This window comes from Callospermophilus lateralis, chromosome 12 (genome assembly GCF_048772815.1).
Source record: "Callospermophilus lateralis isolate mCalLat2 chromosome 12, mCalLat2.hap1, whole genome shotgun sequence".
Taxonomy (NCBI): Eukaryota; Metazoa; Chordata; class Mammalia; order Rodentia; family Sciuridae; genus Callospermophilus; species Callospermophilus lateralis.
Window position 1 is genome coordinate 88,726,911 of NC_135316.1, and position 72,089 is coordinate 88,798,999.

At 41.8% G+C, this 72,089-nt stretch overlaps 2 protein-coding genes across 4 annotated transcripts; one reads left to right on the forward strand and one right to left on the reverse strand.

Annotated features, from left to right (window-relative positions):
* Positions 1-24,542: 24,542 nt before the first annotated feature.
* On the forward strand, positions 24,543-31,491 carry Mtif3 (mitochondrial translational initiation factor 3). 3 transcript variants are annotated; one of them, XM_076872067.1, is made up of 4 exons: positions 24,543-24,623; positions 27,732-28,192; positions 30,024-30,181; positions 31,228-31,490. In XM_076872067.1, exons 2-4 carry the CDS (start codon positions 27,733-27,735, stop codon positions 31,444-31,446), a joined length of 837 nt encoding a protein of 278 aa, XP_076728182.1. In that variant the 5' UTR covers positions 24,543-24,623; position 27,732; the 3' UTR covers positions 31,447-31,490. The 3 variants fall into 3 exon arrangements, with proteins under 3 accessions (XP_076728182.1, XP_076728184.1, XP_076728183.1); XM_076872069.2 differs by having other exon boundaries at positions 24,551-24,635; positions 31,228-31,491; XM_076872068.2 differs by lacking the exon at positions 24,543-24,623 and adding an exon at positions 25,194-25,297 and having other exon boundaries at positions 31,228-31,491.
* Gtf3a (general transcription factor IIIA) lies at positions 31,426-43,558 on the reverse strand (the record flags this gene model as incomplete). The annotated part of the gene is made up of 9 exons (XM_076872258.1): positions 31,426-31,686; positions 31,903-31,962; positions 32,983-33,212; positions 33,977-34,057; positions 35,162-35,235; positions 36,328-36,416; positions 36,827-36,923; positions 41,030-41,130; positions 43,250-43,558. Coding segments are annotated over 9 exons (1,206 nt in total), but the record flags the coding sequence as incomplete, so codon positions are not given.
* Between the last annotated feature and the right edge of the window lie 28,531 nt (positions 43,559-72,089).

Consider the following 72,089-nt stretch of genomic DNA (forward strand, 5'->3'; position numbering starts at 1 on the left):
AGACTCTAAATGTTGCCAGTGACTGTGGCTTAGAGGGAAATGGCTGAGCGTGAAACAGTGAACTACAAAGAGCGGGCCACAAAGAACAACCTGGGAAGGACATCCAGGTTGGGTGGTCTTTGCTGTTGAGAGGGTACAGGACTACTCTTCAACAGTGACACCATGTGGCATCCAGGAGGAACTTCAGGGCCGGAGCTCAGGCGGGCAGTTTTACTAGTTGGTTGTCAGGAGTCCTCTTGAAACTGAGGAGGGATTCAGTGTTCTTGAACAAGCTGGCAGAAGGGTTGGTGGGAAGGGAATTTTGACAGGGCAAAACAATGGACTTTCTACTCAAAGGACATGGGCTGCTCCATCAATCAATTCTTAAAAAAGAACATGGCACATGGCACAGGTATGACCTTTTTTTTTTTTTTTTTTTTTACACTGTGCTTATGAAACAAGCCTCAAGATTCACATGGAAATTTTTAAACAACCATTAGAGGGACTGCTATAAGCCTATTAATATAATGCTTTAGATCAATAATTAAAGCTTTAAACTATTTATAATATAATGTCAAATTTTAAAGGCAGAATATAAAACCATACATGTGTATTTTATTACATTTATCTATCAAAAATAGGACCCTATGAGGAATGGAAATACATGTAAACAAGAAACTGATCAGAGATGAGCCCTCCATTGCTGGCTGTGGGGCTCATGTTCTCCTGCTCCACACTAGCAGGACTGGCTTTCCTTTTACCCATGATTCCAACTTCAATGCTGAGGCAACTCTCCTAAGAACACAAGTGTGGGGTGGATGTGGGTATGGCCTCCCTTTTTCTTTTATTTAATTATTGCTTGAATCATAACAAAGGTCCTTTTACCTACATTTTTATCACATTGGGGAGTATCATAAAGAGAACTTCAGATTCTGCACTTCAGATTTTCCCCTCTCTCCACAAGAAAATAATGGAAATTTGATTGGCAAGACCCCTCCAGCTATTGCACCCTAATAGCAACAGGTAAGGTTGTTAGGTCACAAAAGCAACACAGCACAACACCAGGCCTCAGTGTCATCTCTTGCTCCTTAGGTCTGTTTGTCCTTGGGGACGCATCCTTCCATCTTGGTCTCCTGCCCCACTCACCCTGAGTCCCTGAGTTAGAGCATGCCCTTCTTCTGCTCCACCTGCTGCTAAACAGAAACCTTTAATTTGGAACCTTGGGAAAGAAAGGAGAAAGCTCCCATCTTGTCCAAGGTACATTCATTTTCAAACCAGTTTTGCTGCTTTGAGACTGACCGTCTGCTCCCATCTGACTGGAAGCTATTCCTAGTTGGTAGAACTTGAAGCCTTGGCCCGAGTGACTGGCCACCTGAAAAAACAGCACCCTCATTTAAAACAACAACAGCAAATCTACAAGGTCCTTTGAAGTAATTCATATTTTCATCTTTGCACTTTGGCAACTTGTATAGACTAGGAAAAAAATCGCCTGACTTTATTTGAGTACATCTAGGTAACAAGCAGGGACATGGGACAGGGAGGGAGGAGATGAGTTCACAGCACATAGTCCCTTTGGCCCAGGGACAGAGAGCAACTTATCTGCCCAATGATTCATTGTTCCTCCCTTCTCCGCTCTGCTCAATGTCCCTGTCACTGCAGGCTTCAGGGCCGATTGCTGCCTGCCAGGTGTGGCATGGGAGGCACTGGTGCTGGAGCAGAGGGAGGAAGAGAGGACCCCAGTGCTCCTTCCCTCCTTCAGGGCCTGGATCCACAAGAAGGCCCAAGGGCTCCTGCTTCTTCAGAGCCACAGCCATTGGCTCCCTTTGACCCTGCAGCCTAGAGACACGGTCCCTTCCTGTTCGCTGATTTCTCAGTGGCTTCATGGTGCCCTGTTGGTCTCTCAGCTCTTGCTTCACCCGTGAAGCTGATTTCTTCTACTTATTTCTCCCTTCCTTAAATACTTGGAGACATTTCCATTTCCTTGGTTGGACTTTGATCATATCTGCTTTGTTCTGAACGTGTCCCCCAAATGCACAAGTTGGCAACTCAGTCTCCCAGGCAACGGTGTTGGGAGGTGGGACTTTGGGGGAGGCATTTGGGTGAATGGATTATGAAAGGGCTCCATGGAGGGAGTTTGGCCCTTTCTGCCCTTTTGCCTTTACCACGTGGGGATGGCGAGGCCTTCACCAGATGCCAGCACCACCTTGATGTGGAATTTCCCATCCTCCAGGACGGTGAGGGATAAGCTGGTTTTTAAAATAAATTTCCCGATCTCAGGTATTCTGTTACAGCCACACAAAATGAATTAAGGCAGTGAAATTGTCATCTTAAAGCCTGAACATGGAGATCCTCCAACTGCGGGATTGAGGGCTGCCCGCTGTTCCTACTGTCACGGGATATGTGGAGATGGAGGTCAGGTATCTATGTGAGACCCAGAAAAGCATCACTAGGAATGCCATGATGTTGGTGATGTTACCCTGTCACTGCTCGCGGTCTCTTCTCCAGCCTCAGGTATTAATTGACATGTTTTATTTTTCCATTACTTGGTCTAAGCTGGCTGTTAATTAAGTCCTCTGAAAATGTTGCCAGATGACTATTGAAGAGTTAACCAGTTTCAAGGGTATCTTTGAAGAGGAAATAAAATGTTTATTTCTTTTGGGATTACAAAAGTAATATAGGCTCCTATAGACACTTTGATTAAAATGTAAAAAGGAAACTAAAAGCCAATTATAATCTCAACCACCTAGAGATAACCTCTTTTAACATTATGGCTGTGAAGTTTTATCAATTTTTAAATGCATGTGTGCCTGTGTGTGTGTGTGTGCACGCGCGCATGTGTGCATGCACTGAGTGTGTGAGTGTATTCATAGCTGAGCTTATATCTTATATATAGTTCAGTTTTCTCATTTTTATTATTTAAGAATCAAAGGCTTATCAAAACCAGAAACTCTCTACCCCCCCCGCCACCCCAGAGCAAGAAATTAATTCATTTTAACACACGCTGATCCAGTGTTCTCCTGTCTGCCTACTAAGTGCTGGGGTCATATTAGCACAAAGAAAGGATGAAATTGGAGACAGGCTGACAAGTACCCCACACAGAATGTAAAAGAGTGGCCCTGAGTATAGTTAGTGTGCAAACAAATCAAGGGACAAATTGTGACAATCAGGGTAAGTGGGCAGGAGCAGAATAGGTGTGGAAGTATGTTCTCTTCATCTCTACTCCAAAGAGAAATAAAACATACTTTCCCAAAGAGGAGGTGGTGTAAACCTCTCCTCTAACATCTCCTGCATACAACAGATTCTCCACTCCAAGGGGTCGGGTCCTCGGTAATGTGTCTTTGCAATGAGAACATCCCCTGCACAATTTATACTCATGTCCTACCTAGCATCTAGATACAAGCATGGTATCGTGGGTGGGAGGATGCAAACAGGTCAAATTTCAAAACCCTTGGTGATTCTGAGGTTTCTGAATCCAGGAATAGTTAATCTCAGCTTTATTTTGTTCTTCATTTTTAAAAAAGGGAGCATTTTGGATTTGGATGAAGCATCCAATCACATGTACTAGGCAGAGGAGAAGGGAATAAAGACCCTACCTCCTTAACAAAGATGAGATCTCTCCCCTTCTCCTTGCTGAACTCTTTTGGTTTGTGGCATGTTCTGATCAGAGTGATGTCCTAGGAGATATCCTATTAATGAAAATCAGAATAAATGCCGAAAATGATTTACATAGGAGGAGACTGCCCCCACTGATATTTGAAAAGGAAGTCCCAGGGGAGGTGCCCCACATAATGGACCTTCCTTTGGCACCTTGGATTTGAAAGAAGCAAGTCTAGAAAAACTAGTTGCCAGTTTCTCTCTCAACCAGGGAGCGCTGGCAAGACTCCCTCCTGTTTCCAATTGGAAAAATTATTCTGCAAATCATTCCACAAGTGTGTGTGAATTTGCACTCCTCTTTGCTCTAGGAATGCCCAATAATACCCCCAAGGCCTGCCCCAGGGAGACCAGGAATGGGCCTGCTGCCAGATGTGCAATGCAGATGCTGGGCTCTGAGCTCAGCCAATTTAGGACAAGGAAGGGGAAATGAAAACACTGTCTGTGATGTTACACAACCATGTTGAGCCCTCCTCCTGGTGGCAAGAGCTCCATCACCAAGTTTCCAAATTCTAGGAAGGATTCCATGCTCCCCACATCTTCCACAAACACCAGGGTCTATGGCTGAGATGGAGTTCAGGTGTTAGTGTTGCTGAGAGAGACAAAGGAGATGTTCAGGTCTTGCAAGATGTCTCTAGACCTTTTAAGGTGCCCAGGGCTCCAGGACCTTCCATCATCTTCTCTCTAAGACAAATTTCACCTCACCTGGGAGTCAGTGATTTGGGGGTGATTATGGAACCAAATGTGTTATGATTCATAGTTAACTTCAGACTGGATTTGGGGTAAGAGGAAGAAGGACAGTGACATTGCTAGGTACCTACTATGTGCCAGGCACTGTGCTGGTACTTTGTTCTCTAAATTCTCCCAACAAATTTACCAGATGGGTATGATTATCCCCTAATGCAGATAGGGACACTGAAGCCCAGAAAAACTAGAAGCCTCACTTAAGGTCATCTAAGCCAAAGTCCAAATCTAAGTCAGCCTGGTTCAGTCTGAGAGCCTTCTGACATTCATTCTTCCATCTCATTCCTCTTGGTTGAGGGCTACTGTCTGCTAGGCATTCTATTCAGTGCAGGGACTATGGCGGGGAGTGACACACTGGGCTTGGGGAAAGCAGATCTCACAAACCAGATGTATAACGATAAGTCTGTGCCATGCAGTGAGGAGACACCAAGGTGCCCGAGAGAGGAAGCTGTACTACTGACTAGGATGAGATCTCAGATCTGGGTTGTGTTGCAGGGTGGGTCAACCAGGTAGAGACAGGTAAGAAAGATACCTGGGCTGAGGCTCTACGGGGTTGGGAGGACACCAGGGAGTCTGGAGGGCAGTGCCCCAGGGATAGAGGGAAAGTGATGAAGTCATTCTGCACAGGGGGCACAGATAGCTGGGCAAACATTTATGCCACCTGCAGGGATCTAATTGGATTCCAATTTAACATTCTGAAATGATCCAAGTGTCCATCAATAAATGGATGATTAAACAAAATGTGGAATGTTATTCAACCTTAAGAGGAAGGAAATCCTGTCACATGCTGCCGCTGAGTGAACCCTGAGGACATTATGCTAAGTGACTATGACAGTCATATAACAACAAATGCTGTATGATTCTACCTACAGAAGGTACCCAGAGAAGTCAAAATCACAGGGACACAGAGTAGAATGGCAGATGCCAGAGGCTGGAGAGAGGGGAGAAAAGGAAGCCGTTGTTTAATGAGGAAAGAGTTTTCATCTGGCAAAATGAAGAATTCTGGAGATGGGTGGTAATACTGGTTGCACAATAGCGTGCCTGTACTTATATCACTGGGAAATTGCTGCAGTCTGGCTGGGCACAAATCACGAGCCACTCAAGCAGGAACAAACTTTATTTCTGAACTCCACCAGCACACTGCACACACGCTCCCCGGGAACTCTCCCGAATGCCATGAGGCTCCTTCAGGAACCACCAACCGGAAAATCCCTCCTCTGGCACTTCCCCAACCAATGCGGACTCTTCAGGAATCCCCGCGAGAGCTCAACCAGAACTCCGCGGGAACTCAAAACTCATCATCTTAAAGGCTCGCTGGCGTCACCTCTCAACCACTACTTCTGGCAAAAATGCCATGTGTCATCCCTACTCGGCTGTGGCCCCCAACAGGAAATAGTTACAAGGGTAAATCTTATGTGCATTTTACCACCACGACAACAAACAAGCAAAACCCCTCCTAGCTGCCAGGTGGAGAACAAGTGGGAAGGAAGGTTAGATAGGGAAGAGCAGAACCAGACATGATACTTTTCGGAAGACCAGGTGAGAGATGGCACTATACTCATCTCCTCAATGGAAATATCTCCACTTAAATTACTGGGGGAATTTCCTCTTTTCCAGAACATCTGGTTGGTGTTCATCCAAATGAAGACTGTGTCTTTTAAGAATGAACTCCTATTAAAAACACACACACTCACACACATCAGAGGGTTCCCTGTGGCATGAAGCCCTGCAGACAGTGCAATTTGATCTTTCAGCTTTAGGCAGCGGGCTGTCTTTACATGACAGGTATGGTAAGTCTGGGCCTGGCCATGTCTGTCATCATAGACCTTTGAGGATGAAAGCAAAAGATTCCAAGTAGCATTCCAGTGAATCACTTGGCACAAGTGTCTTCTACAGTTTGGGGGCTTTGGCTTCTGCTTTGCTTCCAAGAAGCAACAGTGTGTAGGTCTGGTCCAGCCTCAGCAGAGGTGGATCATCAGCAAATCTTCCCTGTTAGTGCACTTTATTTATTTATTTATTTTAGTACCAAGGATTGAACTCAGGGGTACTTGACCACTGAGTCCCATCCCCAGCCCTATTTTGTGTTTCATTTAGAGAGAGGGTATCACTGAATTGCTTAGTGCCTTACCTTTGAACTCGGGATTCTCTTGTCTCAGCCTCCCCAGCTGCTGGGATTACAGGTGTGCACCCCCGCGCCCGGCTGTTAATGCACTTTCTGTGTTAGCTCTATGGTGGGCCTGAAAGCTCGTCTTTCCAGCTCCCAGGTAATGTCTACAGGCCCAGTCTTGAGATGTCCCAGGCAAGACCAAGGCAATCCAGGCAGAAGGGAAGGAAGCCTAGGAATTGCCTCTGCTGTTCTCAGAGAGCATGGAGTCTGCATATCAGCATCAGCACATGGACCTTCTTTACTGGAAAGTGAAAAAGAAATCCCAATGGATTTAAGGAAATGGATGGGTTTTGAAGGATATAATAAAATTGTTTTGTAGGAGATTCTATGCCCAAAGCATTTTTAGAGATGACCCGTTTAATTATTTAAAAAGAAAGCAGAATCCCATCCATTTCTGGTCTCTTTTGTTAATTATCTTGGGAGAGAAATCTGAAAGATAGGAATCCTGGCTCACTTTTCAAGTTCTTCTGTGGTCCCTCCATCATACAGCAAGGCGTGGGGGTGTGATGGGCTCTGTATCCAGACTGACTACTGTTAGTTCTTTCTTGGCAGCAGGGGTGGGTGAAGAACTGAATTCACATCCACGAGAGTTCACAGAGGTTGGTTGTCTTCCTTCTAAACCCTCTGTCTTATTTTCTCTTCTTGAATATTGACTTTTGTTGATTAATTATTCTGGGGACTTCCATATATAATACATAAGCAAATATAAATAATAAACTCAGAAGACTCCAGCCAATTATTAAAATAGATTAAAAGAAGTTAATTATTATCAAATTCTTCAGGTTTTTTTTTAAGATAGTAATTATATTTAAGAGCAGTTTTAGGTTCACAGCAAAATTGAGCAGAAGGTACAAAGTTCCCACGTATCCTCTTTACCTCCACACATGGCCAGTGTCCCCCACTATCAATATCCTCAGCAGAGGGGGACATTTGCCACCATCTGTGAACCTATACTGACACATGGTGATCACCCAGAGTCTACATTTACCATTAGTGCTCACTCTTGGTGCTGTATATGTGGTGGGTTTGGACAACTGTATGGTGACGTGCATCCACCATTAGAGCATCACACAGAAGAGTTTTACTGCCATAAAAAAAAAAAAATTCCTCTGTGCTCCACCTACTCATCCTCTTCTCCCCCAAGCCCTGACAACCACTAATCCCTTTGCTGTCTCCGTAATTTTGCCTTTCCAGAATGATGTATACTTGGAATCAGCTCTGCTCTGTTTGCCAACTCAATAAAAGTCAGGAATCAAGATTAAAAGGCAAGTTCAAGCTCACCCTCCTCATGCTTCAGTTTCTTTGTCCATAAAATGAGAGGGGTGCATGGCTAAACCCTGACACAGTCTCAGCGTTCGAGGGTGGTACGAATTTGTTTGAATATAGGAGTCCCTTGAAGGCGGGGCTCGTGACATTCTTCTACACTGTGTGCCCAGCTGCTAGAACAATGCCGGAAACAGTGAGCACTCATGAACAGAGTGCCGAATAAATTTTATTTACATGATTTGATTTAATTAATCAAATGGTCTTGAATTATTTAAACATTAAAGAAAGTGATATTAAAACAAATACCTTTCCAAGCCAAGCTATAAATTTCATCATGACCCTTTTCTTCTCAAATAATTTCAACTTTATTAAATTTCTCTTCTCTACCAAAAAAGGTAAAAATGATCAAAATTACAAGTGCATCACAAGACTCATTCGCATGACTAATACTTCACATGACTGGATGTCAGAAAAGAGTTATAAATTTTATTTATGGGGGTGACTGCATGGTTACCATTTTACAAATACAGAAGACTGGAAAAAAACTCACGCTGATCCCTTGGACTGCAGACATAGTTATAAAAATAAATCCACAGCACTGTTGCTTCATCCAATAAAGATTGACTAAGAAGTACTTTCTATCCCTTCATGATTTACTTTTATAAGTTTCTAACAGGCTTGGTGAGTAAAGTTATTCCTTAGTCCTGCCTAAACATCTCCTGTGTCCTCAACCAAGAAGTGAATTTAACATAGATGAGAGATGGACCTCAGGCTTGAAGGTGTGTTTGGATGGCACTAGTAGCAGTCCTCACTTGGTGGTGATTGGAACTGTTCTTGTTTTGTTTTGTACCAGGAATTGAACTCAGGGGCGCTTTAACACTGAGCTACATCCCCAGTCCTTTTTTTTTAAATATTTTTTTTTCTGTTGTAGATGGATCAAATACCTTTATTTTATTTATTTATCTTTATGTGGTGCTGAGGATCGAACCCAGGGCCTCACACGTGCAAGGCAAGTGTTCTGCCACTGAGTTACAATCCCAGTCCTTTTTACTAATTTATTTATTTTTATTTTGAGACAAGATCTCATTAAGTTGCTAGAGGCCTTGCTAAATTGCTGAGACTGGACTGGAACTTGAGATTCTCATGCCTCAGCCTCTCAAGTCTCTGGGATGACAGGTATGTACTCCCTCATTATGCTGGAACTGTTTTTTGGAGATAATCATCAGTCTTTGCATCTTGAGATGTCTTACTCCTTTCTACCTTCATCACCGTTCTGCATTCTGTGTTTATTCATTTAACATTAAAACAGGATGTTTCTATATCATAGTAGTGTTCATGTTTAGAACAGACCACCTTTTTACTACCCTCTCCTCAAACTCCCATACACGACACCCACAGGTCTCTTTGGCCTTGACTGAGTGCACTACTTGATGACCCAGAGTCAGGGACATTCTGAGCATTGGAGACTGCTCTGTGCACACCTGCACACTTCTGCTGTCACCTGTTGGATAGTCCTCTGATCAAAAGTCCATCCCCCCCCGAATCTGTTCTTGTCAATATTATAATCACATGATTTAATTAAATACAGTCATGCACTGAAAATAACATCTCAGGCAATGGCAGACCACATATATAGTGATCCTGTAAGAACACATAGCCTAGGTGTGTAGTAAGCCATACTGTTTAGGTTTGTGTGAGGGTACCCTAGCATGATTGAACAATGACAAAATTACCTAATGACCCATTTCTCAGAACAGTCTCTCTGTGGTTAAGTGATACACAACAGTATTACATAAATCATTTAATTGTGAGCATAGAAAGAATCATAAAAACTAAGTTGCAAATCTCAATAAAAATGAGTCACTAAAAAATAAAGATTACTGTCATAGGTACAGTGAGAAAACTAAAAACCTTGGGAGAGGGAGAACTAGACCCTTCTACATTCAAATGGATTCTCAAATGTCTTCAATTTTTACACACAGTAGTGTATAGATATAATTATGCAAAAGACAGTGTGGAACTCCAGGCAGCAAAAATGGCTTTGGCTCTGCATCAGAGGCAGTCATATAAATGTAACTTTGTATTCTTTAAGTAAAAATAAGTATTTAAATAAGGATTCTTTTTTTTAATCTTTGGTTTTAGTTGAGTTCATAAGAGGGATTCTATTGTATCATTTTAAAAGACAGAAATTACCATTCCTATGCATTGATGTATCACAATTTAGTGAACCTATAATTAATTTCTGCTCCATTAGATTAATTGTAAGTTTTTAAAATAATAATGCCAAAATGAACACTTTTCATGTTCTGTTTCTGTTTGTTTGTTTTGGCTTGTTGATTAATTTTTAGGATGCTATTAGAAGACGAGCACATAAATACCTTTCTGGATTTGCTAAGTAGTACCTTTCTGATTTCCCAAAGAGTAATATTTCCATGTTCTTAATATTAGTCTAGTGGATTATGTTTTATCTGTTACTAGTAACATCATGACTTAGACCAACCACCATTGCATTATTACTCATTACATTTTCTTCCTTTCCACCCCCAGCCCCTACCCCAGTTCTGCGGGACAGATGTAAGCTCAAACAACACAGTGCAAAAGTTAGAATGTGGCCCTGGGGAGCCAGTGTGGATGGATTTCAAAGGCAAGCGAGTCCTTAATTTATTTCAAGAACCTGCTTTGAGAACCGGCTTTAACTTGATATGATGAGGGTTCCAGAACCCCCTGAAGCAGTGGGAGTTGGAGGCTCCTGTGGAAGCTTTTGTTCTGTGTTCATCCTCATCCCTGCATCTGGGCGTACAGTTCATAATTACTACTTTCTTTTTTAAACACTACTTCAGCGAAGCTAGAGTGCCACCAGTATAGAAGGCGACTCTGAAAGGAAGACCAAAATGTGGAACAGCCCCTCTCAGAGCACAACAAAAGCTGGGCTGTAACCTTCACAGGGGAACCAATATTTCAAAGGAGCCTGTGCACTTCTGGGAACATAATTCTATCTAAACGCCCGGGTCCCATCTCTACCCTCTTCTGCAGTTTTCTCCACATGCCACACTTCCTCCTCACCAGCATCCTCCCCACATCCCACTTCCAAATAACAGTGCCAAAAAGCTTAGCTGTCACTGAATAAGGTCTCTAGTAGCATCGCCATGACACGACTCTCAGTTGAGAACTTCTGGAAGGAATAGGGACCTTGGTGGAGGGCTGTGGCATCCGCCATACCTTAAATTGGCAATGACTTAGAAGAGTTTCAAACTATCAACCCATCAAAAAAACAAAACAAAATAAAAAAACTGTCATCCCCTAATGCAGACCTGAAATTTCTTCTGAGTGTAGAGTGCAGAGGGAAAAGAAGGAGGGCTGTGGGTGAGTGGCAGCATCGTGATGTGGGAGAGGAAAGAGAGTCCTTCGCAGGGACGAGCAGAGGTCCTGAACCTTTCTCTTACTAAATAAGGAAAGGGACAGTTGAACATGATTGCATCTGCACTATAGATTGAGAACCTTATGCTGCTTACTATATAGACCACTTAAATAAAAATTTTGTACCAGGAACTTCAGTGATAAGAATTTTGATATTCATTGTCATTTCTCTTCTCTGGAAAGCTGAGTTGAAACCCTCTGCTACCTGGACTCAGGAAATAGCCCCTCTTTGGAATTTCTTTCACTTTCCTTCTTCATCCAAGTTTTGGGACCCTGCTCTCCCTGACCCTGCCTATCTGTTGCTGTGGGATTTTCTTGGAGTCTGCCCTCTCCCCAGTGAAGCAGTGGCCACCACTTCTAACACAGGAACTTGAAGTTGGAGGGGTCTTTCTCTCTGCCAGATTAAGAGTTGCCTAAGGGCAAGGAGGAGGTCTTGTTCACAGCATCTGAGTTGCCCTACACAGAACAGATGGGAAGTAAATATTCAATGAGTTTAGCATTTGCAGATAATTGCTATAGCAAGAACAGTCTCTTCTACCCAAAAAGACAAAATTCATCATGTTTGCAACTCAACAAATGAGCAGAGCTGATGCCTAACAAAGGGAGAGAGAGAGAGAGAGAGAGAGAGAGAGAGAGAGAGAGAGAAATTCCAGCACATCACCACATTCTATCAATACCCTCCCACACTCCCTCCCTTGTCCCCTTTCATTCTTACTTCATTCTTCTTCATTCTTGACTTTCATCAGTGCACATTCAAGAGCCCTATCCATCTAAGTATTGAGCTCTTGGGCCGGGGCCATGGCTCAGTGGTAGAGTGCTTGCCTAGCATGCATGAGGCACTGGGTTCAATCCTTAGTACCACATAAAAATAAAATAATGAAATAAGGATATTGTGCCCATCTATAACTAAAAAAAAAAAAAGATAAATAAAAGTATATTGAGCTCTGAAAAGAAGAAAAAGAAAAGAAAAAGCAGGCTAGTTTAGGAGTAAAACCAAACATAAAACATTTTACCATCCAACCTGAGAGGTAAATAATAGAGGTACCAACAAAATGCTGAGAGGTAACCTCTCATGTGGAGGGGAGAGTCTTCAACTGAGATGTCTTGAAGGATGCCTAGGGGAGATGTAGGAAGGCTTGCAAGCAGAGAGGTCAATGGGCACAAAAGCATCATGGCCAGAGAGAACATTTTGGAAGAGCATTTTGGAATGACTGCAAGATAGATGGTGGTTGGGAACAGAGCAGAGCTGAAAATGCAGGTAGACACCTGTGTCCTGCTGCAAGGGGTGTGGACCACGGTCTGGTCCACTGTGGCAGTGCTGTGCCTGAGTTGGCACTGGAACACTATCTCAAAGGGTGAAAAGGAGTTCATTAAGAATATACTGTCACTGAGGATAGCAACTACGTCTTGTTTTCCCAACAGTGACTGGCCTTTTCTAGAGACAGTCCATAAGTATTTATCGAATGAGTGGATGAACCCCATGTTGGTACCTCTCAAACTGCAGCACACATCCAAATCACTGCTCCGCAGCTCATGGTTTTAGAATCAGTATGTCTGAGAAGTTACATTTCTAATGAGCTTCCCAGTATTGCTGATGCAGCTGTTCTGTGGACCACATTTTGAGGAGCACTGATTTTACATAGTATATCTCCCCTTCAGTTTACATACAGAAGTTAGAAAATACTCTGAATGAATATTTTAAGAAGATTTTATATTTTTCTTATAGTTTTCCAAGTAGTCTCTCTCTCCCTTCTCCCTCTCTCTCTCTCTCTCTCTCTCTCTCTCTCTCTCTCTCTCAGGACCCTTGCAATTCATTCTTTCTTCTTCTTTTTTTTTGTTAAATATTTATTTTTTAATTATAGATGGACACAATATCTTTATTTTATTTTTATGTGTTGCTGAGGATCGAACCCAGTGCCTCACACATGGTAAGCAAGTGCTCTGCTTCTGAGCCACAACCTCAGCCTCCCGTCTTTGCATTTCGGAGACACTATTGTCTGATGTTACAGAAGACATCAGATAGTCAAAATTACTTGTGAAAGGACCCACCACAGGTAAAATATGGAGCTTGGAAATAAATCCAGTTTCTCTAATTCCTACTATAAAGGCCTTTTCTCCATACTGAACACAAATAAATTTGAGAATAAAGGAAATACCAATAAAATATTCCTTCATAGTAGATGATTTTCAGTATTACTCTCCTAACAGTATTTTTGAGAAGTAAAGGAAGTTCTGGAACTCTAACGTACTTTAAGATAGACCTAATGTAAATATATAACTTCAATTTAATAATAATAATAATAATATATTATAATTACATAAATAGCATAGAACAGTCTTAGTTGTGCTATCATTTGTAGTGCAGTAGCTAAGAGAATGGGCTCTGGAGACAGACTTCCTAGGTTCTAATCCCAGCTCTGCCATCTATTAGTTGTATGAACTTAGACAAGGACAACCTTTCTTCCTCAGTTTCCTTATCAATGAAAATTAAAATAATAATAGTAATTGTTCAGAAAGTTTTTAAAAGAGAGCTAAATGAGTCAATTTATGTGAAGTGCTTGTCAGAGTGCCTGACACATATAATCATATAATCAGCTATGTACATATGATTGTGTGTGAATAAGTAAATCATGTTATTATTTTAACATGCACCCTAGGGTCATTTTGTCTTCAGTTTGGGGGCCAGGGATCTGTAGGAGGCTGGAATCTGTTGAGCACCAGGACTCCTGAGTGTTGAGGCTGTTTCCTGATCCTGAGTTCCCTTTCTCAAAAACAGGCATAATATACCTTTTTTTTTTTTTTTTTTTTTTTTGGTCAGTGCCCATGAAAGTTTTCCATTTAGAGTGACTACCATTTTATGCATTTGTTGCTCTTCAAAAAAATAACTTGAACGATTTTTAGGTAATCTTATTTCAAACAATAAATATGTACATGTCACTGGAGAGTCATTAAATAGATAAATAAATGACTGAAATTTGAAGGAAAAAAAAAAGGTAGAATTCCTCCATCCAAAATGACAGGGAGGAATGCACACAGCATGTCTGCCCAGCCCTTGTTGTGGAGGCAGGAAAAGCCCAAAGGCTCCGGGGAGGTAGATCTGGGGCAGCCAGACGGCCGGCACAGGATGGGCAATGCCAGCAGTGCTTGCTGGCTGAGTACTACAATCTGCCGCCACTCACCGCCCCACCCCCTGCCTTTATGTGTGCACATTGCTGGGTCATTGGAGGTGAGTGGCCAAGTTACAGTATCATTTCCAAGAAGGCACTGAAGCAGAAAATTAGACAGCTGGAGAGGGCAGCACTGCGCATCTTATGCTACCACCTAGAGCATCCCTGAGGCGAGCCAGGGTGTGCACCAACAGGAGGCTCAGAGGGTTGCTCCCTAGGTTTATTTAACTCCTCGTGTCCTGTGTCCCAGGGCCTTTTTCTAACTGTGAGTGCCTCCCTCACTAGTCCTCAGGGTTGGCAATTCCTCTCCTGTCTGTATTCTTCCTTAGTAGTTTTCCTTTGGCTGTGTGTGCTGCCCCCTTCAGGAATCCCATGTCATTCATTTGTCATGGAATTAGGGACAAAACTCACCAATGTAATTTCTGTCCTCAGAAGACTGATTCCCATTCAGGACAATATCTGTGAGACACATAGGAATTATTCCACAGCAGGACCGTGGAAACCTGTCAACCTCTCAGTTTGGACTTCTTCTAGAAAGCCTGAAGAAAGACTAGAAAGCCTAGTGGAATCTATAGGACTAATACCCAAACCAGAGCACTGTAGACACCCGAAGCCTTTGCAGAGGAGCCATTTAAATATAAAGTGTCAGCTCTAGTCCAGCCCAACTCATGAGAATACTTTAGACAATTATTGGTAAAAACAAGAAATCTGCCTTTTTGTGAGATCATATGCTCTCTCCCATTTACAAAGAGTCTATACATTAACCATTTTTATGGGTTAATTTAGAGAAGAAATTCCATCTACATACAGGCTGAATTTATAAAATCTCTCCTATAAAACTGATTTCTACACAATCTAGTTGCAAAAATATAGTTGTGTTTTAATTTTCATTTTACATAATATTCTATCAACATTAATCAAAATATTTTAGAGTTATGACATCTTTGAAACATAAACATCATGAATATTCTGCTGTAAATTTTTTTTTAATTGCTAAGGCCACAGAGTAAAACCTAAGCAGCCTCAAAACCCCCATGGATGTGGACTCCCCGGGGAAAGAAAGCATGCAGCAGTTAAGCCAGTGACGCCTGGACCCAAGTCACCTGAGTGCCAGGTCTGCAGCTTTGTGCAGTGTTGGCAGCCGGCAGGCTGTCATTACTCTTTAGACCTTTTCTGTATATTGTCCTTAGAATGCTCTGTTTTCCTCTTCAAGTTTGTTACATAACAATATTAATGTGTGCCTCAGCCACTGTTTTGTTCTTTGACCCACAGAATTGCTGTTGCAGGAAAGCAGGGAAGCAGGCAGTGGCCTGGCCTAACCTGGTGTTGGGAAAGATGCCGCTCCTGTGAGGTCAAGTGCAACTCAGCAGATTTCCTTCCCATTCAAGGAGAAAGTGAGCTACTGGCCAGAACTTCAAATCATTCTAACTTATTCAAAAAACCAAACCAAACCAGCAAAATCAGTGGCAACTATTATTTATCCCAGGACTCATACACCCTGGTATATCGGATATGATGACTGAATATGAAAAGGGAATCAGTGATTTGCCAATGCTTATCAATTATAGCCTGACCATGATACATCAGAGGCAAATGTACTCTTTTTCAATAGCCCACATTATTCAGTGGCATGCTGTCCTGGTAATAATTTAAAGTTGCACTTATAATTTCACATAGATCAGTTTTACAATGTCTGTTGTTCACAGTGAGCATCAATACCCAAACATTTGTCCAAGTCAGTCATAAAATTTGTCAATTATACACAGAAAATTAAAGAGGTGGTTACACGTTGTGAACTAGATCTAATCTTCCTGACTTGGGTACAGCAACCATCAACTCAATGTTACTTACGTTACTTATTTAATAATCTGACAATTATGTTGATAATGATACTGGATGTAGGTTGCAGATAATAGAATCCATAATGTAGTGGTAATTAATACCCCTTTCTGAGACAGGCTTTCTCTGTGACTTTTTCATACATTGTTTAGACTTTCTGTGCTTCTACTGTGGTCATAAGCATACTTAGTATAGAAATGTGTTTCCACAAAAGGTCCCTGTCTCAGCAGAGCTTCCCATGGTGACTGTGTTACTCAGCTTTTTGTCACTGTGACAAAATATCTGAGAAAATTAACTTAGAGGAGGAAACTTTTATTTTGGCTTATGGTTTTAATCCAAGGTCAACTGACTCCATTGTTTTGGGCCTGAGGTGAAGCAGAACTTAATGGGGGTGGGGAGAATATCATGGGGCAAAGCTGCTCATCTCATAGTGTCCTGGAAGGAGAGAAAGAGGAAGAAGGGAGGAAAAGACCAGAGGGACAAGATAGAGTGTACAAAGGCATAGTGCCAAGGACTCACTCCTTTCAATTAGGTCCCACCTCTGATATTTCCACCACCTCCCGATAGTCCCTTCAGCTATGACTCAGAGCCCTCATGATCCATTTGCTTTCCAAAGCTCCACTTCTGATATTTGCTGCATTGGGGACCAAGCCTCCAACGTAAGAGCCTTTGGGGTACATTCCAGATCCAATCTAAAACAGTGACCTAGAAAGTTTCCTCCCAATAACTGCCATTAAATACCTCATGGTTTCTTATTAAGCACCTTCAACTCAAAGCCACCTTCAACCGACACAAAGGCTTACACCAAAGCACATATACCTTACTCAGTGAGAGCCTGCTCTTAGTTCAGGGACCATTTGGAAAGGCTTTGTTATGAATTGAGAGCCCACACTGTTTGATGAATATGTACTCTACACTGATGAGACACAGACCAGTCTGCTGGGTGATATACATGACACAAAACTTATAAAAATACAATCCCTGCCTCCAAAGAGCCAGCAATACCAAGGGCAGGATGTTAGGATGTTCAACTATGTTAGGAGATGGAGAAAAATAAATGTCACAGGATGGGCCTGTGCAAAATGACAGGGAGTAAGAAAGTAGAAATCCATTCAGTTGGGCTGAGAGATGGCTTCACGAAGAGGTGGTCCTGGGCAGGGCTGAAAGAGTCATATTCCAGGCAGAGGAGAGATCACAAACAACACAGGCAGGAAAGTACGAAGCGTGAAAGTACGAAGCGTGGTTAGGGAACAGCAAGTCGCCCTTGACTGTTCAGCAGTGTTGGATAAATAGAGTGAAAGCTCTAAGTATATCTGCTTGCAATGAACAGGAAGTTATCTACCTAGAGACAGGGCATGGAAGAAGAGGAGCCCACTGGGACTGGAATTTGAATGTAGAAATAAAGCCCCTTCCTCCTTTATCATGGGGTTCCAGAGTCTCAGGTCTTTTTTTTTTTTTTTTTTTTTCATTCTCTCTGCAGAATAACTCACCTGTTTGAAGGTCTTCAGCATGCACATGATATTGGCTTGTACAGTAACAGAAACACTTTTCAAGGTATCTTAGTTCAAGTACTGCATGGTTATAAGTAGGTTCAACAACAATATGAAAACATATTTCTTGCTCATATTTCAGAAGCCCAGAAGTCCTAACCCTCAGGCTGGCGTGATGTGTCATGGTGTCAGGACCCACCCCTTCCATATCATTACTCTGTTATGCATGGTTTCCATTCTGTGATCTCCTCATCCCATAAAGTGACACTGAAGCTCAGCAGTTATGTCCACCTTCCAGCCAGCAGGAAGCAAGGAAGGGAGCAAGAAGAGCACTCTGTCTCTTTCAGAGAACTTTCTGAAAGTTGCCCATTCCATATCTGCTGATTTAGGTTGACTATATAATATGCTATCCAAACTTGAATCCTTGTGACAGTGAAAGTGATGCTATTAATGATTCTACCAGAACAAAAGGGATAGGTTAAGGCTATCCCAGGACTTAAAGATTATCTCACTTTATAAATTCCATTCGTCAGAATGCAGGTATATGGCCACAACTTTCTGTATGGAATTATTCTGGGCAGCCTGTGCCTGCTCAAGCTTGGGAAAGAGAACAGATATCCAGTTAGTGCTTCTGTCACAAGTACCCTTTGACACCCAACTCATCTGCCAGTTCAAACTGGCAAGCCATCACTGTCTGTGGACTAATTTCTTACAGGTAAGGCTTCTATCCTGCCCTAGATGTCTATGACAGGACATTTAGGTATCGGCAGCTCTTTCAGAAGCAGGAGTAAAGACCTGAGAAAGGGGCCAGGCAAATGGACTGACTCCTTTACTACAAAAGGTTGTAGATATGTTTCAGAAGGTGATAAATACCAGAGTGGAAAATCATCATTCAATTAAGCAGGCAGGTGTGGGAAACCACCAGAAGTGTTTTGAGTTTTGTTTATCTTGGTTTTTGTTTTGTTTTGCAAGGAAATGTTACAAAATGAAGCTTTAGTATGACAAGCTTATACTGGCAATGGTGCGTGGGCTGATTTGGAATAAGATGAAATGAAGACCTAGAAAATCCTTCAGGTGATGCCTGCATTAGACCAGATGAGACTGAATTTGACATTGAGTAGAACTTCAGAAAGGGAGGACTATTAAGACTAGCTAGGCAATTAGAGCAACAAGAAGAGGTAACTTCCAGTATAATGGCAAGAGTGAGAAAACCTATAAGGAGTAGGATTACAAACTCAAAAACTCATGACAGGTTGAGCCATATGTAGTATACAGGCATTTAATACAAATCTGACTGTGTTATATATCACCATGTAGTAATGTACAGTAGTAATGATACCAGTTCTTTAAAAAATTTATACCATATTTCAGAAAGTGAGAAAATTCTCATAATTTATTAGATAAAATACTTTTATTCAAACTGATAATAAGAAAGTTTTGTATTAATTCAAGAAATACACTTAGCTGTCTAGAAATTCTTTTATACAAGAGATATAATTTCCCAAATAATAATTAAATGATTCTCACCCTACCTGAAACAAAGATATTTTCAAACACATAGTATAGTTTGGCACTCAGATGTGTACAACACATTTACCTTGTTGACCAGTGGGTAGACAGCATATCTCAAAAGCCCAAGTTCAGCATGCTAACAATAACCTAAATGAACATGTAGAACTCATTTAAAAAGCCAAGCCTCTTGTTTATAAGAGAAGTACATCTAAATAACACATAAGGCCTTAGTATGAGGAAGAACACTCAGCCTGAGTCCTAGGTAACTATATATTTCCAATTGAAAGGCTGGAGTATACATGACTCTCTTTTGAGAGAACCGTTTTCATAACATATCAATCCTTCAACAGAAAATGTTAAGTAACTGAATTATAGAGAGAGCATAAAGGATATATCCAGAAATCTATAACCATCTTTTTTGTTTACATAGAAATAAACAAGTTGTTCTGCCCAGAATAATGCTGTAAATTTAGACACCTACATCCAGGGAAACTAAGAGAAGGCCTCTTTGGTAATTTTGAACAACTGGGAAATCTATGCTAGGACAGCTGAGAGAAAAATACAAAGAATCTTCTAGAAGTTTGAGCCTCTGCATCTGATTGCTGAAGCGTTCCTCCATTTCTAATGGGGATTTTTTTCAACATCTCTCACAGATTATTTTTGACTTAGCCAAGCAGGGAGCCTATTTTAAAGCTCCCAATTTGAAAATCATGGAAGCTTTATAAAGCCCTCCACCTGCATCTCTTTTAGGAACACAGTTCTTTATTCTTTAAAGGATGAAAACCTCCAGCATGTAAAAACTTTGTTAAGCTGTCACATCAATAGGGTTAAAAAAAATAACAGTGGACAAAGAAGAAACAAATTGCATCTTCAAATAAGTTTTCTTGAAGCTCTTGTTAAAAGCTATAACCTCTGATGTTAACTAAATTTAACCCATCATGACCCTAGTGGTGACCTTCACCTCTCCTTTCTTCTGCTTCCTGAGGCTGCTGGAGAAAACTGGCCTTGTCATTGGAAAAGCGTTCTCTGTAGCACACAAAGACCCAGCCTTCCTGCTACTCTGTCAGGAGGCCCCGCATCGACCGAGGGGTCAGCACCTGTGCTGAGAAGCAGGTGACAGTGGCCTGCCTGCATCCTTCTAGAGCAAGTTGTAAGATATTTGTACCCTTCAAATATCACACTGCAGTTTCAGGCATTCAAGCAATGAAGTTCAGGTTTCCTTTGTGAATGCAGACTTTACACAAATTAATCCATTGCTGTTCAACTGACTGTAAAATTAGTAGATTTACTGTTGCAAAAGGGGGAAAAAAAGAAGACAGAAAGAAAGAAGAAAAACTGAGAGCTTTCATTTCCACTTTGATAAGGTCACGGATGCGTCCTAGCTTGCCTGCCAACAAAGCATCCTTTAAAATCTTTGCAGCAGAACCTAGCAACTTTCAGGGGAAAAGCAGCAAAACAATGACTCCCAAAGACAGTGGAAAGTCTTCCCCGTACAGTAAACATATAAAACTCCACACTGGAGGAACTGTCCCAAATGGAATTATTTGCCTTTAATTTTGTTTGCCTCAAAGGTGGGAAACAGTGAGAGTACAACTTTGTTCTATCACCAACGTTGTATTTTCCATCAGTCCTGCTTTCTTCAAGTTGCTATAAACTAGAAGATCTCAGCTGTACATTTAAAAATAGTATTCAGTTCTATTTTAAATGTAAAATTCTAATGAATAACTTGGTTCTGTTTTGCTTTGATTTCCATAGGTAGTTAACACTGAACATCTTGCAAGGTTTCATATACTAGTTCTTTAGTTCTACATGACATCCTACAAAAGCAATGAGAATTATTTTCATTAAATATTTTAAAAATGACCAAAGGTAACAGAATCACCCCCAAACTCAATACTTTTGAAACAGAAATACATGGCTCTGCTGTTTTTCTTCTCATTCATTTGCACTAAGAGTTTTCACATAAATGAAACTTCCATACATAAACATTTTTTAACAGACACGAAAGCTTTTAAAAATATTCATTGCAATATGTCACTCATTTTAGACATATTCCTTTTGCTCAATCACAACCACTACTGTTTTTTAATAATTGGTTTCATCATTTTTTCACAAGAGAAATGATTAATCTGATGTGTAATGTTATGGGAAATCTTACACATGACGGAGAAATTTATTCTGAATCTAATAATAGTTTGGGAGCACACAAAGGGTTATAACACAGATGTGGCCACCAGATGTTCTCCAGCTCTACTGGGAAACCAGCCTAAGTAGGAATGAAATGAATTTAGGTTACACACAGGAAAAGATTCCTGAATCTTATAAACATTGAAACAAGAAGCTAAAATACCCTTGCCTGGAGGTTTCTGGGGTTTGTTTCTGTTGTTCTTTTTTTAATTATATGGATGTTTACATGTTTTAAGCAGATTAACCACAGTCCTGCAGAAGGTGAATGGTAGAGATTCCTTAAGAAGGTTTCCAGACGATAGTTTATGATAATAAACACATGGTATCAGGCTGTGAATGTCTTCAGGAGATTTTCATTTTGTTTCCTAATATTGAGTTAAAGCCCCTGATCCCATTTCTTGCTTTCTATGTCCTTTTACGAGTTGGTAAACAAAAGCTACGGCAAACATGGATCCTCTCAGTGATTAAACTGGCACTGTAATGGCAGAGTTGGCTGCCATTTACGACAATAAATCTCAGCAAGATTTAGTTGACACTGTAGAGGATCTCACACACAACAGACTTCAATTCCCCTATTCAACAAAACTGCACTAATAAAAGCTTATAATCATATGGGGGAGTATATAAAGTAACTGTAGTTCAAGAACAACTACTTGTTAAGAAACACACTGAATGTATAAACCCAAACAAACTTGGTAGCATCTATGTAACTTAAAAAAAAAAAAAAAAACTATCTCAGGATTTTTACTAGATTTTTAAAAGATTTGCTTTTAAAATTAATTCTTTTGGTCATTGTAGCATCATGGCCCAGTGTTAATAAATTTTTAGAGAAGCCACCATAGAATAATTTCTCTCCAAGATTGATATTATCTCAAGGACCTTGGGATAAGAACTGAATCTTACATGTCTCCTGGTGTCAGTGGAAAGAGAAGGATTGTGAAAGCTAATAAGCAAGGAGAGGGACAGAATATTTTCATTAATCCTTTGCCAGAGCAAAACAGGAATATAACCATTGAGAAAAATCCATGGAATTGCCATGGGATTTACTATTGATAGAAAATGTCCTTTTAGTTGCAAGGATGAGTCTTATTGGGTTACTTGGGTTTTATTTGTAAATTAGGGACAGAAATAATGACAACTGGGAAAGCTCTATGGATGTCCCAGTCCTTTTTTATGCACACAATGGATCAGTTTACAGATTTGTGGCATAGTAATCACTTCCCCAACCCAGAAAGTGTGCCTTAGCAAGTAGAGACCATAAATGTAGGAAGGGGGCTTGGAGGAGCCAGTGATTGCTTTATGCACTCTTTATTCAAAGGTCTTCAAAATTTGCCACCACCAAGCTGAGTCCAAGGCTCTCAATGACTATTTAAAGGCCTCCACATCTCATTTCAACTAAAGGTTAAAAGAGTTCAAGAGAAGAAAAAAAAAATGGGCTCTCTCCACTTGAGAGCATGTCTGTAATATCCATCTCTTTTCTGCTATGTCCTCCCAGGAGAACTAAACAACCATCTTATAGGTGTTGGATATACCTAACAGCAGCAGAAAGATGCCCAAGTCACTCTAGACACGTGACCCTTCAAAGAGGGGCTCCAAACAGGAGGACTTTTAAGTCCACATTTCAATCACTACTCTAGTGCAGCAGCATAAGGAGTATTTAGGGTTAAGAGCACAAAGCTGTTCAAGTTTTTTCTAACTTTTTTTTAAACCTTTATTTATTTGATGTGGTGCTGAGGATTGAACTCAGTGCCTCACACATGTTAGGCAAGTGTGCTACCACTGAGCCACAACTGCAGCCCCACTGAGTTTTTTCTTTTTAAAAAATGTTTGATTCTTCTACTGATTGTATAAACTTGGGCAAATTACTTAATTTCTTCATGTTTCAGTTATTTCATCTGTGAAATGGGTAATAATAGTAATTAGTTCATGCTGTTGCCCCGAGGATTCAATTAATTTGACATAATGTCAAGTGTTTAGAATAGTGTCTGGCTAGTAAGTAAATGTTATCATAAATGTGGGCATTTACCGATGTAGAGCACCTACTACTTCCCAGGGCATTGCCCTATTCACTCTATGTCTATATCTACTTTTTTTTTTTTTTTTTTTAATGTCTTAGTACTAAGGAATAATTTCAGTAGAATAAAATGAATCCCTAACTTGGAAATGGCGAACATGCTGCCACTAACCCTCAACTTGGTCACACACGAGTTGCCTCAAGGTTTATGTCACAAATTATCAGTGCCTAAAGTGCCAGATGCTGTTATTTGATGAAGAACAGGAGACACAGTCTTTGCTCTCATGTAGCTATTTAAGGCTGACCTAGATTCCTCAAGAGGTAATACCTGATTCAAAGAATTATTTAATGACCATTAAAAGACAAGGTATTCCAGCAGACTATAAGTAGCCAGTAAACGATAGTTCAACTTTATAGGAAGAATGGAACGATTAAGTTGGCTTCATTAAGCCCAGGCTGCAGATTCTCACTCTGACACTAAGTTTTAATTTTTTTTATTTTTGTATATTAATGATCAGAGGGGACGGTGATTAACACCAAACCAAAAACGGAGCCAGAAGCCTGGTGGTTCAGGGTGGGCCCCCACAGACCGGAGGAGAGAAACCACGGGGTTCATACAAACAGCAGGGTTCCGGACTGGCCGCTTAATTCGAACAGCACTTTAATCTGACTTGCTCCTTATCCATCACCGGTTTCTTCGGGAAGCCTCAGTTAGGAACCCAGAAACTGCAGGTGGTGGTCGGAGGCGGGGTTCCAGCTTGCCTGGTGTTATCTGGGAATTAAGAGAATGTTTTTACTTCCTGAATCTGTCTTTCACCTGTAAATCGAGGACAATGTTTCCTAACTCACAAAGATTGTGAGACGTTTATAAAACATTGTATTAAATATCTCACTAAATAAAAACATTGGCATTAACGTAATGTAACTAGTGAAAGTCATCAGCTACTGCTGCAAAATCTCGATGTGACTGAACTTCATCTCGTATCTGGAGCGGGAGAAGAGTAGCAATCTCCCTGCAATTAGTTATCCATGCCCTCAGCATTTTTTGTCGGGGAAAATTTTCCCAAGTCACCTTTCCTTTAAAGGACAAGAGAAGCCCTGCCCACTACGGAAAGCGAAAGGGTCCTGACTCCGAGCTCGTTCACTGGCTCTTTTTGTCAGACATTATCAATCGCCGACCCCAGTTACAGGTAATGCTAAAGGTAAAGGGGGCCAAGCGGTGAGGGGACCTGTGGAGGGAGGACGTGGTCTTGGGGAATGTGCGTGCAGAGCAAGCGGCCTTGCATTGGCCCGAGAACAAGGAAGGTCAGGCTTAACGTCCTGCCGGGCGGAGGGTGGCGAGCCCTCCGCGTCCCCGAAGCACCGAGTGGGAGGCCGTGGGTTTTGTGAGATTACAAAGCCGAAGCTTTCAGGACCAGGTCACAGCCCAAGCTTCCCAGTAACCACCGACCTAGACCCGGCAACTGTCCTACTGGGCCCTGCCGGTTCCACCCTGCCATTCCGGCCCGCCTGCACGCCTGCACGCATGCACGCATGCACGCACGCACGCACGCAGCACGTCCCCACGTCCTTTCTCGTCCTGGCGCGTCGCGCCGGGTGGGCGTGGCAAGCGCTGGGCACGTGACTAAATCAGCTCCGCCCGGAAGCGCTCGCTTCCTGGGCTAGAGCTTGATCGTAGATCAGCTGATCCAGACTAGCCGAGAGCGCTTGCATTTAAAAGGTTGAGCTATGCAAATACATTTCTTTTGCTGCCTGCTGTCGCCGGGGGAGGTCTTAGTAGGAAGTTCATGAAGTGACTGTGGGGTCCCCCCTCCCATTTATCGCTTAATAGGTGCCATGGTTTAAGACTCGCACGAGACGTAAAGTAAGTTTTCTTACTGAGAAGCCACAATTCCAAGTACAGAAGTTACAGAAGATGTCAGTCTAAGAAAAATACAGAGGGTGGATGGGAGATTATGGAAGATCAACTATGGTGCCAGTCTCATCGTTAATGAATAAACCACATTGGTTCCCTTCTTCAGAGTTTATGGTCTAGTGAGGGAGCGCAATAGTATTAAGATAATCGCAAAGTTATAATTGTAATAAGTGCTATAAGGGAAGAATAAGTCGGACTGTGGAAATATTTTATGTTGGGCCCAACAGACAAATGGGGGAAAGAAGGTGAAATGTCTGGCTTACTTGTGGCGGTAATAAAAACAATGCCCTGAGAAAGAGCAGAGGCACTAATTGGCCTCTGACATATTTCCCTTAGTTTCCTATACTGAAGGAAAGAGTACTTTAAAAAGTGAAAAGGCCATGTGGTTTAGGCAGAAAAAAGTGAGAAGCATCTTTCGGCCTACTGAAGATTGATGTCTTTAATCTGCAGCCAGTTAGTTTTAAATTGGGGAGGGGAGAAGGGCTGGTCTGGTTTGGACAGCAGTATGGTAGCTAAAATTGGTTGCAGGGACCAACAAGAGATGGACAATCTTTTTTTTTTTTTTTTTTTAAGAGAGAGAAGAGAGAATTTTTTTAATATTTATTTTTCAGTTTTCGGTGGACACAACATCTTTTTATTTTATTTTATGTGGTGCTGAGGATTGAACCCAGAGCCCCGTTACCGCTTGAGTCACATCCCCAGCCCAAGATGGACAATCATAAGCAAGAGTGGTGGCAGTGAATGTAGGAAAAAGTGGATAAATCTGAGTGGGACTTAGGAAGGTAAAGTTGCTGAGACTTGGTAATGGATTGGATTGAAAGGGAGAGTGGAGGTGTCATTTGCCTCCAAAGGGCTAGGCATGCAGGTCACTGAGCTAGGGAATTCGGGAAGAGGACATGGCCATTTTGAAAATTAACAAACAAGAATAAGTTCCAAATTTTAGTGCTGAGTCTTCTGAGTTTACAGGGTTCTTAACTATTTTCTGAATGGTTACTAAGTCATTTCAATTTAATAGCTAAAAAATGGTTAAATAATTGGCCAAAGATATATGGGGACTTTTTCCAGTGTTGTAAGTTGGAGTTCTAGCTCTTAAACAGCTCAGCCTCATTATGGAGAGAAATTTGTGCTTCTTAAGAAGAACAAAACCAGAGCCGTTTCTTTTTCCAGGTCACTCTTCAACATGAGGAGTAAGGGATTATGCTGGGATAGGACATGGGATCATAACCAGGGCCTGAGGGAGTTTCCAGTTTTATATACCATCAATGATTCTCATGTAGGCCATGCAGTGAGCATTCTTTGGGAGGAGGCACTTCCTCCTGTCCTCTTTGATTTTTATAAGTCATTCCTCTCTGAATTCTTGTTTCTTTATGGTTTCTCAGTAGACCCTAAATGAGATGAATGGGTCCTCCTGTCACTCCTTTAGCCTGTGTGTCTAAGATTTACCAAACCTGTGAATGAGAGAGGCATTTTGATAGCAGAGAAACAGAAAATCAATGTGTCATTTTAAAGCATTTCAAATTCAGTCTTACACTATAAAGTAAATCCAATGTCATATATGCCTAATGCTTAGTTAACACTTGCTAGTAATGCCTACCTTACCTGGGTAGTGATCTTTATAGGTTATGAAGCTAGCACTTCAATTTATGTCAGGGAGTATTTTTTTTTTTTTTTTTGACAGTCTGTTCTTCCAGTAGGTCAGTATTCTTCTTGGAGGGTTCCCCTTCCCATAATACTATTCTTAACTTTTATATACCATCAGATATACAGATAAATGGTTAGCAGTTTATGAACTGATATTTATAAATCAGCAGGCATTTTATATAGTGCATCCTCATAAATAAGCCCTCAGTATGATCTTTGTTCTTAGTGTTGATACTATAAGTTCCTGGCAAAAATAGTCAAAGGAATATAGGAGAGCATAGGAGAAAAAATGTGAAGTCCTGGGTTGTTCTGATAACTATTTGTACTAGGAACAGTACCACCATGAATTAATCTGGCCGGGGTTACCCAATGGTCCATCTTACTGGTTCAAACTTCCATGCATGGATTTAGTCATCCTGAGAACAGCATTTCCATAATACAGAAGGCAGCCTGTGGCCCAATATATATCACATAGCAGACTATGGGAATGATTAATTTTAATTTTTTGGGTGATATTGAAATTTGAACCCAGGGCCTTGTGTTTGTTAGGCAAGGGTTCTACCACTGAACTAGATCCCATCCCTTTTTTATTTTGAAACAGGGTCTCACTGAGTTGCCAAGGCTGGCCTTGAACTTATAATCTTCCTTGCCTCAGTCTTCCTTGTAGCTGGGACTACAGGTATGTACCATAATTCCTGGAAAATGATTGAATCTTAATGAACTTTTCTTATTACTTTCTTAGGATGGCTGCTCTTCTGAAGAGGTTAATGCTACAAACCTTAAGGACTGAAAATAATTGCATTGGAAGGTGTTTTGATAAACACATTGTACAAAAGACAGTCCCAGAACAGTTGTCCCTGGTTGCTTCTGCCCCAAGACTGCCCTGCCTAATTCATGCAAAAAGATTTAGTACAGTTGAGGACAGCCAGGATGAGAGGAAAACGAAAAAAAAGAATGATACGACTTTCAGTAATATTGGAAGGAAAATTGGTGAGCGAATTATCCGTGTCCTTGATGAGAAGGGCAATGATTTGGGAAACATGCATCGAGCAGATGCAATTAGACTCATGGAAGAGCGAGACCTGAGGCTGGTGAGGAGGAACACCAGCACAGAGCCCCCGGAATACCAGCTCATGACAGGAACACAGATTCACCAGGAACGGCTACGGCTCAGAGACATGGAAAAGGCCAAACTAAAACCTGGTAGGTATTTTGCTGTTTGTTCCTTGAATCCTTTAGGATCAAAAATCAGCAATTTAAACTTTGGCATCTGCCATGGTGCCTGTGATAGTGGGAAACGAGAAACTGGAAAATTCAAAATATTCATGACTTTACCAGCATTCCCAGTGTCTTTGACTCCTCCTCCGTCCCTTAGTTCTGTTCCTCTCTTCTTTTTTACTTGATACCCTGTATCTATTGTCTATTCCTTTGAACCTTTGTAAAATGGAGGATGAAACAAGGCGAACCAGCGAAAACAATGAAAATACTCTGCCTCTATTCTGTAGCCTTGTCTCTGAGTGATGCAATGAAATTCAGAGGAGGTGGAATCAGACCTGTCCTAGGCAGTTCACTTAACTCCCTTTTGTTTTTGCTTTTCTCATCTCTTAATTAGAAGTGTTTGGTTAATTATTTGGAAACACCTTTTAAATTTTGAATGGGTCCAAATTGCACCTCATACCAAAGCATCTTATTAGAATATCAGTAGCAATGCTCATTTGCATATGTGGCCAGTTACCATTCCAGGCTCTTATCTGTGAAGCCTCACAGAAGCCATGAGCTGGATATTAAGTGAAGATATCCTTGTTTTTCATGATTCCTAAAAAGTGCTGATTGTTATGGAAGATTGCTCACTGGGAAGCACCCTAAGACAGTTGTCAGAAGACTGGTCCCTGGGCAGCCATCCTGAGGTTTTGTGCTTTGAGAAAATCACATGTTGACTGTGCTCAATTTTGTACCACCACAGTTAACAAGGATGTTGATTGGAAAATAGATATTCAGAAGAGATCAACCAGAGGGGAAAGGACATCAAACTAAGTCATTAAAAAAAGTTGAACAACAACAAAAACAAAAACTGAACAGACTGGAGAAGTTGAAGGGCTAATATATGGAAGGCATTACTAATGGAGACCCAGGACCAACTGTAGGAACTTCCAGGAAGCAAGGAGGTGTTAAAAACTCTTTTTAAAATTTTTTTAATTTAAAAGGCTACAGAAAAAATAGATAATAAACCTTGTTACCCATCATCCAAAATGAACAAGTATTAACATGGTTATATTTCACATATTTAGTAGAAATCACTACAGAAAAGTTGAAGCCCCTTCCCCAGAGGTGTCCTCGCTCACTCTTAGTGTGTAGATCCACTTGCTAAACTCGTTACATAGATACACCCATAAACACTATATTTTAATAGTAAGAAAGTATAAATGACACTATTGTTTCTAAAATTTACATAATAGCTATAGCTAGTTTATTATAATTACCATATTTTAAGAATGTATCAAATTTGTTAATCCATTTTCATGACATTGGGTTTATTCCTAGTTTTTCATTATTATGAACACTTGTTCATACTATAAATTCACTGAAGTCACATAGTTGCAGTTGTTCTCATCAGCAACATATGAAAACTCTCTACATTGTCACCTACACTTAGTACTGTCATGCTATAATTTTTGTATGCTAATAGGGGAGAAACCATTACTTATTGTTCTGTTTCCTGCCACTATTTGAGCTTTTATGAGTTGCCTATTCATGTTCATTTTTTCTTGGTTTATTTTTTTCTTCCTGATTTATAGTGTTCTGTTATATATAATGTAAAAACCCTATCAGATTTGAACTGGCAGGTAAAATATTGGTACTTTATGTCTATCTCCCCAATTTAAAAGAGCAGTTACTGGTCTGTGAAGCTACAAGTCAGATGAGGACCATTGAGGCCTCTGTGGCAACCTAAGATCTTCAAGTTGTGCGTGCAAGTTCGGGTTTCAAAGGAGACTAGTAAGTAGTTCTAGCATCAAATCTCACTGTTTCAAACCAGGACCAGCTGTGACAAAGGAACTAACTTTTTCTTCAAATATTGAACAACATGATTTGGACACAAAGAGTAAACAGATTCAGCAGTGGATTGAGAAAAAATACCAAGTTCAAATTACTATAAAGAAGGGGAAAAATGCAGATGAGGAAGAAAATAAGATGGTAAGTAAAAGCTGGAATAAGTAAACACTTTAGTGTTTTTTGTTTTCTGATATAAAAATACATTTGTAGAAAATCTGGGAAAATTAAAGGCAAAGAAAAATGAGTGTAATTCTACTTCCCAGTACAAGAGCTTTCCAGTTTGTTTCTTCTCAAAGCGCAAGCATATTGTATTTTCCATTATAACATACCTTGCCACATGAAAAATGTATAGAAAGCTAATATACTGTTCTATTTTACAGATTGTTGACTGTGTAGCCTTTAAAATAGGAAAACTAGAAACTTCATAGATTCTTCTTTTAGGTTGTCCTAAGTGTTTATGAGAAGAATTCTATAGCTGAAATGTGTTGATTTACAATGCCAGGACAAGTTTATGTGCTGTTTGTTCCACTTTTTAAAAAATATTTCTTAGTTGTTGATGTACCTTTATTATTTATTTATTTATATGTGGTGCTGAGGATCGAACCAAATGCCTCACACATGCAAGGCAAGCACTCTGCCACTGAGCTGTCAGCTCCAACCCTGTCTGTTCCACTTTTAAGTTGGGTAACTTTATCACCCACTAAAAGCAGCATTGGTATATTGGCTTCAACCCTAATTCCATATTAGGATCATTTAGGCCTAGATTATAGCCCAATTGGTTGAGGATTTCTGGAGTCCAGGGTCTCCATGATTTTATTTTTTTAACAAGTGATTCTGGGATAGTGAGCATCAGTGTTAGGAACTGCACTGAGCTAAAAATTTGGGGGATAAAGAGGTAGGTTGCCAAGGTCCAAGCCTAGTTTTTGGTACTTATTTTTAGGAAAGGCTAGTCTGGGGCCAAATATGACCCCTTAGTGCTGTGACAGAGTGGAGACTCAAGACTGTCAGGCCTTTGGTGTGTTCCTTTAGTCACATAGAGTTACTCTGCAGATTTCAATCACTTAACCAGATATATGAGCGAATCAGCTAGTTATTTAAATAAGTCACTAGTACACTGATTTTTGTATGTATTCATCACACATTTTTGTGTGATTTTAAATTATTCTTGAACTGTTTTCCTGTTTTAGGAGAAGATACTTAATCAAATAGTTCAGACTATGCCTGGAATAGCTACCTTCTTATCCAAGCCACAACCTGTTAAAGGAGGAAAAGGCTTAATGTGTGTTCTTCGTCATCTGACCAAGAAAGAAGAGAAGGCATATGGAGACTTGCAAGAGGCCCAGAAAAGAGACATTGTGAACAAAGAAAATGGAAATGACAAGGAATCAAATGTTCTGCATCATTGATTTTAATAAAGAAAAACAGGCTTCTGAGCAAGTAAAAATTCAGTTGTTAGTCCTTCAACAAGGTCCAGTAGTTGCCTAGTGGAGGGTAAGTACTGCGACTGTGGAGAGCACCTTGTTTTCCAAGCAGCTCCCCAACCCTCCGTTTTTAGGCAAAAATGCGTCTTGCTCTTGTTTCCTTTTGGGAGGGATGTAGCCACTGAGTCGAGAGGCCAAACTCCGTTTTTCACGAGATGGTTTTACCTTTGGGAATAAGGAAGACAGACAACTAAAATTTGAAGTCAGAATTATCTGGGTTAGTTTTACAGTAGTTGTGTGCTCTCACAGAGAAACACGCCTACAGAGAGGCAGGTCCTCAACAGTGGGGCAGGTCCCACAGTGGGGCCAGAGGAACACACACCAGGCTTCAGACGCTGCAGATTTTAGAACCAAGAACTTCCCTAAGCACCTTCAACTTACTTTAAGCTTCATTTTCTTCTTGTCAGGATCATGCACAACAGCATGCCTCATAAGGCTCTGCTATAGTGAAGAAAAAAAAGAAACCTTGTATTTTAAAAACCTTAACACTGGAGAATCCATGAACATGAAAGCTGCAGAAGTTATTTACCCTGTTAGTCTTCTTTCTCTTCAGGGATAGGATTTAAATCCACCCCCCATACCTGCCCCTGGGTAAGGGAAGAATTCTTCACTCCAGGACTAGTGATTTTCACTGTCCTTCCAAGGACCACTTTAGGAATGTATACAACCCCAACCACTGTGGCTTTTTAGTTCTTCCTGAAGAGGGGGAAATCTGTTGTAAACGAGTCATTTATTTTTCAAACTGAATTTTCCCAAACCATATTCCTGACCACTAGTGGGAAACCTGACCAATGTCCTGCTGATACTGGCGACAGTGCTGGCCTCCCTCAGCTTCCTGGGGGTTTTCTAGCAGGGTTGACTGTGCTGAGTGAACCTCAGCTCTCTCTTCAGTCTCTATTATAATTGTGGGTAAGAATCTGTAAGACACCAACCAGAGAGAATACACACTGCATAGGCCCCTCCCAAGTGTCACATTCTCACTGACCCCATGCACGCTGCTCAGACCTAGATGAAATCCCCAAAGTTCTGTGGCCCCTCATCTCCTTATTGCTCATTTCCCCTTCCAAGTCCTTAAGTGATGGTATCTAGAAGAATCCAAAGCACCAACACACTCTAAATAAGCATAGATACCAAGGTCATTGGCTCCCCAACTTAGTACATGATTCCTGGGCCCCACCCACAGGGCTTCTGACTCAGCAGGGTTAAAGTGGGCCTGAGAACCTTAATTTTTAACAAGTTCCCTGTTGATGCCAATGCTTCTGGTGGAGGACACACTCTGAGACTCAGTGAAGCTAGTGGATTCTGCAGATCTGAATGAAGAACCACCCAGCTGAAGCAAAAGTGGGATGTGTGTCATGCCTGCTCAGCAGTTCTTCCCATTTGCAGACCCCAGGATGCCAATCCAGAGCCCATGTGTAAGCACAGAGAGAAAGGGGGCTGTACACATTGGGGAGAACTTACTTTCATTGCAAATGTTTTGCCACAGCCAGAGTGTTCACACACAAACGGGCGCTGTTCCTCATGGAAAGAGAGAATATGGCTCTGGAGATTAAACACAGTTGTGTAGGTCCTACCACAGCCTTCTCTTGGGCATCGACACATATGCCGCTCTGGGGCATGAGTTTTCATGTGCTGCTTCAGGTAATCTTTTCGTTTAAATGTTTTCTGGCATACTTCACATGATATTTCCTCTGTGAGGCAGACACATTTAACCAACTTTCTTAGATTTTTTTCAACAGAAAAAATGAATGCTGAATGCATAAATAACATACTCAATGTCCCAAATCTATGACTATACAGAAATTTCCAAGGAAACTCTAACTCAGGATTTTTTTTGCAGGGGGATGGGGAGTACCAGGGATTGAACCCAGGGGCACTTAATTACTAAGCCACATCCCTAGTCCCAAGTTGCTTAGGATCTTGCTAAGTTGCTGAGGTTGGCTTTGAACTTGGGATCCTCCTGCCTCATCCTCCCAAGTTGCTGGGATTACAGGCATGTGTCGCCATGCTTGGCCTAACCCCAACTTTTACTGCTAGGAGGTTTGTCTCAATTCTTTTAATTTCTTATATCACTCCCAAGCCCCTTGGGTGTTTATCATCTAGAAGCAGAGGTTCTCAGCATGGTAACTGGACAGGTGGAGAAAACAAAATATTGCCTACACCGTGTCCTTCAATATGAGGCGCTGTTTTCCCAGGCGCCTCACAGAGCACTGGTGCCTTCAAGACTGTTCACTGGAGACTTCAAGAACCTTTGGGCATGTTAAGTCATGGCATGCTAGTTCCAGGAGACCTGGTTCGGCTCTGCTTACCTGGCAAACAGCTGAGGAAGCCAGCATTTCACAAAACATAAAAAATCTTTACTTTATTGTATATATTTAACATTCCACTCTTTAAAAGCACTACATCAATTCTGCAGTGGCAAATATTTATACCATGTCTTTCATATGTGCCTTACCTTTGTGGGTTTCTCTCATGTGTTTTAAAAGTTCTGTCCATGTTTTTGCCATAAAGGAACATCCCTTTTGACATATATAGCCTGTTAAAAAAAAAAAAAAAAGACTGGTGTTCTGACTGTTTAGAATATTCAGGGTAAACACTGATAATTAGAAAGGAAACTTATATGCCTGAAAATCTTTCTCCTCTCTCCCAATAACGTTCAATTCTGTTGGACTCAAGAGGTGAGAATAAAAACTTAAGAAAGGGTAACGTTATAGTGAAATTGTCTGAAATTGTATACAAGGTGCTTTGTGTTAGGATTTTACCCTAGCAGATACCCCAGGAAGGGTGCCTCTATCTCGTTAGGTAAGCCATGTACATATTTCACCTGCTAATTAACCCCACCCCCAACACACACACAGGTTCATGTTCCCTTTCCCTGCCTCTCTAAGCATGCTTCTTTTTTCCATCAGCAAAAGTGTTACCCAGCCCTTTGTCCTTGGCAGACCAGCAGCACCAAGACTCAGGAGTTACACTGCCCATTCCCTAGCTACCTCTAGTCTTGCATCTTGGTAAGTTTCATACTGCAAAAACAAGTAAGGTATAGCTATGGAAGAAAATAAACCAGGAGAATCCAGAGAAAAACACTGTGATCTGAAATATATATTGTGCAAAGCACAATAACTGGATTATCAGCCATATGAAACAGGCTGAGTTTCTCCCATTACAAACCAAAAAAGAATGTGGCTGTCTTGCACTCTTGCTCACTAATTCATTTAAAAACAAAATTCATAAATTCTAGGACCTGGAAAACTAGAGTATAGATACCATAAAGCCCTCCTGGTAAAAAGACAACAAATAGAAGTAGTTAACGGAATCAAGTAGTTTTTGTTAAGTTACAGTCTCATGGCTGTGAAAACTTCACCTTATTATCCTAGCCTTCTGAATAGCCAATAAGGAAGAGAGTAGCACAGGTAGTAAACAGAAGGGTTCAGACTGATGTAAAGAAGCAAAGCCCTGGCTGGATACAAACGGCTTCTGTGCAGAGCAGGAGCAGGCACTGGGGAAGAACAAGACCTGAATAAGTAGAAGGGCATCCCTCTTGCTCCTCAGCACGACCACGGAATAGAACAGAAAGCACCAAGTAGTCAATTAAACACACCCAACTGTCCATGTGAGTGCACACAGGGCCATCCATACATACCCTCGTGGACCTTTCCATGTCGTTTCAGGCTACTGGGTGAGGCAAAGTGCTTCCCACATCCTTCCTGGGGACACCTGAGTTACAACACATGAAATGTTAACAATCCACTTCCACAAGGAACTCCACTTAGAGCAAATGGTACTTAATCCTAACTTCTTCCAACATCTTGCCTTTCCCTACAACCAGTCACCAAAGTAAGATTAAAATGCAGATCTAATCACAGATGAAACTCCAGTCACTTAATTAGTCTTGGAGCAAAAATTAACTACTTGAGAGAAAAAAGCCACATATGTTTATATGATCACACTGTTTATATGATCACATAAACAGTCTTCATCATCATACCACTGAAAAATATTCTGCTTTCATGGCTACAAAGATACCTCAAGAGGTGTCAGACTTGGCTTAGGTAAATACCTGAACAATCCTGAGCAATTTGTGACAAAGGATGTGGGTTGTGTGATAAGAAAACACAGCAGAGGATGCAAGAGGCCCCGGGTGAGCCATAAAAAGCACATGCTCGATCCCCAGCACCACCAAAAAACAAACAAAACACGCTACTTTGGTGTTAAAGGAACTGACAGCACAGGAATAAGCTGCAGACCTGCAAGCAATGACAGCACTGTCACTGCAGCAACTCCAGGGCGTAGGGCAGCCAGCGTGAGCCAGAAGGAAGACAATGACCAGCTCCACTACACAGGGAGCACCAGCATGAGGTGCAGTTCTCGTCCCTCGGTGCCCTTTGTAGCTCTATCTGACATGTCCAGCCACCCTTCTGTGTTCCTCAGGAAACCCTCTCTAAAGGCAGGTTGAGGCCACTTCTGTCTTGTTCTACAGGAAAATAACTCGTGCCTTCATAATGACATTTCATGGAGTTGTACAGGCTCTACATGAACAGATAGGCCATTCCTGAGCCTTCCCTTCAAGCTTGACTACAACTGTACCATCTCATAGCCTTCTCTGAAACACACTAAATATTTATTTTAAAGAAACAAAACAAAATTTACCTTTTAAAATGCCCTCATATATAAACAGGTATATATGATGCATATTAACAGAAAAACATTGGTTAGGAAGCTGTTCCAGAACATCGGCTCCCAATCTTTGCATTTCAATCTTATTCACACCTAGAATTTCAGAGACCACCAGCCCCGTGCAACACACACCTGAATGGAGGCTCATTGGTATGTTCGCACTGATGAACCTTCAGCTGCTGATGTTTTTTAAAGGCCTTCTTGCAACCTTCGAAATTACACTGTTAATAAATGTTTGTTAGTCTTGAGAAAAACCAAAAAATCAACAGTTCATAACAATCCTTTAAAGGTAAAACTATTTTAGAGACTACACATTTGCTCCTTTCACTTATTTAGTTACCTTAAAATTCTACTTTATGTCAAGAAGCTTTAAAGATTAATGACATTTGAAAAAGCAAAAATATTTTGGTTGAGGTAGTTACCCAATTATATACTTTAAATGTGCACAGTGTTTGCTTACAAAATAAAACCTTTATGATTAGGATAGCCAGTACCAGACTAAATTTGGATATTTGAGAGACAAAATTTGGTTAATGGAAACTTTAAAACATCAGCAATAAGTGTAAAAATATTCAGAAAATTTAAACATATGAAAATCATACTACACAAAAGCATATACAATCATACTTACAACATACTGTTTTTGCTGATTTTCATGTTTGTGTTCAAAATGTTTCTTCAAGTTTGATTTTGTGTTGAATTTCTGATCACAACCATTAGCTGTACAACTGTAAGAAATTTTATAAACCAATATATTAACAAACCAAGGGAAGAGAAATTTTAATGTATATCCCCCCTATTTTTAAAATTTTTCTTTTTTTGGTGCTGAAGATGGAACCTACAGGCCCTTTACCACTGAGCTACATCCCAGCCCATTTTTAAAATTTTGAAACAGGGTCTCACTAAGTTGCTAAGGCTGGTCTCAAAACTGCAATCCTCCTGCCTCAGTTTCTCAGGTTGCTGAGATTACTGGCATGTGCCACCATGCCCAGCGTACCTTCCTATTTATAAAATTTAATATTCCAAAGGAAAGTATAAAATAGTAAATTTCAAAGTATTGAGCTGGGGATACAGCTCAGTGGAAGAACATCTGCTTGGCATGTATAAGGCCCTGGTTTTATCCCCAGCACCATAAAAAAAAAAAAAAAAAAGGAAAAAATTCCAAAGTGTTAAGCCATATGATACAGTCTTTCAACTTTGATGTGACCACCACATAACAAGAGGCTTTTTCGTGTTTGACTTTTAACATAAAGCATACTACATGAGACACTCTCCATACACTAGCAGAAGAGAAGGTAAAAACACTACTCCCAAGGCCTAAATCCTGCTCAGGTTCTAATCAGGCTCATATCAGACTCAGGCTAGAATCTGATAACCTCAATTTTACATGAAATGTCACTATAAACTGCATTTTCAGAAAGGTCTCAAAAAAAAAAAAAAAAAACCACACACACACAACTTGGTTTCAGCTTATAATTAAAGGTAAAACAGATTCCTGGAGCAGAACCATAGACCATATGCTCTCTGGCATATCACCAAGCCATTCTAGTTTCCCATAAGTTGGCATCCTGGCCTTGAATGATCTAAATCCTCTGTGCACTTAAAAAAAAAGAAAGAAAAAGAAAAAGTGCCTCTTCTGAAAAGCATTCATAAGGCTGGCTGATGAAGCAGGACTTCCTTTCCAAGTCTCAGTCTCAGCTACCATTCAACTCTGATGCTCAGCAATTACTCCTAGCAGGCACTGAGGGTCTCCAGGGCCAGGTGGGGAAAGACAGTGACCAGCAGTTGCTGAGACAGTGAAAACACCAGAGCCAAGGCCCACAGAAGCTCAAGGGAGAAGTGCTGTGCCAGAGAACACCAGAAGCCCTCGATCGCAAGATCAGAATGCTGAGGGTCGACTGAGCAGGTGGCCAATAGAAAGCTTTGTCCAGCCTCCCCTGCATTAGAAGTGGCCAGGTGGCAAAGTTCCACCAAGTTGTTCAACTCTCACAGTGGTTAAAATGGGGGCACACCTTTGCCCCTTCCTCCTCCTTGCCTGCTCGTATGCTGATGCAGCAGCCAAAACTCCAACAGGCACCTTGGAACACAAGGATGAAGCCCCAAGATGAAGACCACAGAGAAAGCAGGCAGAAGCAGCTCCGAAACTTCCACAACTGTCCTGCCAGACAAACAGTCATGCTGTGTAAGCCTCTTCACTCTAAACCTGACAAAGGCATCTAACTCAACATGCGTGTGGGGCAGGAGGTCGGAGGCAGGAAATCCTGACAGGAACCAAACAGCAGGTGCAGAGACAGGAAGGACCCAGGCAGACTGGGGGTGAAGGGTACTGGTTAGTTAAGCATAGCTGGACCACAATTCCATGTCTGAGAATCAAGCAAACGGTGCAAGATAAGCAGCAAAGGGCTAAATCACACTGGCCATTTGTGTGACACACTAGGAACCTGGACTTCATCACGTAAGCAGAGGTCGAAACTGCTTCAGTGTTAAGAAGGGAAGCCATCTGGAGGTGACAAGGGAGAGGGCCAGGTGAGGCAGAGAAAACACCTCAGGCACTAAGGAGTGAGGGCCTGGGACAGGACAGCTGCAGAGTGAACAGGAGGACCCAGGGGATAGTCAGGGACCTCAGCTGCAGGGGGTGGGGGAGAAGGATGAGGGAGCTGCCTTATCTTTCATAGGTGACCAAACAGTGCTGTCCCCTACCCAGATAAGAAAAAGAGCAGGAGGCCAAGGAGAGGAGAGGTCAGTTTGGACTGTGAGCAAATTCAGCCACGAAGAATTAACCCCAGAGACAGCCAAGCAGTACTGTCCAGTGAGCCAATGACCTGGAGCTACAGAGAGGAAGGGCTGGACTGGAGCAAGCTCAAGGACCACCACCAAGTGTTTTTCCACTGAGTGGCAATGACCCTGCCCTTTCCATGTGTCTGTGCAGGTGGGCTGAGCCCTACTTCCCCTTTAAGATTTAATAGAGCACACTGTCACTTTGCACAGAAATCATGATGCATAAAAAAGGAGCGTGGCTGCAGTGTTCCCTCTGATGCCCATGCCTACCCAACCAGCACTCTCATGCCACTTCCAAAATGGATATTTTTAGTATTGTTATGTGACTTTTAGGGTTTCTCAATATAAACAAAAGCAAATGGTTTCTTCCCATCCCACCCCTGCTTTCTTACACACAAAAAGGTAGCCCTGTATATAGGACATTAATACATTAGTTTTTTGATTAATATGCCTTGATGATTTTTTCCAATGGTTTCTCAGAAAATGTCTTCATTCATTTTTCTAGCTGTATAGTATTCCTTCAGGTTGATATACCTTGACCTGTCCTTACTGATGAGCATTTGGATTGATTCCAATGTTTTGCTACTAACAACAGTGTGCACGCAACTTGTATGTACCTTTACTACATTTGTAAATTCCCAAAGTGAATCTTCCAGGTCAAAGACCATCCCTGTAGTACTTCACAGACCTCTTTAGTTGTTCTGTTCTGGTCTAGGTGGACTATATTTTGAAATAAATTAAGCTGTGCTTAGGTTCACTGATTTTGACAATACCCTATGCACATGAACAGGGACTGAAATGAAAGCCATCCTCAGTACTCTGTCCCATTCCTGCAGGCTAGCATGCTGTTAGGACAGAGCCTCAGCTGACCTGTCTGTCACGGAGGAGACAGTGAAGTCTGTCCCATGTCATGAATTCACCTTTCTCAGATCATCTGAGTAAGTCAGACAAGAAACAATTCACGTAATGTTTTGAACAACCAACAATAAAAAAAAAGAAAGAAACAATTCACGTTTGCTTCATCTTAAAACTCAAAGAAATTCAACTCAGGCCATTAGGAAATCTTCTTGAACAAAGAAATGTGTCACAGAACAAAATTATGATATTAAATCCTAGTATCTGAAAAAACTGCTAAGCAGCTATTTCCTGTCATAATCTCTGCTTATAGCTCTGGACAGCTATTATGGTTATTTTGTTTTGCTTTCTTCTTTGAAAACTATTTTGTTTTCATGGTAAATAATTTGGTTAATGGTTCTCAGAGTGTGGGAGCCAGAATTTGGGAACTTGCCAGAAACACCAATTCTCAGGCCCCATCCTGCACCTACTAAGTCAAACTCAAGTGGATCCTGAAGTCTGTGCTTTCCTGGTCTTTGTTGTGGTGCCCAGGATTGAGCTCAGGGCCTCACAAATGCTAAGCACACATACTACCCCTGAGCCACACCCCTAGCCCTCTGAAATCTGTTTTAACAAGCTCTTTGAGTGATCTGACGTGCCCTAAATTTGAGTTCCACTGGTATGAAATAGCAAATAGGAAAACAGTATTTCCACCCTTCCAGAAAAAGCAACTTCTAGAAGAATAAAATTAAAACTTAAACAGTAGTGGTGGCAAAAGCTTGATTCTAGGAAACACCAGACCAGATAGTAAGAGCCCTACTTCATCATGCTTTTATCACTTATCCTAGCAACTTACAAAGACTACACTGTTCACAAAGACCTTGACAACACCAAGCCAAGAATTTTCCAGGTAACTGTTTTCTATTCAGTGATTTCCAAATTGTTTTTCAAGATTGATTTCTAATTCATTACAAGTTTTAAAGGGAGATGAGAGGATGCAAACCAAGGGAACTTCATATCAACTCATTCCTAAATTTATTATACAAATAACCTGCAAAAACCCCTTCTCTCTTCCACACATTCAAAACCTATTCTCCTCTCATATAAGAAGATGAAAGCAACTTCACATTCATGATCTTGTGAGTTTAGGATCAATCCTCTTAGCAGGTGTATATGCCAAACACTTCCTACCTCAAAGCCCTAAAACCAGTTCTATACTTACACAAATGGTTTTTCTCCAGTATGAATCAGGATGTGGCGACTCAGATGGTAGTCCCTGACAAAGGCCTTGCCACAGCCTTCATAGTCACAAGCAAATGGTCTCTAGCGGGAAGAAAAAAACATGTCAATCTTGCCCTAGTTAGAGATTAATTGGTATTTATTTAAAAGCCTAAAGTGTTTACTAGGCAAAGTCACAGACTCCCTATCCAGAGATGATTTCCATTCAGAAAGCAAGTTGAACACTTGTTATACTCAAGCAAGACCAGGTTTTTCTACCTGAAATTACACAGCATAAATGCCACAACTTCTCACATCACTGCAGATTTTCTCTCTGTGGCTATCATCTGGAATAAGCAGGCAGCCTTTCCAGTAATGGCACAGCACTGCTAACCTGTTTCTAACTGGTGTCTGTGGTAAGAGAATGAATGCCAAGCCAGTTACAGGAAAATGTGTCACCTGAAAAAGCTCATAGGTGCCGGGACCAAGCAAAGACAACAGCTCAAGGCCCTGATTACAATCATTATTTGGGACCCAGGAGGTGGGAAAGGCCCCAGATGAGATTGAGGGAGGCCAACAAATTTTCCCAGTTTCGGCAGAGCCAGAATAGGCGATGTCTCAGCAGCAGGCCCTTAATTTCTTAAGCTTAGGCCTGCATCCCTGCGTTTGCTCCCTGCATCTACCCTAACTTACAGGCTACCTCCTCCATGTGTTCTCACGGTCCCAATTCTCACACTCTCCAGCCTTTGAAGGCTGACTGCCTCTAGTTCTTTTGCTTTTCCTCACTGGCCCAGAATTCCATTCTGAATCTACAGGGAAAACCAAAACACGTCCCCAATCAGTTTCATGTGTCTAACTATGGAAAGCACACCACCATGACATCCAAGAGGGAGGTACTAAGACCTTGATGAGTGGATTGGGAGCAAAGTCAGTGGGCAGGAAGGCACAAGTGAGCTGCATTACCTACCAAGGGCAGAGCCACAGAACCTTGCTCAGCTTACCAAGGAGCAGGCTCAATGAGTATCTGTCAGTTAATCAGCGTGTGAGATGTGGGACAACACAGATGACTTCATGTTTTCCAACTGTATAACAAAGCTGGCAACACTGATATCCAAAATACAACACACAGGTCTAAAGGGAAAGGCAAGCTCTAACTCGGACACACTGGTTACATGGATCCCAAAATTTGGGACAAGGACAGCCATCAGTCTTCAAAGGCAGTGGACCGTGAGAATGTTTGACTGCACTGCATGATGGAGGTGGCCTGTAAGTTAGGGTAGGTGCAACAAGCAAAGACAGGAATGCAGGGATGTGGGCAGTGCATGGTCTGTGGCATTCCTCTGAGGCACTGCCAATCCCGGCTCTGCCCCAAACTGGCAAAAGGGGCGGATTCCATAGCCTCCATGAGTTTTGTTTTCCTCACCTGCAACCCAGAATGCCACATCACATAACTTTATCTAACATCCTCCAAAGGCTTACACTGCCCTAAAATAAACTCCTACCCTGAACTACAAGCAATCCCACCCGGCCTCTCAGACCTCACCTCTAAAAGATCCCCTCACCTAATCACACTGCTCTGCTTTCCACCCCAGGTCTCCTACGCCATTCTTTCTACCTGTCTCAAATGTCTGTCCGGCTAGATCCTTCTCATTCAGCTCACACAGTAAGGCCTTTCCTGACTACTCTTCACTGTTCTTCATTCCTGCCTAGCCCTTTGCCTGATCCGCTAAAACATAAGGTCCGTGGCAGCAAAAGCATGGTCTGTTCTGTCCAGTACTCTCCCCCTACTTATAAAAGAACGAACACGTGCTGCTTGCACAATCCCGGGTTCTGGGAAGTTTTCCTCTGTACCAGCCCTAGGAGTCGTGTGCAGAGGGTGGCGGTCTGGGAGGGTAGTGGGCTGTCTCGCCGTGCGGCATTACAGATCACCGGAAGGTGTTTGAATGGCAGACTCAAGATCCAAGGAGAAAGGACTGAGTAGGAAGCCACGAGCCGTGGCAAAGATACCGCGGCCCCAGGACTTCTTGTCACTTCCTCAGCTCCTTTCCTAACTTAAGACCAGGATGCCAAGGCTGAACACGTCTAGCAAACCTGGCCCTCTGCACCCGCAGGACACAGCGGCTGCTCTGTGGCCACACCCCGTCCTAGGAAGAGGGGAACAGCCCACCAGTCAAGTCACCGCGCGCTCCAGGGTTGGGCACCGCGCCCTCCGCAGTTCCGTTACCTCCCCCGTGTGCTTGCACAGGTGCGCGTCTAGCTTCCAGGCCTTGTTGTAACTGGCGCTGCAGTCGGGGAAGGAGCAGATGAACTGCCTGGGGAGTGCGCGGGGCGGCGCGGGCGGCGCCGGGCTCTCGCCAGCGGCTGTGAACGCATCGGCAATGGTCAACGACGACACCGCCTCGGCAACCAAGGCCGGCTGCTCCAGGGCGCCCGGGTCCCCGCCCACGGGGCCAGGCGCGCGGGCAAGCGCCGCGAACCGGCGAGCGCTGCAGAACACTCCGGGGACACTTCCGGGAGCGCGGCGCGGCGGGCATCAGGCTCCGCCTTCGCGTCGCAGCCGCGCACGTTCTGCAAGTCCCTGCGGAGTGTCCGGGCCGCGCATGCGCCGGGAGTCCTGGCAGCGACCGGAACCCCTGCGGTTTACCGATCTGCAGCAAAAGGGTCCCAGGCAGCACAAACGCCTAAGCACTGCTTAACTGCCACTTGTTTCCCATCCGCCACTATCCTCTAGAAACTGCTAACCTTATGTACTTTAACCTGTTCGTTAACTTTATGGCATTGCACGCTTTGTGGATTCGTTTCCTCGCATACTGTCCAGGTTCTTCTGCTGCAAACCCTGAATAGTGGATCCCAAGCTTGTCTGCTCATTAGAACCACGTGGAGATCTTTCAAAACTTCCAAAGCTCAGAATCTGAACCATTTAAGCCATAATTTGGGGGATCAGGGAGGGTAGAAACAGGCATCAGTATTTTTAAATGCCCAATTGATTACAATGTGCAAGCAAGCATGCAAACCACAACTTTATGGCCTTACTGCTTATACTGGTCTTTGAACTGTCAGCATCACTAGAGACAGGAATCTCAAACCTACTTGAATCCGGGAGATCTCCAAGTGATTTGATGCATATGGAATCCCGGGAAGCATTGTTGAGAGGTTTGAATATGGGTAGCGTGGTTTATGAGAATCACATATGCAAAGGGTAAGCCTGAATAGCAGGGACACTATGGCTTGCCTGATGTTCCCTCAGGTTCATCTTTTCATATCCTGCAGCGTTCCAAATCATTAAGTTAACATCTGTATAAAAATGATGAACAGGTCTCTGGGCCAACAGGCCAGGGCTTTGATAATCCAAACTGGAATCCTCATTTAGTACTTCTAAGAATCAGTCTCCTCATCTTGAAAATGGGGAAAATAGTAATAATGCATGAGAGGTAACTGGACTTAACAGGACTAAGAGAGGGTGTCTGTGATGTAGGCCTATCTGTTGCTTTCCTGGTTTACCGCTCCACCTCTTTCCCAGAGAGAATTTCACAGGTATCCTTCCTACAACTCTGGAAGTGTGACATGGTTGCTCTGTGCTGTTCCTAGCTTTCTCCTTCTGTTGCTTTGTGAACATGGCCAGAGTACATGGTGAACCTCTGAGGTCCTTCTTTCTCTATTGGTCACTTGGCCCCATACAGCACACCATGGCTCTCTCATGCCTTCCTGACTGTTCCTTTCTCCTTGACCAATTGTTCTTCCACCTTCTTACTTTAACTCTCATGTGTTCATGCTCAGCAACAGCAGAACATGGGCTTTCAACCTCAGTCACCTGGCTTTGAATTCTCAGTAAATTTATTAATGGTAGGACTATGGGTATGGGTCTCTGATTTTTTTTTTACCTTAAAACTGAAATTGTTATCTCACCCACCTTAAGGCCATTTTTAAAATTAAATGAGATCATTACCAAACCCAGGTCCAGAAGTACATCTCATGGGGAAACCAATATCAGAGGGATGAGTGTTGGGGAGAAAGAAAGGCTTTATTCAGGGGTCAAAGAATGGGGAGGTGGGAGCTCTGCTCCCAAACCAGCTTATCAACTCTTGGGTTTGAGGGTTTACAGATACAGGGTAGAAATTATAGGGGGAGGGGCTAATAAAAGGGAAGAGACTCATGTATTTTCTGAGAATATGCAGAAATCTTCCAGGAACTCAGGTATCACCTCTTCACTTCTTTCATAGTCTGGTGTTTCCTATCATGGTGGCTGGTGTGCCTTGAAGTGAGAGGAGAGTGGCTGGGAAAGCCTAGGTCAAGTTAACCCTGGATTATAATTTAAGAGCAAACATTTCTCAAATGATCAACAAGTCTACATGCAGATTTGAGTAAAGGAGATACATGCAATATGGAGACAGAGACGTTGAGGGTTTTCACTCATTGTACATCTGCAGGTTCAATAAGAGTCAGTGTTTTCAGCAAAAGGAGCCTTCAAGTTTCTGAAAATTAACCTAGGCAACTTTAATCATCATAACTCACATGTCAGAAATATTATCTACAACAAAGCTACTGGCAGACTAATAATGTATTGCCCAGCTCTTTGACCTCCAGAATTAGTGGTTTTTAAGTTAACTAAGAACCAGTGAAGCTAGAGGGTTCATATAGATCTTTTTTTCAATAATGATATTAATGACAAATATTATTAATGATATTAATGACAAATATTATTCTCTTTCTTTCCCTGAATTGATCCATGACCCTACCTCTTTTCTCTCTGCAGTTTAATCCCCAATATATTTTTCCAATGCCCCACATTTCTAAAGTGGATTTTTCTTGAACATTAAGCAGTCACCTCAAACTCAATATAATTTGTAGGTCAAGCAATATTGCCATCTGTCTACCTACATCACCCCCTGCCCTTTTTTCTCCCTGTCAACAACACTAGAATTCTCCCAATCATGAAAACAGTGGTTCTCAACTCTGACTGTACATTAGAGTCCCTGGGAGCTTTTGAAAATGATGATTCTTGGGTGCCTACCACCAGCTCCTTCCTCTGCCCTTCCCTTACTGGCTTCTGCACACTTCTTGTCCATTCTCCCCTCCTCAGGGTTTCCTGCCTTTACATTCTCCTACCTTTCATCTCTCCTGCATGTGCTGCCAGCATCTTCTCCTTAAACCATTGAGACTTTACAGGTTTAAGCTCATACGACTAATATTTGCAAAGAATTTTTATTTCTCAAAGTATTATTCCTATAATTCTGTGATGACGTTTAGGTGGGAAATGAGAGACCTGGGTTCAGACCTCCTCCAGGCCAGGATCAAGCCCAACATCCTCTAGACAAGCATCACCTGCAGTCCCCAGATTTACTGACTTTGAATTTTTGTGACCTTTTCTTTCTGTAGCACTGATTAGATGGTCCTCTGATGTGTTGGGCTATTTTTCACTGTCCAGGCATATAATTTCCAATTTGCCAGATCTTGGTTTAATCACCAAAAGGGCAGGCATTGGTAGATATTCTTTTTGAATCTTCAGTAGCAAGGGCGGAAATTCATACAGGAAGGGCTGATTTATTTTTTGTTAGTTGAATGAACATAACCATGAATTCATGGTGTGAAATCTTAAAGGTTTTACACAAGTGTCTTCATTGAGGAGTCTGGTGTGCAAGGGAAGGAACATAATTCCACTCCTAATCCAAGTGAAAGGAATTTAAAGGAAGGATATGAAGATACGAGGGGGCATTGAGCCAATTACTGAAAGCCCTTGGGATTTCTGAGTCATCTGCAGACAGTCCATTTCTCAGTCTACCACTATTGGAACCTGCTGTCCACCTTAGTCTTTCTCCTTCTTTGCTCTCTGGGCATTCATTTCCCCACCCTCTCCCCTTGCTCTTCTCCCCCTCAATTTCTCTCCCCACTACCTGTCCCTATTCAGGCTTCAGGCCCTCCCAGGACCAGGTCTCTCCTCACCTCTGCCTGTTTCTTCACTCTCTTCTTTGCGAATCAGCTGCTTCTATGAGACTCAGAGTTTCTACCCTTATAACTGTAGTTTTCCAAGGATTTTGTCTGTACCCATGCAGCTAGACCTTATGTAATCTGGTCTTTAAACTATTCATGGCTAATAACCCCTGCAGGAGAGTTTGATCCAGTTAGGATTCCAGCTCTTCCTCCATCCCAAACAACTTCAGTCCTGGAGGGGATATGACTGTGCGTCATGAGGATCAAGCCCCAAAGTTACAAAAGACAGAAGAATCGGGGCTTTCCTGTTGTAAGTGGTAAATTTCATTTACTAGCCACCCTTTTTGGTATGACTTTGTTCCACCCATAATGGAGATCTTTTCCCACCCCTGATTCTGTGCTCAGCTTTTTAATTTCTTTGACACTGTAAGTTGGAAACAACAGTGTGTGGGTTCCAAGCCTAGGCCTCAAGAGACCTTGCCCATAGCTCCCTGTGCCTGTGACATGGCCACAAGGATGACATTTCTACATTAGCCTGACCCAGGAAGCAGAAGGGACATGAGGAGCAAAGCTGAGCCTTCCCAGCTGACCCCAGTCTGGCTAAGCCAGTCCACAGATTTGTGACAATAAATGACTTAAGCCATTGATTTGGCGGGTGATTTGTTATGCAGTGATTTTATAGTAATAATAAAGTAATATACCCTCTTTGATGTGATGGTATAAATAACAAACATGCTTGGTAAATGAACATGCTCAAATCTGTACCTATTGTCTTTCAAACAAATCCTTTTCAAGTCCCTGTGATCCCCCATCCACTGCCTGACCATACTCCCCTTCATCGCCAAGTTAACTAAAAGACTAGCATGTGCTCTTCTTCCTCTTTGCCTATTCACACTTTCTTCATCATCACAGAAATTTTAAGCATTCACAAAAATAGAGCTAATAGTAGAAAGAACCCCTTTGGCCCCTCACAAACACCATCAATCTTTTGCCATTCTGTATTCATTTCCCTGCCTCCATTCCCAAGCTAGGACCCACAGACCCGGAAACTCAGTGTGCCCAAAGCTACTCTCCTTCTCCCCTTCCCTACATATGGGATCACCTTGCCTCCATGAGAGGTGCCAGCATCCACCCAGCTGGCTGACTACAGCTCCTTCCCTCTTGCACCCTCCATGGTCCATTGCTATTGATTTTACTTCCTCCTTATCAGTAACACCCAAGGAAGACTCTGGTCTTCTAGTTCCCATGGTGAGTTGGGATTCTATCAGAAAAAGAGTTTTCAGGTAGATCAAATCAGCCCACCCCCAACCATGTGGAGAGATCTCTGCTGCTCAGGTGCTATTCTTCCCCCCAAGCTGCTCCAGATCTGCCCAGATCCCCCGTTATTCTACCAAGCCTTAAACCTACCAACACCATCTCAGGTACTTTGATTTTATTATGGGCATAGCATATTGAAAACCTACTTCACCTCCCCTCTCACCATCCCCCACCCAGTAATTAAGGGAGGATTAATCTCAGAAAGAAGTTGCATAAAATGGAAACCCCTTCCAGCTCTAACATTCTATGGTTCTTTGGCAGAAAACGAAGATGGCAAGGCTTTTTTGTTTTTGGTGGGGTTTTTGTTGTCTTTTTTTTTTTTTTTTTTTTAGTTAAAAGTTGGCAAGACAAATGTGATAATTGCAGTTCTTAACATTCTATGATTCTGTTATAAGAAAGGAAGAGAGCGATAATATTTTTTTTGAGAATTTTAATATTGATTTTTTAGTTTTCGGCGGACACAACATCTTTGTTTGTATGTGGTGCTGAGGATCGAACCCAGGCCGCACGCATGCCAGGCGAGCGCGCTACCGCTTGAGCCACATCCCCAGCCGGAGCGATAATATTTTGAGCCAGCACTTGACAAGATAAATATGGTACTAAAGAAGAAGAGGGTATATAGAAGGTTTGGAAGGGAGCGTCCTTAAGTAGGGAAGGCACACTAAGAAGCCATTGTCATCAGTAGAGTAGGAGCTTTGAGGTGATCGTGGAAATAGAGAACATCTGAGGGCTCAGGTACCATGCCAGATCAGTAATGGTGGTGATTAGAAGCATGGAGTTAGAGTTTGGCAGACCTAACTTTGAATCCTGGCTCTACTGTTTACTATTTGAGCTTGAGACAGTAATTTAATGCCACTAAAAGCTCATGTTTTTTATATAATGAAAATAATAACGTGCCACACAGTGTACTGAGAATTACATGAGGCAATTCATTAAGACACAAGGTGTTTAACCCAGGATCCAGAAATATAGTAAATAAACAAAAATCATAGCCTATTTGTGTATGTGTGTGAAATCACAGAAGATTGGGACTTCCATCTTACCTCCTTGCCTTCTTGAGCTTTTCGGTTTGCACACTTTAATGAAACAAACTACTGTGCCGGAGACATCTACATAGCAAGGAATTGAGAGTGGTCTCTGACCAGCTGCCAACTTGGCAGTGAGGCCCCCCGTCAGCAATCCTCAAGGAATGGAATCCTGCCAACAATCATGTGAGCTTGGAATTAGATACTGTCCCAGTCAGACCTGCAGATGAGACCTGAACCCTTACTGACTGCATCCTGAGCGAGACCCTGAAGCAGAGAAACCAGTTAAGCTGTGCCCAGATTTATGACCTACAGAAACTATGAGATAAGAAGTGTGTATTGGTTTAAGGCCCTACTTTTGGGGGAGATTTTCATATGGAATAACTAAAATACAGAGTCAAAGATCCTACTCCACAAAATCATTCTAGATCTGTTGGTTCTGAATCCACCCGAAGAAGAGATTCATGTGGGTTCAAAACCATCCACAAACAGTGGGGGGCTTCTGAACAAGAGGGTTCTGGTAAGAAGGGGGAGGGGCTCTGATATCAAGTTCATCCATTTTACAAGTTTCTTCCTAACCCCCCCCAAAAAAATTCATACACATAATGTAAAAAAGAAAGAGTGCATTTCTGGTGATAAATGGGCAAAAATCTCTTGAATGTGGACTGTCCTGTAAAACCTTCAACATGGGATCCCTTTATCCTTATTTTATTTTATTTTATTTTACAATACTGGGAATTGACCTAGGGGCACTCTACCCCTGAGCAACATCCTTAGCCCTTTTTATTTTGAGTCAGGGTCTCACTAAGTTGCCCACTCTAAATTGCTTAAACTTACAAGCCTCCTGCCTCAGCACCCTCCAGTCATTGAGCATAGGTGTGTACCAATAGGCCCAGCTCCAATTTTATCCTTATTTTCCAAAAGTAACTTCTCTCAGATTGATCCAGCATAGTTGAAGTAGTTAGCATGGTCTATTATCTCTGTGGGTCAGACAAGGAATCAAGACTCATCTCTAAAAATGCCTTTAGTTTAAAGAATCAGAACTACATGCTCTGCTGCTGCTTTTATGAACCACACAGTATGGTAGAAAGACCTTTGAGTTGGGCTCCAATAAGTCTGACTTTGAGTAATTCTTCCCAACCTGGCTTGCCTCATTTATAAAATGGCGGAGATCCTCTCCTAAATCCCTCACTAAATTGTTATGAGCATCATGTGATATCTTGGGAAACAATTTAACCTCTCTCTACCTTAGTTTCCTCATCAGTCACTTGAGGACAAGAGAACCTACCTTACAGTCTGGGAGGATCAATCAACAAAACACATGGAAAGCAAAAAAGTGAGAGGAACAGCTCAGGAGACCTTAGCTCTCGCCGTCATCTTGACAGTGATCTATGTGAACACCTTTGCCAATCACGGAAGGTTACATGTCTATAAACTGTTGTTGGTGACGGGTTCTCAAATATTGGGTCAGATAAAAGGTGACTGAATAAATAAGCCCTGTTCCATTGCCCAAGCTCAGCCCCAAGTGAATTTCCTTTGCCTCTATATTGGGCAGGAGAGATTTTTCACCTCTTGGCCACATTCTTCCCATGCTCCAGTGTCTCAGAAACCTTGAGGCATCACTGCCTGTCCAATCACTGGATCAGGACCTGACCCCCAAGCTGTCACTTGTGTCTTTGTCCTTGTTCCCAGCTGTAGAGTGTCAGCAGATTCCTCACTCTGTCAGCATCTGTTCTTTGAATGCTCCCCACAACTTCCACGGGTCGTTTGCTTATCTGGAATCATCTAGTGGACAGTGTTTAGACACAGTTCCATTTTGTCTTCTTGATTATCAGCTCATCACATGATTCCTGCTCGGCTTCTGTAATTAGCCCCCTTCTCACTTGGTCAGATCATCACATTTTCCTGCAGCTATAATTGCCCCGTTAGGGTACTGCCACAAGCCTGTGCTTAATCACTCCCATCCACTTCAAATCCATTTTGGTCTGCAGTAGCCAGATTCTATCTAGCAAGTGAGGCTTAATTGCTCTCTGATTACCCACAGGGTCAGGTGCTTGAATGCACAGTTTCCATCCACAGCACATGCAAGATTTTTGTGTTTGCTAATTTCCTCTGACAGCTTTTTTCCACTGAGCCACCAGAAATGCACATGGCAGAGGTGAGCAGACACATTTAGAGAGTCCTTGCCCCTTTTCTGGATGTCTTCTGGGATTACTTTCAGGGTAGAATCCACCCATCTCCTTCCACCTCCACGGCTGCCATTCTGATCCAGTCTGTCATGGTCCTCTCTGACCTCCAAGTGCAACCAGCATCTGACCTCCAAGTGCAACACTGTCCAATCCTTTCTTCACAGTGCTGCTAAGAGATCCCTCCCAAATGCCAGGGATTTCAGTAACACCCACAGCCTTTAGGATAGTCTCAATTCCTTTCTGGGATACTTGCAAGGCCTCCCACGACCTGGTGTTATTTCCAAGGCTTCATTTCTCACCACTTCAATGGTGGCCACACTCAGTGAATAAGCTTTCTTGATTACTCACACTTGGCTCTCTCTCTCCCTTTGCTTTGGACCATCCCATATACAGCCAGTATTGTACGGCTCTCATTTAGTAATCCACCAGCTTTGAATTGAAAAGAAGTTGGAAAAAAAAAAAGATGTGTCTTCATTGAAAATATAGAGGTTTTTTTTCTTATTCTCGTTTTATAAGCTATACAGTACAGCGACTATTTACATAGCACACGTTATGCAAGGTGTTGTAAGTAACATAGTGAAGATAAAAGTAGATGGAAGGTTGGCAAGGTCCTATGCAAATACAATGCCATTTCATTTAAGGGACCTGAGCATCCTCAGATTTTGGTATCCTTGGCGATCCTGGAACCAGTCCCGGAATCCGTAGATTCCAAGGGACCACTTGGCTGTCTTTCGGTCTTTACACTCTCTCCTTGCCTGCTGTTGTCCCTCACAATTTGCAAATGCCTACTCATCCATCAGGGGTCAGCTTAGGGTGCAGCTCCTCAGGTTGGCCAGCTATCCTTGCTCCATGCCCCACAATACTCTTCACTTCCCATCTCACAGCACTCAATGCATTTTACTGCAATTATATGTTTAATTAATCTTCCCTGGCAGCATACAAAATCCATAGAGACACTTCTGTGTATCTTATTCACTAGCATATGCCCAGCACCTAGCACGGCCTGGCACTTGGTCGGTCGGGGAATTTTCTTTCTTTCTTTCTTTCTTTAAAAAAAAAAAAGAGAGAGAGAATTTAATATTTATTTTTTAGTTTTCGGTGGACACAACATCTTTGTTTGCATGTGGTGCTGAGGATCGAACCCAGGCCGCACGCATGCCAGGCGAGCGCACTACCGCTTGAGCCACATCCCCAGCCCAGGTCAGGGAATTTTCAAGCTATTGAGTTTGTCTTACTCCAAACTCTGTATTGAGGGGATTCTCAGCCTTCCCAGGCTGTGCTGATGCACTGTGAGACAAAGGAGATGATGAGAGTACAGGGTGCTTTGGGTCCCATCCGTTCTTGCTGGTCTTTGAGTCAGCTCTCTTTACATGGAAGGTCGGGGCTCCTTGAGACACCAGGGGAGCCCTGTTTGAGAAGGTGCGGGACTTCTGGAGAACACTGTTGTCACTTGGGTGATAATACCAACTTGCCCCAGCATCTCAAAGGACTTCTACTAATATTCTTTTACCTATGAAGAAGAGAAAATAGCTGTTCTCAAATGTTCATCTTTTAAAAATAGGAATTTGAGCAGATGTAGGAACAGTTGCTGGCTCTGCTGTCTGTGCCCTGCCCCTGCCCTTCCAGTGGGAAAAGAAACCTAAACAGATAAAATACCTTCATTTATTTGCAGCTGGAACAGAATGGAGGGGAATAGAATGATTCCGCATGGCTTTTCCCTTTCTAGGTCTTCTGACATTCTTTTATCTCATGAAGCTACCTAAACAAGTAGATTCATACGAGTATTGCCTCCATCAGAAATAGAAAGGAAAGTATTCCACCACACACCAAAAGCTCTTTCTTTGCTGCCTTATGAACCTTCACACACACCCATAGAAAACAGGGCCCCTTAATTCAAATGTATGAACACCTCTCAGAGAAATAAGGCAGGAGAGCCAGCTGTCGGTCTCATGGGGTTAACAGCCAGACTAGAAAATTAGAGTTCAAGTGCTCCAGTTTTCAAGGCTATTGGAGTGAGATCACATACCAAGAGACAAGAGGCTGGGAAAGTCCGCTCAGCCTCCTGAGATTATGTGCTCAGCAGAAATGCCAACCCGAGCCAGACAAAACAGGGTCTCCCCTATTCTGAAAATAATACCAGAGACATCCAGATGATAAGGGCAAATTCCCAGACAATGAAAAGCAGATGCATACATAGTCACCAAAGTGACCTACAGTTACCTTTACCTTATTAGCATAGTGACATGGCACACCCCAAGATGGAGACTTGAGATGGTAATGAGACGGAGAACACAATATAGAAGAGAGCAAGGGCAATTAAAGCCCCACCATCATGAGTTCCCGCCTGCCGCTGACATGCTATAGAGCTATTCCCCAGTGTTCTTGGCTTGAACCCTACCTGACATGCTTTCTGTCTGTGCTGGTCATCTCTTTTGGCTCTAGCAGAAACCCCTGAATAAACTCTTGCTCGTGCCTAAATTCTTTCTGGATCCCTTGTTCATTTTTTACAACTCTGAATTCAAGAACCCAAGTTCAGTCACAGACTACATCACTACAATTAGGAGCCCATTCCCAGAGTCCTTTCCCTGAAAAATATACACAGAAGCAGAAAATATTGCACACAGTTTCATAGACTTCTGACCCATGTCTGCTCCAGAGGTGAGTAGAAATGGATTTTTCAAAAGTAACACTTAGAGTAACACTAAGACCAAATAAAGCCAACAATTTGGTTTGAGATTTTAGATCTTTCTGTTGTTTTTGTTGTCACAATTTGAAATCCCAGAGCTAGTGACTATTCCCAACCCGGAGCTCAATGGCCTCCTCCAGCCTCCCAGAGGGAGGAGTCATCCAGAAGAGGTGCACTGTCATTCGGAAGGGGCCTCTTTTCTTGTGGAATAGTTCATGACAATAAATTTTGTGCATTAGCAGACGGCTTACTTACTAGTTGCTTCACCTCCCACAGAGACTTACCATCTATTATGGTAAGTGATTGTCAGTGATTGTCACATAGAGACATATGTTTGTGGTGTCATGATAATGGGAGTGACCCACACATAGAGTTGTCCCTCAGTGTCTAAGGCAGACGGGTTCCAGGTCAGTCATGAACATCAAAACCCACATACGCTCAAGTCCTTTATATAAAATGGTGTAGTATTTGCTTAGAACCTATGCATATCCTTGTGAATACTTTAAACATCTCTAGATTACTTGTGATACCTAATGCGATGTAAATGCTAGGTAAGTAGTTGTTATACTGTATTGTTTAGGAACTATTGACATGAAGAAAAAAGGCTGTTTGCATTCAGAGCAGATGAAACATCATCAATTTAACCACCTAGTGCACAAACAAGCTGGAGGCCAGCAAGGCAAGGCTCCAGCGATTGCTGGAGAGAGATTGAGAAGGTGTGGGGAGCTCTAGCAGGTGTGCCTCCACATCACTTCATTTGCGTGGATCCAGCATGGCACTTGATGTTCCACAAATTCAAGTTTTGCTTTTTGGAAATTTCTGGAATTTTTTGGTACTAGAGATTGAACCCAGGGGTACTTAGTCACTGATCCACATCCCCAGTCCTTTTTATTTTTAATTTTGAGACAGACTCTCACTAAGTTACCTAGGGCCTTGCTAAGTTGCTAAGGCTGGCTTTTAACTTGCAATCCTCCTCCCTCAGCCCTCAAATTGCTGGTATGAGCCACCATACCAGGCTTGGGATTTTTTAAAAGAATTTTTGATCATTGATTTGTTGAGTCCGTGGATTCTAAACCCATGACACGAAGGGCCACCTGTAAGGCTAAAGTTGGTCCTGTTGAATGTTTACTGGGAATCTGTGTGAGATACTGTGTCAATCCTAAGGGGCTTCCCAGGGGATGTACCATGGAGCCTTCCAGCTGCTCCATGTTTAGAAAAAGACACTCAGAAAACTGTGGCCAGGGGCACATTAGTAGTAAAAAGTGTTGAAAGCATGAGAGTGTGCTCACACCTCGTTTACAGCAGGGTTGTGAAGAAAGGCTGCTTCCTGCGAGGTCTACTCCTTGTCCTCCCAAATGAACTTTCTACTAAGCTTCTGTTTAGCTTATGTTCTTTAATAAATGAAAGTATGTAAATCTAGGAGAAATTTAGAGTAGTGTCCCATGGGGAAAGTGAAAGGACAGGCTTTTCTTTTTTTTCAAAATTGTTTTGAGCAACAAAGAATTGTTTGTTGCTGATTATATTTGCAAAAAAAGAGTACTTTTCTACATTATAATTGTACTAAAATTGCCTTTACTTAAGCACTATTGTTTTTACACAAAGAAACTGTATGAAAGGTGACAGTAAATAATTAGGATAAATTCCTTGAGTGTACCCTGCTCATAACAATAAGAGCCACCCCAAAGGAGATGCTGTCTCTGCAAAATCGATTTCTGGGGTTCAAGAAAGAACTCCACCCTCAGTGGTCCTTCTAATTCAAGCCTGAAGGTACACAAAGTAATTGGATACCTGGGAAGATAAACTCAGGACCCTCCATATGTTAGTACCCTACAGCCACGGTCCTCCAGGGAGGCTGAACAATTTATCACCCATCCCACTGTGTGTACAAATATGGAAAGAATCTGACCTGAGATGCAAAATCGAGAGTATTGAATGTATTTTTAGGACCTATGGGTATTTTTTTTTCATTTTTTCATTTTATATTTTCATATATTTGTTATATATGCAGTAGAATGCATTATAATTCATAATACTCATCTAGAGCACAATTTTTCTGTCTCTGGTTGCATACAAAGTAGAGTCACACCATTCATGTCTTCATACATGTTCTTAAGGTAATGATGTCCATCTCATTCCACCATCTTTCCTACCATTATGCTTCTTCTCTTCCCCTCCCGCCCTCCCCTTTCCCCCTTTGCCTGATCTAGAGTTCATCTGATCCTCCCATGCTCCCCTCTCCATTATGATCAGCTGTCTTAAATCAGAGAAAACATTTGGCATTTGGTTTTTGGGATTGGCTAACTTCACTTAGCATTATATTCTCCAATTCCATTCATTTGCCTGCAAATGCCATGATTTTATTCTCTTTTCATGCTGAGTAATATTCCATTGTGTATATACACCACATTTTTTAATCCATTCATCTACTGAAGGGCATCTAAGTTGGTTCCACAGTTTAGCTATTGTGAATTGTGCTGCTATAAACATTGATGTGGCTGTGTCCCTTTAATATGCTGTTTTAAGTCCTTTGGGTATAGACCGAGGAGTGGGATAGCTGGATCAAATGGTGGTTCCATTCCCAATTTTCCAAGGATTCTCCATACTGCTTTCCATATTGGCTGCACCAATTTGCAAGCTCACCAGCAGTGTATGAGTGTGCCTTTTTCCCCACATCCTCACCAACACTTATTGTTGTTTGTCTTCATAATAGCTGCCATTCTGATTGGAGTGAGATGAAATCTTAGAGAGGTTTTGATTAGCATTTCTCTAATTGCTAGAGATGTTTTCAAATATTTATTGATTTATTGTATATCTTCTTCTGAGAAGTGTCTGTTTAGTCTCTTGGCCCATTTATTTTTTGGTTATTTGGGTTTTTTTGATGTTAAGATTTTTGAGTTTTTTATATATCACTAATGGTTTCTTTTGCTGAGAAGAAGCCTTTTAGTTTGAATCCATCCCATTTATTGATTCTTGATATTAATTCTTGCACTATAGGAGTCTTATTAAGGAAGTTAGCACCTAATCCAACGTGATAGAGATTTGGGCCTACTTTTTCTTCTCTGGCTTAATTCCTAAGGACCTGAAGGTATGTAGAGGTCATCTCTCAGATCATCTCAGGGTATTTTACATTTCTGAGGCCTGATACCAGCCTTCTATGCTGTCCCCCATGGCGTACCCTGGGGCTGCAGGAGCCTGTCCACCTGTACATGGGTGTGGCAGGCTCTGAGGGGTAAAACTCAGTCATCTTGCCTGCAGCAAGTCTGGGCTGTGCTTTCCAATCTCTTATCAGTTCCCCTGGGCACATTTTATAAATCACTTGCACCCAAATTCACATTTCAGGGTCTGCTTCTGGGAAATCTAGAGTCAAATCATTTTATAAGGTTTGATATGACTTCAAACAACAGGCCCCCTGGATGTCCCCCTGGACTTCCTCCAATTTCTTCTTCTCCAGAAGGAACAATTGGTTTTATAACCATCTTAGCCCCTCTTAGTATGTTCCTCTATCTCTTTAAATAGCATTCCTGTAGAGCTGCTTCCTGGTTTTCCAGTTTTAGGCATTTCCTATTAATTTTCCTCTATTGAATATAGAGATTAAACCCCCACCCCAGCTCCCTTCTCGCCCTTCATTTCCCTGATATGATTAATATGATTAGTGTTGTTATTAAATAACAACACTAGGTTGCTCTTATATATAATTTATTATGTACACACATTATTCTAAGCATTTTTCATATATTAGTTTACTTAATGTTCTCCCAGATCCTATGCAATAAGTTTTGTTATGACTCCCATTTTACAGATAAGGAAATTGAGTTGCAGGGTAGTTAAGCACATAGCTTAGTCTCAGGAAGTAGTGGATACACAGAATGGAACATGTACAGGCTAACTTTAGCATGTCTGCTCTTGAATTATGCTTCTGAGATTATGCCCTAATTTTAGTTAGATCAGTTTTCAGTATCTTTACTGATTTGATGACATTAAAACTATTAAAGCTGACTCATGGGATAAACTGTGACTTCTTTCCTTCTTGCAAAACATTGTGGTTCCTGATTTTTTTTCCTATTGACATTGTTCTTCCTTGAGAGCTCTGGAAACTTTTAAAGTCTTCTTCTTTTAGTCTGAAATTTCACAATGATATATAATGTCATGTCTTGTTGGCAAATTTTCTTCCATTGTGCTGGGCACAAAGTGGGTTCTCACCATCTGGAAACCCATGACCTTGTACAACTAGGAGATTTTCTTGTCTATTTCTTGGATGGTGCCCGCTAATCCTCTCATGTTCTCATCTTTCCATTTCCTATTTTTCTTTTTTGTTCTATTTTTTGAAAGATTTCCCCAAATTTGTCCTTTACCTTTTCTACTGAGTTTTTTAAAATCTATAATATTTTTATGTTTTCAAATTTCTTCCATTGTTTTAAATTTAAAATTTTTAAATTGGTTCTCTGGGTACTACTTTTTGATAACATCCTGTTCTTGTTCCATGTATATGCTATCTTCTCTTATATATTGGAGGATATTAATAATAGTGGTTTTGAAATTTCTACCTCCAGCATAGTCTGTATCCTCTGCTTTCTCTTTCCATTTGTTGGTCCATGTTTCACAATAGAGTTTCTTTAACCATCTAGAGATCTTTGGCTGCTTTCTCACTTTTAACTTAAAACAAAAAGAAGTCTTGTACCTGTGGGATGTGACCAAGAATGGGGACATGTCACTGGGAACTATAGTGTTTTTAGCACTTTCCTCTTAGGCTGATCACATTCCCCTAGTTTATGCAGATAGTGTGCTTCTGGCTGCCAGGATTCCAGAAGCTTAGTGAAGGAAGAGAGTGGGAGTTGCCTTGTTCATTAGATAAACCTTCCCTCAGTCCCTTGCTCTCAACTCTACCACATTCTTATCAATTCAGATATGCTATGCTTTATTCTTTCAATTGAGTATAACTCCAAGCTTCTACTGAAAAGAGGGAAGAAAAAATTTCCCACAGCAAGGAGTATATGTGTGTGTATGTGGGATGTTGTGTATATATACCATAAGAACTAAATTCCCTGTGTTGCATGACATCTTGGAACCTCAAAGGGCCCCAAAGACCTAACTGTGAGCTCCCCTGCTCTGGTCATAGACATCCCCAAGCAGGAACACCTCCCCAACTGTCTCATTCTCTGTGCAGTCAGACAGCTGTACCCTACTTGGTCCCCAACAGCTTTCACCCCCTTGCCAGTCCACAACATTGTTCAAACAAACCAACAGACCCTCTTATGGGGGACCCAGTGACACCCCACCCTCTTGTTACTTACAAAGCCTCCTCCCACAGCCCCTGCTGTGTCACTCTGCCCTGCCTGCTCCTCAGTGCCCTCCTCCCCCAGGCTGTGAGTATATGTGGCTAATAAACAGCTGACACCTCATGCGTGTTGAGTGCCATGTGTTCAGCCACCCCTGTTGAAGGCAGGCACCCCACCCTCTCTGGGGAGGAAAATAGGGGGCAATCAGTGCCGTGTGTGTTTGCAAGTGGGTGTGTAGAGCCCCTTGGGTTCTCACTGCTTCATAAACAGACTTTTTCTATCAGTGTCTCTATTTCCTCTCCTGGAGGAAAGACATGATCATTGTCTTTCCTGAGAGTCAGATTCCCAGGAATTATGTTCTAACTTCACGCTGCTTCCTGGCTGTGTGGACTTGAGTAAATTATTCAACTTCTCCATCCTCAGTTTCCCCATCTGAAAAAATAGGGATGATGACAGTGTAAGGTTATCGTGATAAGCAAATGGCAACACATGCCAGGACTCACTGTGGGCCTCTTATTAAAGTTGGTGGATTGAACATAAACATTCACTTCTGCTTTTTTCTGAAGTTCCAGTTAAATGACAGTAAGGACCTTTAAAAAAAAATCTTGTCATCCCAGAAAGATAAAAGAATAAGAGACAGATTCATAGCAACATAATTGTGGATGCTGGAAAAATTCTATAATTGATTCAGCAATGTCAAGAAGCCACGAGGAAAATAAATTAAGATAATACATGTTAAGTACTCAGAGTAGTCAGAGGAAATGGTAGAAAAAGAAAACACTTTGGAGAGAATGAGATAAATCCACAGACTTACTGAAAAAAATAATATTCAGCCATAAAAAAGAATGAAACCCAGCAACATGGTTGGAACTGGAAGACATCATGTTAAGTGAAATAATCCAGGAACAGATGCTGTGTGATTTCATTCATTTGTAGAAGCAAAAAGTTGATCTCATGGGAGAGAGTAGAATAGTGGTCACTAGAGGCTGAGAAGGACGGGGGGCAGTGGGCATTGAGAGGGTTTGGATAATGAATACCAATATCGTTAGACAGAGGGAATAAGTTCTAGTGTTCTACAGAACGGTAAGATAACTGTAGTCTACAATTAATTATGCATTTCAAGATAAAATAGAGAAGATTCAGAAAGTTCCTAACACAAAGAAATGATAATGTTTAAGGAGACAAAAATGTTAATTATCCCATTGTATCATTACATGTTGCATACATGTACCCAATTGTCATATGGTACCCCACAGGTATGTACAAATACAATGGGTCAATTTAAAAAGAGAGAGAGAACTGATAGCAGGTGGTACTGCTCAGGAATGGTAGGCATCCCAAAGAAGGGGTGTGAATGAGGCTTATTCCTCATCAAAATCCAGTTTTGAATGCTACGACTTTACTGGGAATTGGAAAATGGATCACAAATCACCAAAGATAATAAATTAAAATGATGTAAAACTTGACCATCATTCCATGCAGAGAAATGCTTGAAATTTCCCCTGCATGGAACCTAAATGAAGGCTATCACCCCTAAATGGAGGCTGATACAGCCCGGGATGTTCAGCCTGTGGTTTTCAGATACCTGTGGCCGTGGCATCCTCTACCACCCTGTAATGAAGCACACCCCAAATTTCCAAGTACACTTGTATGTGTAACTCTAAGTACCAGAAAGACAAAGATCAGGTCCCTGCCAAAGCTGTAGGGTCCAGACCCTGCTTTAACCTTGGATGAAGGGGAGCCAAGGGTGCTGGGTGCTGGGGAGGTGGAGGGATGACAGGGTTTTGCTCAGCAAGGGAGGGAGGCTGGAGTCACTAGTTCAAGCCCACTGTCCAGTTTTGATACTACCATCACCTAGGGGTTTGTGGCTATTTCCCAAAAATGAGTTTGCCTTAGAGGCCATGTCGCTTCTCAGAAGAAACCATACAGAGCCATCTTGTGGTAGGAAAAAGAAGTGCAGTTTCCAACCTGAATCCTTGACTGGATTTTATATGACATTAGCCGGTGTAAATAGATCTGCATGCTATTATACCCTTAATTCCTCCCATATGGTTGAGCAGCATTTTAAAGTGGTCAGCAAATGTTGACAGCAATCTATACTTGTCCCACTAACACATTTACCACAGGTAATTAACTTAACTACCTGATAAAAATGTAATTGGCATGTTGTAATGCTAGCTATTGTCTGAAAAGACTTTGACTGACAGTTACTTATGTTGGCTTCTTGGTTATCTTTATAACCAAGAATCAAATCCAAATTTGGTCATTATTTTGTGATTTGATTAAAGTAAACAGCCAAATTGGGTAATCAGGATCTGGAAAGATTTATTATTTGCTTCAACAATGAGGTTTGGGTTTTTATGTTGTTAGAACCTAATAAGAAATTAGTCTGAGTGGTCTCCGGTGCTGCCAAATGCTGTGTAGCCACACCCTCCACATCAAGGATAAACGTGATTCGTCAGAGATGATTCCACGAGTCCACGCACCATCGGTCTGTGTGCTGCGAGGATTCGTGCTGCCTCTCCTAGAGCAGCCATCATTTCATGGAAGCCTTCTATCACGCTGCAAAACAGGAATGACACACTCTGAGCTCCACGAGACCATGGAGAGTGTGCCTGGCTGAGTCTGGGGACATACTTTCAGGATGTGGGTGGCAAAGCAGCCTCAGTATAAATTGTTGTTTTTCTGAACTAGTGTCACCTGCAGTTTCAGGCTGATTAATCAACAGGATGAGTGAAAAGCTTCATCCTGTTATTCCAGCTAGAACCGGGGACACGTGTGTGTGTGTGTGTGTGTGTGTGTGTGTGTGTGTGTGTGTGAGTTCTACATATAAACCTCAGCCCTCGACGAAGCAAACAGCCTCCTGCATAAGCTTGGCAGACGCTTCCATCTTGAATACTCATTACAAGAGACATCAAAAATGTGACAGCTTATTATTGTCACACTGCCTAGAGGGTGGCAAGGATGCTTCTACTGATTTGGGTCTCTTCTCAGCAGCCTGCCCTGTGTTGGGAGAAGAGGGTCTGGGCTGGGTTGTTTATGAAGGCCAAGTCTCAAACCACAAACAATGGAACTGCAGGGGCCTCAAACCCATGGCTTTGGACATGCACTTGAAGTTGGGTAAAACAGGATTCAGTCCAATTCTTTAAACTAGTCTTTCCCATGTTCTGGAGGCAGACTAAAATCTATTTCCTGCTCTTCTTCAACTGTCCAGCACCCCAAAGGGCCACAGCAACCTGACCTGTGTTCAGCAGATATGAAGGCACCTGTCCAGCCTCAGCCCTGAGCCCATGAAGGCCTCTAGGATGCTGCCTTCCTGTAGCATGCTGATGTGACAGTGTGTTAGATCCTGGCTCTGCTGGTCTTATCCTGGTTCCACATGTGCCACACAGCACCTGTGTCTCCAGTGAGACAGTAAGTGCCACAGAGGTGGCAGGCAACAAGCACAGGGCAGGTTGTGGCACCCACTGGTTTGCTCAGCTAATGCTCACTGTGGGTCTGCCCCATGCCAGAAGACTGATGATAGACAAATAAACACCTCTCGTTCTAGATATGGAATCCTGTCCATGGTTCCAGGTCACCTAGAGATCTGGGGGTCAGAGATAAAAATAAAATTCTAGAGTCTTCAACCATGTAAGTCAATCTGATTTCCAGCTTTCCAAACTTCTACATTGCATGGCTGTGTATGTGTATGTGCCTTAGATGGTACTTTGCTTATGGGCCAGATTCTGGGAAGTCTGTGTGGCTCCTCACATTTAGTAATCCAGTGGTTCTCACAAAATATGCAGCATTTTCCCCAGTGGGGGCACTCAATTACAGTGGGCCTTGGGATTAGCTCTTTGCATACCTGCCTTGCGACACTCACCTGAGACACAGGAGGAAGTCAAGGAGCATTTGCACTGCCAATTTCAAATTGCCCTAAGAAAATACCCCCTTTATACAGCAAACAGGATCACCCAGTTCTCTTATGCAGCGTGAGAGAAAGAACTTTACCCATCATTAATGTTTTACTACCTTTCTCAAAAAGTGTAACCTTTAACCCCTAAGTCAACTCTAAACCAAGGCTAAGGAGGGGCAGCTCCTGAGTCAGTTCCGGGTGCTGGCGCTATCCCTGTGCCAATGCTGTTTCTATCTGGAGAAACAAATAAACAGAAAGATAAGCTCTTTAAAGCACACGATGAAGCAGACCCAGAATTTCCAAAGCAGAGATAGCCAGCCACTTGGCCCTCATTTGGAATGATGTATGGCTGTCTGCCCAAGCGCCACCCTGCCTGAGACAGAGCTGAGCCTCTGCAGTAGCTGGTGGCAAGGCTTGGGGAGTGGGGGAGCAGCAGGCAGATCCGCAGAAAGCTAACTGCAGAAATTCTGTGATTGACTTGGTCCCAGCAGAAACCGAGTGACATCCTGGAGGATTTGATGCTTGTGCAAACAGGCCAGATTTATTGCCAGAAACTAAACACAAGGACTGCATTGACTCCAAAGTCTAAATTAAATGTGGGATGTTTAGAAATGGTTTTAACGAAGCTGGAGGGCCAGGAAGACTGTGGGAGGCGTCAGCCATGCAACATAATTCCTAGAGCTTGTGCTGCCTCCCCCGACACCCAGCCAGCCTCCAGCTAATCAGGGAACGAATGCAAAGGCTCAAGTCCTTTCCTGAGTGTCTCATGTGTAAATGACAGGAAGGTCTAGCACTTTTTATAGATGACTAATGCCTAATTATTTGTGATGCAAGAAGGGAGTCATTAGGAGTTGATATAATTTATTCATGCGCTAAATTAGCACAAGCCCAGAACTTACTGAGGATTGAACTCTGGTTCCTCCCCAGAGGCCTGGCTGCCACTGTGGCCCAAACATGTGGCGTGGTTGGAATTCCATGATTTGGAGGAGGAATGCTGTGTTATCAGCGCTGTCTTGAGTGGGTTGTGCTTTACAATCACTGATTTTCTTGTTTTTAAGTTTAACTCACTGTTGGTTTCACGTCTCCAGTGTCAACAGAGTCTGCTGCAGGTGGATGGAAGCGTATTTTGGCATCTGTCTATACTGTTCCAGTAACTGTGCCTTAACACACAAAGGCGCGGGGTTTGTGAAGGAACCATCCATGCCACATTGCTAAATAAAAAATGGACATAATTCTGCCAGTTTCCATTCCTCTATGCCCTATGGAAACTGACCAAAAACACCATCTAAAAATTTTGAGAGTCACTGTCCTCAAGGTCTGGAGATTCATTGCACTGGTGTATATAGTACTGTGGGAGAAGATATTTAGCAACTAGCTCTCAGGGTTAAAAGTGTATATTTCAAATTATACTAATATAGAAAATATGGAATTATACTGATATAGAAGATATGGGACACACAATTAACAAATAAATATACAACATTCTGAATCATAAATCCCACATAGCCAATTAATCTAACAGAACACTTTCAGCTGGTTTTTGTTGAATTCTTATCTCCAAAGCCAAGCTATATTGCAATTAATGAATGTATATAGCAGAAACATTAGCAGACATCTTTATTTAAGAGTCAAACAGAAATGAAGCAATAAAGAAAAAAGTGTTAGTCATTTGTCAATAAAGTGATTTCCTTCTTTGAGGAAATCAGACAATGATTTCAAAAGCTGCAAGAATATATTTCCAGGTTTTAAGCCATTAACGATTTTTTGACAACTATACATATGACACACTTTTAAGTTTAATCTGCATTATGAACATTTTCTCTATCACTTTCGTAAGTCTAAACAATCAATGAAAAATTCAGCCAAATCCTGATTGGTGGTGTTTGCTCATTTCTCTGTTGCAAACACAATAATTTTCATCATGGCCAATTTTAATCTACTAACATAGTGAAGGTGCAGTTGGGAAGAGATGTGCAATAATACACTGTTGAATAGTATTGCTACTACATAGCTACAATAGTCTAAATAACCTCAAGAACATAGATCATAGTAAAATGTGGTTAAAAAAAAATAGATGATTCATTTTCAGAATTATTATCTTTGGTTTTTATGTAACTTATTTAATCTTGACTTTATACAATTTAATTATTAATAATGGCTATGTTTAATAACTGACTCAGAAGATTCCTGAAGATTTTTGCCAGGCACACCATTGAATGTGGCTTTTCATGTCAGCTCCCCCCCCCTTTGTCACAGTCACCACCCTGTTCCCCTCTCTGGGACACAGTTTTGTATAGTCTGTCTGCAGCCGAAGTGGGCCAGGCCAGGTCTGCATTTCTGCCAGTGCCGGAAGCTCAGCCCCACCATAAAGAGGAAGTGCTAGAAGCAGTTTGAGAATTAGGAAGAGAGTGCCAGCCAGTGACTAAAGCCTAGTGCCGCCATAAAAAATCTGCCCCAGGTTACATCCTGAGAAACAAGTTGTCTTTAAAAGTGCTTCATTTTCTCTCCTGAAAAAACTTAAACTTTAATTATAGGGAGATCATAAAACTCAAATTTCAAAACCAAAGGACATTTCCAAGGGCACGGACATATGAGTTTATACGTTTTGTAACACTCTATTCAAGGACTGAAAAATTCTTTATTTCCCCCCCTGAGTAACTGCATTAGTTTCTTTATTGTTCAACTGTGGTTTCAGATTCTTATTGACTACAGGGTTTCATGTCTTCCAAAAAGGATCCATTTGTTTAAAAGTAAGACGAAAACATTTCCTCCATTTTTCTGTTGCTAGGAACTGGGGTCCTGGAGTTGAGGGGACACTGTCCCCTCGTCCTTCTTCCATAGGGAACTGTTCCAGACCTGGCCCCCCCGCAGCTTCTATCTCCTACCACATGCTATTCCATCAAGGAAACATCACAGACTGAAACTCTTCTCAGGGGAACTCTCATCTGTGGTATCCTTGGGAGAAAAAGTTATTTTGAAAAATTATTAACTTGGAGCTGGGATTGTGGCTCAGTGGTAGAGCGCTCGCCTCGAACGCGCAAGGCCCTGGATTTGATCCTTGGCATCACATAAAAAGGAATAAAATGAGGGTACTGTGTTCAACTACAACTAAAAAAAAATTATTTTAAAAATTATTAATTTGGAAGCCATCCTGATGTTTTGAACAAAAGTTTAAAATCTGTTCCTTGTATGAGAACTACAGGAAAATACATTTAAATATGCACCTTTTACTCATGGTAGATATTGAATAATAGATTGAATAATAACAACAACAACAAACAAATGGCCAATTCTTCTTGACCTGAGAAACTGGAAGAAAGTAAGCAGACTTACTATTCCTTTCTGTAAGTGAAGGGGAAGGGGACCTGGAGATTCAATGATCTGGTCTGCAAGAGAGACCTGAAGAATTAAGACTGCAGACACATCAGCAGAAACAGAGCTGTCACCGACAGCTTGAATCTTTCCAATACCAATAATATTTATATGCATGCAAAGAAACTTTTTTTTTCATGAGCAGATGCTGTATTGAAATAACCGTTTAAGGAAAAGATCTTTCGACAGGAAATGCCTTTTGGTGTTTGAAGGAGGAAGCATTTGTTGCTGAGCTTAGTGGATGAGTTTTAAATGTGTCCTCCTCTCTAGTAAACCCAGTTCTCAACTTGGCTGGTCCTGGGAATGACTGGGATGCAGTGATGGACTGATGGCACCTGGTTTTGTGATTTGCCCACTTCTCCCAGCAGCTCAGGGAATCATCCTGTCTGGGGTCTGCCTGCTCCAGGCCTTCATCTCCATGTGTGTTTTATGGGTATCTGCTCTACAGAGCAGTCCCTTTTCTCCTGTCTCTGAGGAGGATATAAGCCGGGTAAGACAAGGTGTGGGAACATGCTTTATCTGGCTTGTGCTACTATTTCAGTTCCTGCTCCAAGTTCTCCCAGCCCCAGGCCACGTGGAGAGAATTCTACCATCAGCCAAGAATATGAAACTTGTTGTTTGAAACAAAGTCTCTTCTACAGGCTCATGCAGGTGTCTAGTGTTGGACCACAGTCAGTAGGTTTGTCTTAGACACTAGAAGTTCAAATTCCCATCTGAAGCCAGCAGACGAGAAGAATATGAGGGACCCCATCCCTGGACCCCCTTTCTGGAATGTTCCTAAATAAAATGATAGCTCCATCAGCAGAATTTCAGGGAGACTAGTTATAAATCTAGAATATCATTCATTCTATAACAAAAGGTATTGACCAGATAATGCTTAACCCAAAGAGAAAACAATTCTCTGAATGTCTGCCCCAAATACTTACAAACAATGAAAGAAGTCGAAATAAAATATTTACTTAAATAGTATCCAATATATTTTGGCCAGATTTCATCTCTGATTATAGAATTACATAGTATAGCAACAATAACCTAAATTAATGAAAGTTCAGGAAAAAGTTGAATAGAAACTAGGAATTTCCATAACTTGCCTATTCAAAATTTTGGAGATGAAGATGAAAAATCACAAGATCTGAAATAGGAAGCACTCTGAGGGTATTAGTGATGGGTTTAGTCAAATAGGATTTGATTTCTGCTTACAGGATTCTCATTATTTTCTTTCTCCATATATTTTATTGGTGCATTATAGTTGTACATAATCATGGGATTTGTTGCTATGTATTTGTACATGCACACAATATAACAACATAATCTTGGGTCCATATCATTCCCCAGTATTTCCTCTTTCCCTCCCCATCTCCCTCCCCCTGGTCCCTTTCCTCTACTCTATTGATCTTCCTTCAATTTTCATGCAATCCCCCCTACCTTTCTTTTTCTTTTTCCTCTCTAGCTTCCACATATGAAAGAAAACGTGCTACCCTTGACCTTCTCAGTTTGGCTTGTTTCATTTATCATAATAGTCTCAAGTTCCATCCATTTTCTTACAAAGACATAATTTCACTTTTTCTGTATGGTTGAATAAAACTCATTGTGTACATATACCACATTTTCTTTTTTTAAAATATTTTTTAGTTCTAGATGGACACAATATATTTATTTATTTATCTTTATGATAAATAAATAAGTAAATACATTTATTTATTTATCTTTATGCGGTGCTGAGGATTGAACCCAGGAACTCACACATGCTAGGTGAGTACTCTACCACTGAGCCATAACCCCAGCCCCGATACATAGCCATTTTCTGTATCTACTCATTGGTTGACAGATACCTAGGCTGGTTTCATAGTTCATTATTCTGAATTGTGCTGCTATTAACATCCTCATTATTTTCAAAGACAATCTCCATCACTAATGAGCCCAGCACAAGACAAACATGGAATTTAATATTTAACAAACATCTTGACACTAATAATGAATATTTTATGTACTTGGATCAACATGGCAAAATACCTATATTTGGATCAAAATACCAAATACCTATATCAGCCATGAGATTGCTGATCTAAACTCCAAAGAAAAACAGTACTTCATTTCAATGTGTTTACTGTATCTTCTATCAGACTTTCATGCTCTGCATATATGGATATGCACCATGCTTTGTGAGTTCAAGTACAACCTTATAATACTTGAACTTTTAAAAATTTTATGAGAAAATGTGTTGTTATTCCCAGGTGATAAATAAGTTAAGATGTAAATGTTTTTTAAAATGTTGAATTAATGTAGAAGAAATGATTTACCTAAAATTTCCAGTGTGGTTAAGCTAGGATGTTAACTATAGGCTCCTGATTCTAAACCCTCCTCTCGGCCACTTGAGGAACACTGATGCTCCCAGGTTGTCTCCTGGGGAGCTTCACAGGCTGTCAGGGGTCTGAAAGAACTGCGACCCAGCCAACCATCCCTTCTGTCTCCTCTTATGCCCAGCAACCTGGAATTCAGAGTCCACAAAAGTTTTGAGATTTGCTTTGAGAAGATGTTTGGATTCCCCTAACTCCTTGATAAGGAAAACACGCTGTTTTTTCAGGGAAGAGACATTGATGATTGCAGGTGAGATAAAGAAGAATTTTACCACTCTCACAATTGAGGATCATTTGTAAATATTTGCTTATATGCATAACTAATAAGGAGTGGAGGGGTGGCATGGTGTGGGAAGAGGAGAGGGAATGGGGAGGAAGAAGTTTTCTGTGGCATGGGAAAGAGCAAGAGGAGATGGGGTGAGAAAATACAGAAACAGTCTTTCCTGGTTTCTAGACATCGAGTCCAGTTGGGCACCTATTCTTTTATCTTTTCAACACATACATTAAAGCTCTCTAATATGTTCTTATGTTCATCATCACCAAGGGAGACAATACTAGCAAAGCTCTTATAAGAGTGTCTTTTAATTAAACAATAACAACTGCAATAATAAAAATAGTACCAATGATTTGATGGGTGACCATTTACAGGGGATTTTTTTTACTGTGGGCTCTTGTGCCTGGCACTATAAATGATGCAATGACTTGAAACCACTCTCTGCCTGACACTTCCAGTTTCCTGGCAGAGACAAACATGTGGACATCTAACTCATAAAAAGAGGTGCAGAGCTAGCCTGTGGTGGGCAAGAGCCAGTGGGGAGGGCAGGGGTGGGGAACACCCCTTCCCAACTCCAGATATAGTGATATCGCACTGGTGGCTTGAAGTCACCCCAGTGCCAGTGTTTACACCATAGAAATGGCCAACACTACAAATCAGGGCTTATTTTTTTCTCCCCAAAGAGCTGTTTGTTAAACTTTACTGTTCAGAGGTGAGAAGACATTGGAACTGGTCCTTGTTAGTGGAAATGGATTTCTTTGCTTGGGATGCAGCTGTTCAGGTCGTCTGCCCTCTTGGCATTTTTCTATCAATCTTCGATTTGCTTCTCAGTGCTTGGTTCTGAATAAGAGAAATAGCAGTGGGGGCAAGTCTTTGGAGCACCCAATATTCCCCTACCACCCCTCCCAAGTCCATGCTAAAGTGCAGGTTGCTGACTCGGCATGCTGACATCAATCGAGTGAGTTAAAGTATTAAACAAACCATCTTTGAAGTGAGAATAGCAGAGCCAATGCCTGGCAAAAATCCAACCTCCCTATCCTGGGTATTTTCCTGTTCAGCTTAACCTAAATTATAAAAATCACTAAAATCAAATATGTTCTGCAGAGATAACTGGATATATTGATTTGCATTAAAGGAAAAGAAGTAGGGGTCCACATTCTCCATTAATTTCATTTTCTTCTTGTTGTAATTATATAAATTGCCTTTAAAACAATTATTGAATCATTAAAGGTTTATGGAAAGGCGTTTGTTGTCCAAATAAGACTCTATCCCTTTTTGTAGAAAGATGGACATTCGTACACTTAAACACGAGGAAACCAGCTATATCCATGAAATCGGAAAGGGATATTTGCTTATTACATATCCTCCGATCTGGGATTTTGAGCCAGCTGGCGTGTCCAGTGAGATTACTAAAACATTCTGGGTAACTACCTATATTTGACTTTGGCACCTTTTTAAAAGTCAAAAGAGGCATTTGCGAGGAGCCATAAAAAGTCATTACATAAGCAGAACAATTGAGGCTCCTCAGCATCTGGGGAAGGCAACACATCTGTCTTCTGTCTATTTCTTCCCTAAATGTCTCCCTGAATCAACTTTTATGGGGGTGGGGGAGGTAGGAGGGTGTCGTAAATATCCCATTCTATTTGAATCCCAGAGTTAACAATACCCCCTGTGACTATAAACACAAGATGTGGCATTCAGGGGAGAGGTGCACTCAAGGAAGCAGAGATCTTTGTGACAGTGGTCTCCGTGTGGGCCACAGGCCAGCTAATCACATTACCATGAGAGCCAAGAGGTGGCCTGCAGACAGTGAAATAAAGAGGAGGGGGAAAGCAGGACTAATCTCGTTAGAAGGAAAGCTCTGATAGAGGCTGCTTTTACACAGCTGCTTTCCCAGGATCTTCCAGGACCGCATCACCTGGGCGGCCTCGCTGCTCCAGGCTTTATCCCGTAGTCTCCTCGGGTCTCTCCAAATGCTGGAGCCTCCTGAGCGCAGACAGACAAGAGTCTATTTTCGAAGAAAAACCAGAAATCACCGTCTCCCCACTAAAGCTTTTCGGGGACACTCTTTTCCTCCATTATGCTACTCTCTGTTGATTATTCCCTAGATTTTTCCAAAATGACCCATTCAAAACGTCCAGCTTTGAGTGCCTTCTACAACTTTGAGGAAAGAAGAACCTAATCTAGATCTGAGGAAATTCACTTGATTAGCAGTTCCTAAAGTATGGTTCAAGGATCCTTAGGGTCTGTAGACACGTTTATGGCATCTGTGTAATGCTGGGTTTTTTTCATATGTATAAATACACACAAACATATTCGAAACATACATAGGTATATGTGTGTATGTATACATATAGACATGTGTATATTTCAACCCCACAACCTAGTCCTGTGGGTTGAAGCAGGCCTGAGAACCCATCTGTTAAAGAGATTTGTAAACTAGAAAGCAAGTCATTTGCAGAAATGAATAGCAATGCTACTCTTTTCACGGTTTGGTCATTTTGGAAAATAAAATTATTTTTGATAAAATATGCTATGCATGTTTAACCCATGAAGGATTTATCACTGTTATTTTTAAGTGAGTTAATAAATGGATATGTTAAAATTCCTCCTTTTTATTTCTAATACATTAAATATATGTAGATGTAACCTATGCAAATCAAAGCCCTCTGGGGCCCTCAATAACTTTTAGGAGTATTAAGATGTCCTAAGACCAAAAAATTTCAGAACACCTACATAAGT

Excerpts from the sequence above, each read along its gene's own strand:
- Mtif3 (XM_076872067.1), top strand. The coding sequence starts at position 27,733 with ATGGCTGCTCTTCTGAAGAGGTTAATGCTACAAACCTTAAGGACTGAA. Across the intron at positions 28,193-30,023 it reads AAAGGCCAAACTAAAACCTG|GACCAGCTGTGACAAAGGAA; the intron begins GTAGGTATTTTG and ends GTTTCAAACCAG. Across the intron at positions 30,182-31,227 it reads ATGAGGAAGAAAATAAGATG|GAGAAGATACTTAATCAAAT; the intron begins GTAAGTAAAAGC and ends TTCCTGTTTTAG.